The sequence below is a fragment of the Hemibagrus wyckioides genome, linkage group LG18, assembly GCF_019097595.1.
Source record: "Hemibagrus wyckioides isolate EC202008001 linkage group LG18, SWU_Hwy_1.0, whole genome shotgun sequence".
Lineage (NCBI taxonomy): Eukaryota > Metazoa > Chordata > Actinopteri > Siluriformes > Bagridae > Hemibagrus > Hemibagrus wyckioides.
The window spans coordinates 20,419,720-20,491,808 of NC_080727.1; positions in this window are offsets into that span (position 1 = coordinate 20,419,720).

Sequence of the window (72,089 nt, forward strand, 5' to 3'; positions counted from 1 at the left end):
TTATTTTCATGGCCAGTTGACGTCCCTTGTGTCGTATCTCGAGCAAGAATTCTATTATTGCTTATTATGTTCCCATTTTACACGACTCCCATAGGTGCGTCTTCGGCAAACCGGCTGTATGCAATGTAAGATAAAACTTAATTAATAAATCAGATAATAAATAATGCATGAACGTTCTAAATAATTAAGTTCAGCACAAGTGTTCCAGCTGTGTTTGGATGGTGTGGTGGAAAATTTCAGATTGCTCTGTCATGGTCTCTGATTTTCTTAACGTTGTTACTTAATCAGCTTTCCGATGCCGAATCAGAGCTCGTCTGTAGTGTAAAATGTGGGTCCAACCATTCAACCATACATTGTATTTAACTGTTTATTATTCACAACTTCAGACATTTTAAATGACCAGCAACTTTCCAATGACTTGGTAGGACAGCCAGTGACATTATTGCTTGGGTCAAGGTTTTTTCGCCAGTTTGGGCTAGATTAAAAATACTGATACCACCAATACCTTAAATTCCACAAACCACCAATGGAAAGTGAAGACTTTGCCTGGAGGGTTTTGGAGTGCATGTCCATGTATGTGCACCACAGTGACCTTTGTGTTCACACATGAGGGCTGAACAAAAGAGAAAAATATTTGCCTTTTCTCAAATATATGCCTTTTCTCTTTTTCCCAAATTTTGGGCAGCTATTTTGAGGTCGTAGATACTATTCCTAAACCTGGCAACCCTGCATAACTAAATTAGCACTCCGGTGTACGCCTCTCATACATAGAGCTCTCTCATAGAGCTAATGCTACGTTCACACATACAGTGATTTTACAGATACAGTTGTAAAAAGTTGCTCTACTATGTAGTCACCGGTAGGCGTTCCTACATGACTACTGGTTGCCATAGTAATACTGTTAATCAGTGGGTGGTGCATTTGTTCTAGTATTTAAAATCAATTTTATTGATGCTAAAATGAAACGTTCTGGAGGGAGATTTGGTGTTTGTGTATGAAATTCAGCAGTGTATATACTGAATGCATCATATCATCCAAGAGAAGCAGCATGAGTGTACTCTTTGCCCTGGATCACATTCGCTCTACTTTTTTTGCACCAAAAACTACTGCACCAAGATGCTCCATATTTGCATAAAGTTACACTTTTCTCAACTTTGTCTCATCGCCAGACACGCCCAGATCTCACTGAAAATAAAAGGTCTTGGGTCACTTTGTAGCTGCAAATCGCTGTATGTGTAAATGTAAAGTAACGAATGTCTTTCTAAAACCATGTATTTTATTTTTAGAGGCTATTGCTGGGAAAATAAATCATTTCTCTTAAAATTCAGTGATTAAAGTTCAGTGATTTCAGTTATATTGCATAATTCACCCTCTTGAAAAAGATCAGACTCTGTACTGAAACATATCCTGGAAATCATTCCAGGTTACTGTTTTTTTTTTTTTTCAGCATTGTTTTGTAATACTTTATATAATTACTTATTAATGATATTTTCCCCCCTGTATTATGGTGTAAAGGTTCCAAAAAGTGACTTGTGGCTAGTTCCAGATTTATTTGATGGTTTTCTAATGGGCTTGAGTGTACTGATGATTTAATGGTAATTTAATGGACCTAACTGATGTCTGTAATATTCGAACCTATAATGAGGGTACACCGGAGGAAGTCTGCAAGAAAACAAACCATGCTGATCCGATTTTAATCTAGCTAGATCTGAAAATTTTTTTTTCCATTGACGTAAAACAATGTGGCTAATTACAGACCGGATTCAAGTTGGATTTGGAGATGTGAGTGGCTTCTTGAAAACTAAAACCATTAGAGCTTGACGGGAACATCCGAGATCACATATTTTTTCTCATGGTTGAGTTCGATGTGAAGATTAACCAAATCTCTGAACCCGAATCTGCATTAACGTATGCATTACATTGCTAGATAAATGAATGAGCAGTATTTCTACTAACACGTTATGTTATGTAAATTGAATTCTTTTAAATATCTCTTGTTTGCTTGGGTACAGATATTGTATTCTAGTCTACAAGCACCAGGGTTATAACACAGGTCAAGGCAGCTGCCGATTTACTCCCAAGACATATAGATCTGGTTGTATAGCATGCAGTTTGTGAATGTTTTTGTTTCTGCAAAGACTTGTCTCTGAAACCGCTCAATCAGTGTAACGGCATTAACCCAGTAATCATTCTCCTATGTCTGGGCTTCAAAGAACCACTTCAGCATTGACTAAACCCCTGCAATAATCCATAACTCGGGCTTTACTATTGGTTTGATGCAAATGTTAAAGCAGGGGCACAAACACCAAGGATGAGTTTGCTGATTTGTCTGCAAACAGCAGTGCAGCACTACTGAGTACAAATAGCTCTGGAAAGCTCACGACGCTTACTTTCACATGCGTATCCACGTAAAGTTTGATGAAGTCGTCGTCAATACCGATTAATGTGCAGACAGGTGGATAAAACAGTGAAGAGATGAATAATGAAACACAGCCTTGAGCGAGTCAACGTTCATTATGAAGTCAATTCACTCGAATTTGTACAAAACTGCTATTCAGGAAATATCCACTTACTGTACAGATCTTGTTGTTTTTTTGCTTCGCTGATGGTTAAAGGTGGCCAAGGCATGTCAAACTCCTCAGTGCTGGCTGAGAACATTTGCATTCCCATTACACCTTAAAAGCCGTTCACCTTTGAAAGGCAGACGGAGAGGCAGCAGAAGGTCTCGGAACAGGAAGCAAGGTGGCCATTACTGTCATTATCGCACAAAGCCGTGTGGACTGACGCGAAAAATAACTCCATTCCTTTCATGTTAATTTTGCCTCTTTGTGTCAGCCGTCAGGTCTTATTTATTACCCGAGGTGACGGAAAAAGCAAATGTTTATTTGGTAAGGTGGTGAGCAGCAGTCAAGGGTAGACTAAGAGGGCTAAAGGAAATAAATGATCTGTATGTACAAATCGCAACGCTTCAGCTTTACAGAGGTGAGCGGTTTGTACCGGTGTGATGTCTTACTTCAGAGGCGGAAAAAGTGCTTGAGTAATTATAGGCTTGGAAAGAAGATATAGCTTTAGACCTTCAAGGTATAAATCTTGAAGGTCTCTTTTTCCTCATCCAATAAATGAGCACAGTATTTCAATCGAATGGGTTTAGCATCCTGACCCTTTATGTTTAGCAGCTAATCAGTTACATCACTGTAAAAAAATAACTATTCATTGCTATTCATGCAAATTCATCATCTGCTGTGACATTTTCATGCTACATAATGAAGCTATTGTTGTGCATCTGAATATGAATAAGGCAGCAGTGTTGAGCTTGAGGATTAGCGTCTATGGCCCTACCTCGGTAAAATATTTCAATACGCTGCTGTTAGCAAAGACCTGTATTGAAAAAAAAAGAGAAGCTTTTTCCTTTGCTCCTTTTGTAATTTGTGAACAATAACTGGCTCTATTTAACAAGCTAGCTTGTTTTTATGTTTTCTTTGCTAACGCCTGATTAGAGTAGCATAAATTATAGTAGCTAACATAACTGATATTTTAGCTAAATGGTGCATGTTGTTGTTTTTTACAAGATATTTTAGTTCTGAGTAATTTAATAACAAACTATGTAGCATTAGTTATGCTTTTAGCAAATTCAGCAAAAATGTTACGCTTTTTCCAGGCAAAATGTTCTAGTTGATAAACAAATCATCCTTAGATTCGTAATAAAAGTTAGCCTTCACATGTAAACATAACTTCATTTCACCAGTTCACAATCTTTTGTTTCCTTTTTTATTATGATTATTATTATACGTTTTTGATTTTCAGTTAAGTAAGATTCTGAAAACCTTTACTTTATTATTTCTTTTCTATACTTTATTTCTTTTCTATACTTATCTTTTTATCTTCATCTTTTAATAAGATATTCCACACATAGGGGCATAAAGTGGTGCAAAGAAAACAAACATGGACTATGTTCAGTCGGTGTATAAATGATTTGCCTACAGATATAAAGTCAAGCAATTGTTGTAACTAATCCTGCTTATTTGTTATTATTATTATTATTATTATTTATTTATTTATTTATTTATTTATTTTACAATTCCCTGTATTTTATATCTCACACACAGCAAATGGGCATCACTTTCCTATCCTGTGTTAGAATCTTCATACACAGGACATAGTTCTGTCATAAATTCTTCCAGTGTAGCTGAAAACCATTTTCTTTTGCTTCTTTTTCCATTTCCACGATCGTACTGCTGCTACTTCAGTTCCATTCTAAAATTTTTCAAACTGTCACTAATGTAATAAATAATTCAGAAATAATTTCTCTCCAGTCCCCTGATAGCTGGCGACACAATCGAAACGTGAAAAGAAAAACAACAGCCAGGCATAACCCAGTGTACACTCAGTGAAATCTACGCTCTTGTTTATTTTATTTTTTCATATTAGAATTTCATAATTTATTGTCTAGAGTGCTGCTATACTGTCAAATATAAATATAAAGTGGTGTGTGTGTGTATTAGTCACAGACACAGGTAGGTGTGTGTAAAAATAGTCAGACTTCAGCAGTAGGCAGGTTTTATACACACACACACACATTTACACTCACATGCACACACAAACAGACACACACACACACACACACAAAACATAATGTAAGGTGATACATGCACACATAATTTTCTTACATTGTATTCAGTTATCTGAGGATATGAACGCATACTATAAACACCAATTTGTTGTTGTTTGTTTGTTTGTTTTGCCTTTCCTTTTATAAACTAATCTGGACCATTCATTAATCTATAACTAATTAAAAAATAAGAAATAAATTTTAAAAAAAAAACTAAGCTAAACTTAAACTTTACTATTACTGGTTTGTTAACTTTAAAATATTTCTTTTTTATTATATATATTTTTTTACTAATGTAGTTTACCTACTTTTTTTATATTTTCTATTTATTTTTGGATTTTCTTTGGTGTGTCAGTCATGATTTATCGCACTATTTAATAAATATGCATTATTTGTAAGTGAGCCTTTGGTTTCTTTATGTTTCTGTTTTACTCCAGTTCATAATAAATAAATAAACAAATGAATGAATAAATAAATAGTTATTCTTCTTCTTCTTCTTATTATTATTATTATTCAATAAACTGTAAAGTGTATGTTTCATTTAAGCACAAATCCCAGTATAGTTAAATTATTCTCCATAAGACGTATAATTCTTTAATTACAGTGAAATTAATAATATTATTACAATTAAATGGAAATAATTATAAAACTAGATTGAGAAGAGGGTTATGATGATACGTCTCACGGCTAAGGTATTTGGTACCGACAAACAGACAACAAAAAGACACAGTCCACAGGTCACACTGTACATGTTTAGAGCTCTTGAAGTGAATAATACATCAGAGTGTATCAGAGTGAGTCATGACTGCAAATGGAACTGGGATACGACACACACACACACACACACACACACCATAAGACCTGCTGATGAAAGAATCAAGTTTGGTGTATCTAGACCATTTCAGAGCAGATGGAGCTCATTTCTCTTCACGTTCTTTCTTTTGGACTAATTTCAGGTCTTTTTTCTGGTTTCTATGATGTAATTAGATGGGACATTTTGCTGGAACCCGACACCCCTGGTTAAATATATTGCCTCTTTGGTGTTCAGCTTCACTGCCAATAGGAACCCAGTTGAACAAAGGTATGTCTATTAATCACAGAAAAACAAGCCGGTGGAGGACTTTATGTTGTCAACTTTCATCTGCCTGTTACAGGATTTCTCTGAAAACCCCGCTCGATAGTGGCCTATAGCATAAGTCAAGTCAAGTGCAATAACCTTTCGACTTACTTTTGCTTGAGTCTGTGTCATTGTTAATGTCGTCTTGCTCCAACAAAATCTGGTCTCGAGTCACTGCTGAAGCTCAGAATCAATTCACTATTGATGGTGAACTTGTAAGGAGGAATCAACGTCATGGGACTGATGGAAGGAGACATCGCTGTCAGTACATGTACAGAGAGTGTGGAGATGAACAGGACGTGTACACCAAGCGCCATGAGCAGAGTTTCAGCCCTGGCTTCGTAAACGAGTCCTACATACACCGATCAGGCATATCATTATGACCTGCCTTATATTGTGTTGGTCCACATTTTTGCTGCCAAATCAGCCCTGACCTGTCAAGGCATGGACTCCAATAGAGCCGTGAAGGTGTGCTGTGATATCTGGCACCAAGATGTTAGCAGCAGATCCTTTAAGTCCTGTAAGATGCAAGGTGGGGCCTCCATTTTTCCTGCTTCTAACACATCAACTTTGAGGACAAAATGTTCACTTGCTGCCTAATATATCCCACCCGCTAACAGGTGCCATGATGAGGAGATCATCAGTCTTATTCACTTCACCGGTCAGTGGTCATAAAGTTATGCCTGGTCGGTGTACCTTAGATGTTTTTTTGGGTGACATGTCAGTGTGATTATTTCTAGTGTTAAGACTCCAAATGGGTTAATAAATGATCTGTAGCTAGATTCAGATTTTCTAACGGGGTTCAGAGATAATAATTAAAGATACATGAATGTGATTAGTTTCAAACTAAATCCATCCTGAAGTCAGAATGAATCTCCACTAAGACCATTAGAGCCTGAAACATTTAATGGAAACGATTACTGTATGTAGCTTAGATACTGTAGGATTCTTAAACAATTCTTAGCAACTATCCATAAACATTGTAAAGGAAATTATTTCACCATCATAATTTCATAATTTGTCAGCCTCAATCCGTTTCTGAAACAAATTCTGTCCAAAACATGCTGTAATTCTGAAAATTAAAGCTCCGTCTATCTCAGCTTTCAGTTGGGATCGCAACGCCGACACGGTATTGTAGCTGCACGCTCTTTTGTCATTCATTTAAATGAGAATTCTTAGGGTGCTTTCACACCTATTAGTCCATTAGTGGAAAACTGATACACCTACACTATATCCTTCCTGTTCAGAACCTGAGTGATTTTTTTTTTTCAGGTGGCCCAGAAGCATAGAGATTGTATAACACACACTAATGACATCATCTGGCAGTGACTGGGGAAATAATGTTGTTCCGGAAACAGCAACGGCACATCCTATGGAAAGAAATCATTCTAACCCACTACTGAGTCATGAAGCTGATAAGGCCGCATTAAAAACACTTATTGGGAATGTCGCGCTAACATAGCAGCTCGTTAGGCTAGTGACAGAGGTCTTCAGTCTTATCCGCAACAAAGCTGGCGTGGCTGCGGCTTTCCGTCCAAGCCAGATAGGAGACGAATCAAAAACTCTTCTGAAGACGTTTAAAAAGAGGAATCGGATTTCTGAATGAAATGAAAGCCTGCAGATACGTCCTTTTATGAACTTACGGTTTAACTTTACGGTACTTTTGTATTATTTTATTAACGTAGTTTTTTAGATTTTAGATGTATTTTCTTTGGTTTATCAGCCATTATTTATCGCACTATTATTTGCATTTTTGTAAGTGAGCCTTGGTTTCTTTATTTTTCTGTTTCACTTAGTGACAGAGGTCTTCATGATTATCTGCAGAAAGGCCGGCGTGGCGGCGGCTTTCTGTCCGAATCTAAAACTCGCCTGAACGCCGATAACCACGTTTGAAAAGTGCAATCAGATGTCTGATCGGATTGAAAGCCTGCAGACACGTCCGCCATTTTTATTCATCGCATTGAAGACCCCTGACTAGTGGACTTGAAAGTCAGCATCATTCAAAGCAAATCAAAAAGAAACCCCCGTTAGCAGTCCTTTATTTCTCCAGTAGTGAAACTGAGCACCAAAACATAAAATCTAAGTCACGAGTGAGCACTTGAGCTCCCTGTAGTCTACAGAAACGCAAGAAAAGATTGGAAAAGGATAAATGATCACATTAGTGCTTGGCTTCTTCCCGTTCACTCCAAGGGCTATACATTGAAATTATGGCTTATCAGCTTTTTTTCCTCCTTAAAGCGACCTTAATTGCTTTTATTTCGGTTGTCATGGCAACTGTAGCAGCGCCATGAAGTGCTTTTGTGGGTCGTGCGGAGGAGTAATGAGTCTCGGGCTGCGTCCCAAACCTCACGCTGCTGTACTAAATGGTATGTCAAAATACAACGCCACCTATGGTGCCATGACAGCTGGATGCGCAAGCAATCTGCAGCCTGTGGGAACAATAAATCCGGGGCAAGGAATATAGATGCGAGAAACAGAGCGGGCTGTGAGGGAGCATTAAAGGTGGGATCAGTGACTTTTACGATTTCCTCACATGGAGGCAGATGTCAATAAAACATCTAATCAGAGCAAAAACAGTCAAGATGATAGGGACCATAAACATTTTGGTGGAAAATAAATTCTAATCTACAGTATAAAGCAGAGAATCCAGTCCAATCTGAATCTTCTCACTGAAGCACTGGGAACATTCATTTTCTGGGAAGAGTACGAAATATGCTGACTGGACTAAAAGTTCTTCTAACGGAGAAATATTTCACTGAAATGAATGTAAAAGTAATCACTAGGAAAATGCATAAATGAGTAAATAATTCACCTGCTGTAAGGCTAGATAATTACACATTATTTTGTTCTACATGCGAACAACTGACACAATTCATCTGCAAACGTTTATTTTTTGGACATTTTCTGCTTTGCTCTTATATAAACTAGCCAAGCTATGCTGAAATAAACAACACCTCCTTTATCAGCAGTATACAGAAAGGTACAGGAAGGCACCTTAACCAAAGTCTGATGGAGATTTAGCAGCTTTCTGGATTCATTATCTAGTTATCTCATGTTATTTGTTCCTACCTACACAATTATCTATCTAGCAATGATTCTCCTTAGATATATTATCCTGAGCATTACCTACAGAATATATATATTAACTGGTTTTAGCAGAAAACTGAATTTTATTCCGTTTTTGTTGTGTCCATGTTGAGCATTAAATGTCTATCATGTCTCACTCCACAGTGGTGGTTAATTTGAAGCTTATATGAATGTAGACGCTTGAGACTTGAAGAATTTGTAGTTTTTCCTAAGTATTTCTGTTTTGACGGAGCCTACTAGAGGCAAAATATGCATTGAAAAGTTCCAAACAAACCAAAAAGTTTTTATTTTTCCATTTTCCAAAGTAAATACTGATATCAAACCCATTTTTGCTCTCCGGGATGCTTCTAAAATGCACTTGAAAAGCGTCTGAAAGCACCTAAAATTTGACGTTATTTCCAACCACTTAAATTCTGTGGAAGTTTATTCCAACACAGGTGAAAACACACTGAAAGCCAACTGATATTATATCAGACTTGCGACCATAAAATCATTCATTTGCTTATACTGACTTGAAAATGTCCGATAAATCGATTTCCATTCTGCCGACAGAACTGAGAGCTAGTGTACCGGTAAAAAGGATTAAACACAACAGGGAGTTGCTCCAGAACATCACTGAAACATCTTAATATTAATAGAGAGCTTTCATTCTGTACTGTACTTTACTGTATAAAAACACTAAAGGATCTGACTAGCTAGTCTAGCTCACTCAACTAGCTAACAGCTGACCTGTAAGAGATTTGTTGATATCTACACAGGGGTGCAGCTTAGGTAATCTGTTCTTTTTTTAAGCATTTCAAACTGAAGATATCTCCTCATCTGTCTTCACTGTCTCAGACATTGCTGTAACAGGATATGAACGTGGACATTCCACAGCATGTACAACATATATAATGCTAAAGTTATTTCATCCATTAATAAACTGGAAAACACCATATTTTTCACTTGCTATGGTTTGAGAGGAATGAATCGCTTGCTGTTATTGGACAGTGTTAATGGCTATGCTTTGCATCTGGTCACATCACACTACCTGGACATTAATTATTTTCCTCTAACAGCACAACCCATTTTTTTTTTTCCCCATTCCTACATTTTTGCTCTACAGGTTCAAATTCTTCAGTTTCTTCAGGTCAAATTGGACTTCTGGGCAAGTAATGTGTGCCTTTGCTGAACGAAAATAATCACAGGAGGTAATTTGTCCTATCACAACCTTGATATTTCCCCAAACATGGCCCTGATGTTTGCTGCAATTCAGCTCGGGTACCAAGAAGATGATTGTACAGGATTGGTACTGAGTATCGGTCGAAATTGAACAAAATTGGATGAAGAAATAAAAATCGTATCAGTCTTTTAAACAAGGTGACAAACAGAAAAACACCTCTGAAGACTCATTAATACTGTGAGATTCAGCAGTTTAACCACAATCAGTAACAAAAACGGTCAATTAATTCAACAACAGCTGCCGTGAATGATGGATCGTATAAAATGGAAGCAGATGGAGAGCAGCACTACAACACTCACTCTCACACACACACACACACACACAATTACTCTGTGAACACATTATGTAGGAGGACAGATGATGACCAGTTTAGCACTTGTTTGTTGGCAGGAACAAGAATGTCAAAATAGCACCAGCTGCGATCTGTACAGCTCTATGCCGAAGATGACTTTTACAGCTTTGCTAACTCCTTATGTAAAATAATCTTATGTAAACATGGACATTCAATTTGCAATGCTTCATATCACCTTTAGACAAGCCCCAGTTGGTAGCTCATTGTTTCAAACACTATCACAATTCATCTGGTCATACTGCATTTTTACTAGTTCCAATTCAGCGCTTATGTTTATTATTTATTATTACAATGATATTCCAGTGGTGCGTATATTATCTGTATTATCTCTAGTACAAGAAGTTTAGTAGCTTATTATTTCATTGTTTGCATATAAATACACCGGAAGACCATCCTCACTGAACCATTATATTTTTTTCTCTAGTACAGGAAAGATATTTGTTTATTCTTTTCTCCTTTTTTCTGCTGTGTAATATCTCCAAGAGTGATTTCCATAAAAGCACAACTCAGTGTAAGCAACCCAATTTTCCCACAGGCTCTTTTATGTGTCAAAGCCTGGCGTGGGCCTCTGCAGTACAGTTGAACCAATGGAGAAAAAAAACTCTCCAGTAACTAAAGACAGCATTGACTTTTTCAAGATATTATATACAACAGGATTTGAGAAATGTTAATAGTAGTAAAAATGGGTTTTTACCTCATGATGATACTGGTAGGAATGATAATAGTGTATTCTCTACTACATTATCTCTGGTGGGTGCCGAAGTGGTGAAGCCGCCATGTTGGTGCCGATGCCTGGGAGTTCAACTCGGAGCTTGGGTTACTATTTCAGTGCAGATTTCCAATGCTCTACCCATGGCCACATGGGCATCCTTCAAGATCTCCAGTTTCCTCCCACCAGGCAAAAAAAAAAACAAACAAAAAAACATGCTGGTAGGTGGATTGGCTCCACAATGTTATGAGCATGTGAATGTGTGTGAGAGAGTATTTCTGCCTGGGATTTACTCCAGTTTAGTATAAAGGAGTTTGATGAGTTTGATGAATGAATGAATGAATGAATGTCATCTTTATTGTTCAATAGACATACTAACAATGCAGCCATGGTTCAGATTGGACACTATATATATATTAGTGTCCAATCTGAACCATGGCTGCATTGTTAGTATGTCTACTGAATATATATATATACAATGAAACCTCCATTACCAAATTTTGGCTCAAGAATTGAAATTTTGCAAGAAATTTGCATTGGCATACAAAGCATTTTCAGCATATGTACAAAATGAGCTGAACACCGGCTGAGTTGTGTGTACATCCGGGAGCCGTTCAAAACATGTTTGCTTGAGTGGAAAGCCAAGCAAAGGCAACCCAAGTGAGTTTACGAAGTTTATGATTTTTTTTCTGTCAGAGAAAGCATGAGTCTACCCATGATACCAACGTTGAATTCAGCATTTAGGTGATTTTTCAGGTGTTTTTTTTGTTGACAGATTGATGGTGTGGGTGATCTGTTCCATTTTTAGCCCAAGACTTCCTGTGAGGACCCTTGACATGGAATGCTTGGCTTGGGTCAGTTCTTTGGAAGCAGCCATACAGTTTACATACGCTTCGTATTGGGAATACTGGTCATATTTTTGGGTGGCTGGAACAGATTACATTATTTCTCAGTACAAATTTTCACCTCAAGAACTTGCCTCCAGAACCAATTTAATTCGTATGCTGAGGTCCCACTGTATATATGAGGCATGTTATTAGTTTTCTTATAGTTTTGTTTATGTAGAAAGGTTCACAGTGTGCATTGCGTTTACTTGAGTCATGAAAGATCATGAAATTGGCCATGCCTTTGGGTGGGAGCAATGGCAAACTCATCCTTTTCAATCACAGCGACACTATCCGTGTGTCTATGAGCTCATGTATGCGGAAGAGGGTTAACAGTGTTAGAGTGTTACGCTGCCCTGTGATGCATTATGCATGAGTATGCAATTGTCTGGCTTCACATATCACATGTCAGCCTTCTATTGCCCCTGGTTAGTAGCTGTTGTGTAACGGGGGGAGCTGGGAGCTGGTGGGAATTGGCCGGTACCCCAAATTTTGGAGAAAATGGGCAAAAACATCCTTCTGCCAATCCTTTAGGCCACTCCCACTAAATATACGATCATTCATTCACCGATATTATCCCTGCAAGTTGCCAGCTGCTGTACTATGAAGCCACCAGGAGGTTTTCCTACTACTGGTTGCCATAGTAACATATATCAGCGGGTGGCGTGTTCAAAAACTAGCACTCAAAATCATTTTCTTGCCTCAAAATGAAAAATTCAGCAGTGTATATATCTGTATCACATCACAGGAGTTATAGAAGAAGCAGTGTGTGCTCTTTTATCCAGATCCCATACTAGCTCTACTATCATCGCTCCACATTTGCATAACGTTCAACTTTTTTTTTAACTTTGTCGCATTGCTGGACACGCCGACGTCCAGTCTCTGACGCTCACTCTGACTCGCGATGCCAGAAGTCGCCAGCTCTCACTGAGCTGAAATGGAGCGAATGATCTCTGATCGATTTGTCGTTGCGAGACGCTTTATGTCTGAACGTAACATTACGGTTAAAATCAAAATGCACATCCTAATATTTGCAGATACAGATACTCACTTGTTAAATAGAAATGCTGTATTTTAGAGTGTGAAGCCCAGACCTCTGGGCTGCTCTCAGTCTGAGTTTTAGCTGAGATTCTGAATAGATGTAGTCCAACTAATGCATAACATCCTGTTCCACACGCTGACCTGCTAATGCTGTAGTATTCTAATGCATAATGCATTAAATAACGCAATGAATAATTTGTAATCAGAGAACTAGCAAAGTTTCGGGGCACTAAAAAAAAAGTGGTGAAAGTGGTAAGTGGTGGACATGATGTTGATTTTTTTTTTTTCACTAATTGATCAGATACACAATAGTGAATAGTAAAAGCAGGAATAAGCAGGGAATAGCATAAGCAGGAATAAAACTTGTGGAGAGAATGAGAACAGAGTATGTGAGGACCTTCTGATGGTGTGTTTGATGCATGCCTGATGTCATAAAAACAGTACAGGCCAGAACTTTACATAGCTCACGGAGTAAATTATGCATTAGTTGGCTTACATGTACAATGAATAGTAATTTGGCTCTCAAAAGCATCCTTCATAAAGAGCACATCATAGCTAGTGCATGCATTAAACAGATCATGAGAAGTCCTGATTGCACAAGCATCAAGCTGCTTATACGCTTTTGACTTTTTAACTTAATGAGATTACTTTTATCATTGATGTTACTGTTTCCCAGAATGCAACATCATTCATATTTATGCATGAAGTGATGAAATAACACCAAAACAATGGACTAAATGATGTTTTGGCTGGTGTTTTTGTAAATTTTCTTTAATATTTAATTACATTTTATTTTATTTTATTTGCATTTTAGCTAATATTTAAAACTCTTTATTGGAACGAATGCTAAGGCATATTAACAGTAAAACAAAACTTAAATAAATAAGAAAATATAACTAGCTAGCTGATTAAAGCTACCTTTGTTACAATGCATAGTTAGCTAGCTAATATAAAAGAGCTAAATTACAAAACTTAACTAGCTATTTAATTTACAATTGCTTCATTACAAAGCTTAACTAGCTGGCTAATTTACAATAACTTTATTATAATACCTAACTAGCTAGCTAATATAAAAGAGATATGTCAGAAAACATAACTAGCTAGCTAATTAAAACGACCTCTGTTACAATGCATAGTTAGCTAGCTAATATAAAAGAGCTAAATTACACAACTTAACTAGCTAGCTAATTTACAATTGCTTCATTACAAAGCTTAACTAGCTAGCTAATTTACAATAACTTTATTATAATACCTAACTAGCTAGCTAATATAAAAGAGATATGTAAGAAAACATAACTAGCTAGCTAATTAAAACGACCTCTGTTACAGTGGATAGCTAGCTAGCTAATATAAAAGAGCTACATTACAAAGCTTAACTAGCTAGCTAATTTACAATAACTGCATTATAAAAACATAACTAGCTAGCTAATATAAAAGAGATATATACGAAAACATAACTAGCTAGCTAATTTAAAATACCTCTGTTACAATACACAGCTAGCTAGCTAATATAAAAGAGCTACATTACAAAGCTTAACTAGCTAGCTAATTTACAATATCTTCATTATAAATCATAACTATCTAGCTAATATAAAATAGCTATATAAGAAATCCTAACTAGCTAGCTAATTAAAACTACATTTGTTACAATGCATAGCTAGCTAGCTAATATAAAAGATTTACATTACAAAACTTAAACACCTAGCTAATATAAAATAGCTACATAAGAAACCTTAACTAGCTAGCTAATTTAAAATACACTATATTGACAAAGGTTTTGGGACACTCCTCCAAATCACTGAATTCAGGTGTTGTTTTTCAGGGGTTGGGCTCGGCCCCTTAGTTCCAGTGAAAGGAACTCTTAATGCTTCAGCTTCATACCAAGACATTTTGGACAATTTCATGCTCCCAACTTTGTGGGAACAGTTTGGGGATGACCGCTTCCTGTTCCAGCATGACTGAATTAGAGTGGAGAACTGGCCAGAACTGGGACGTCTGCCTTTACATGCACATGAATGTAATATGGAGTTGTCCCGCCCTTTGCAGCTATAACAGCTTCAACTCTTCTGGGAAGGCTTTCCACAAGGTTTAGGAGTGTGTTTATGGGAATTTCTGACCATTCCTCTAGAAGCACATTTGTGAGGTCAGACACTGATGTTGGACGAGAAGGCCTGGCTCACAGTCTCGGCTCTAATTCATCCCAAAGGTGTTCTATCCAGTTGAGGTCAGGACATTCAAGTTCCTCCACACCAAACTCACTCATCCATGTCTTTATGGACCTTGCTTTGTACACTGGTGTGCAGTCATGTTGGAACAGGAAGCGGTCATCCCCAAACTTTTCCCACAAAGTTGGGAGCATGAAATTGTCCAAAATGTCTTGGTATGAAGCTGAAGCATTAAGAGTTCCTTTCACTGGAACTAAGGGGCCGAGCCCAACCCCTGAAAAACAACACCTGAATTCAATGATTTGCAGGGGTGTCCCAAAACTTTTGGCAATATAGTGTACCTCTGTTACATTGCTGTTACAAAGCTTAACTAGCTAGTAATTATATAAATATATAACTAAACTTAACTAGCCAGGTGAATATTTTATTTCTATGTGCTAAGACATAGGAAATAATTCATTCTGAATAAATCACTTTAAGAGAAAAAAAATACATCATAACATGGGACAGTTGTAGAGAGAGGTTCAAAGGTCCAAATGAAAATATGAGGCATAAATGTTCAAATATTTCTCTTAATTTATTTGAGTAAGAGTACAACCATTACATTTCAATACTAGTATCTGCAAATTTGATATAAAATAAAATAGCAAAGTATAATTACTCAAGTATTGTATTTATCAGCTCTGGTATTTTGGCTAAGTTAAGAAGCATCAAAGATTAAAGCAGCCGTTAAATTAATCATGTAACATTTTCTCTGGGCCAGTCATCCATTTTAATTTCTTTTGCATGCATAGGGTTATTATTAGTTAATAAGAATTTTGAAGGGCTCTGAATTTCGAGTGGACACAAAAATACTCATCTATATAAAATGTTTTAGTGTGAATTATTTAACACGCGGCGCCTGTGAGCATGTGACCACATTGTATTCGAGCAGAAGAGAGATGTTCCGCTGGTCCAATGCGCTTGTACAGCGTGTACGTTTTTAAAATGTGATGAATGTGCGTCCAAAAACATTTACCACTTACATCGTATCTCATACTTGACTTTGTTGAGTAAAAGTTTGTCAATAGTTCTAATAATACTTTTGCGTAAGGATTTTTTCCATCTCTGAAAAATAGCAGGTCCTCAACAAGGAGAGTAAAACACAAGTTTGTAGAGGGATGTGGCATGTTTTTCTATCTTGGTGAGGACTAAATGCCCCACAAAGACTGGAACATCTAACAGTTTTGACCTTGTACTGTACATGGCTGTTACTTAGAAGGAAAAGTTTACAGTTTACAAAAAAAAAAACAGCTTTTATTTCAAAGGCTTTGGTGTAAACAATGCAATAATTAGCTGGAAGGTCAAAGTGTGTGCGTGTGTGTGTGTGTGTGCTCACTGCTTTATAGCTAGCTGGCAAAAAGGAGGTTCCTTCCAGGTGTAAAGTTTTGACAGAACCCGATGCACATCTACCTAAATGGTGTTATTAGAGATAATAGCATAATTATTGGCTTTTGATGGATAAAGGCCCTCACACACATGAACACACACAGAGAAGAAACGTTCACATGCCTACACATTTAATGCTGCACCTGGGCTTTGAGCTACAAACATAATGTACAATGGCTCTTTGCAACGGCTTTGTCTCTAATTCTAAGCAATTGCTATCTGTAAATGCTGCAGGTCTGTTCTCACTGAACGGAGGCACTGAGGTGGTGATATTTTCTTCTCTAGAACAGGCTGGATATTTGTGTCACTGTTTATTCTATTCTTTTTCGCACCGTGTAGTCATATCTCCTAGAGTGATTTCCATAAAAGCACAGCTCAACTTCAATGTAAGCAAGCCAATTTCCCCACAGGCTCGCTTATGTGTCAAAGCCTGGCGTGGGCCTCCGCAGCACGGTCGAACCCACTTACAGACGAGAAATTCTTCGGTAACTAATCGTAGCATTTACGCACATTTGGACAGCTTTACATATTACATCCGCCAGAAAACCTTCTGCCTTTTCCGTGCTGGTGAGCGAGCGAAGCTCTGCATATGCTAGTCTCAACTCCGTCTTCTTCGTGAGGCTCCCGAGACACAATGAATCAATCTTAGCAGCTTCACGCCAACCATTCAAATATAGAATCTCTTCCGAAGATAGGAGCTAATATTGACCCTGTCACAGGCTATGCACCGCAGTCATGTCACATCTCTACAAACCCACAACAAACCATGACCTTTGTATTATAAGGTTTTATTGCAGATAAGAATAAATGAAGAAAACTTAGGGCAGGAAATCTTCAAGTCTTTTATTTACTTATTTATTTTTTAACTCAAAAATTGTCAATGTGTGTTATCTCTTGGTAAAAAAGACAACAAAATAAAAGCAACAAAATAAAAAATATCTATTTATTTTTTATAATTTTTAAAATATTTTATAATCATTTTTAATTCAAAATTATTTTTATTAATTTAATTAATAAGATAAATAAAAATTTAAATTATTTTTTTACACTAAATTATGCAACATTAATAAAACGGACTATGAAAATATTATTAAATAGTAACTACCTAGTTAATATGAAATATCTACATAACAAACATAACTAGCTAATTTTGCAAATTTATAGGTTAATATTTTATTTTTATTTGCTTAGGCAAATATCCAGAATGAATCAGTAAGTCCAAAAGAAAAATTATATATATATATATATATATATATATATATATATATATATATATATATATATATATAAATAACAAGAAGAAAGATAAGCAAAAAATATTCTACAGATATTTTTGGAAATAATTTTATTAATAATGTTTGTTAAGACAGTACACAGTATACTAAAATGCGCAGCATTTACAAAACTGTTTATGAGAATACTATTAAATCACACTATGCAATAGTACATCTTTATATATATATATATATATATATATATATATATATATATATATATATATATATATATATATATTTGGATAAAATGTAATAAAAGTGTTTAATTTTGTATTAATAAAAGCACTATAAGTCTGCATTTGAGACATGAGAGAGGATAACCCTTTTATGTCAGTAATTTGCCCTTTATTTTTACATAATTAAAAAATATGAATGTTATTAATAAAAATAAAAACCTCTAAAAAATGACTATTTAAAGTTGACTATTTTTCCTGACATCTATCCTCTGTTATCTGTATAACAACTTCTTACACACTGTGGCAAATACACTATCTGCCAAATAAATAACCTTCTTTTCCATTCCAAAGCAAGAAAAATAGACACAGTGTCAGGAAATCAGCAATCTCATAATTTATTCCTTGGGTACACACATCCTATTTGCTTGTCAGCTTGCTTTTTTCTCTCACGAGGAAAAGAAAGTCATTGAGAAACGCAGGAAATTCCGCTGGGAAACGTGCACGCACTTTTGATTTTAATAACTGAGGGACACGAGAGGCACACAAATGATTTCTTTGAAATCTGAGACATTTTGTAAAAGACATCAGAAATATAAGACGTACTCTTTGAAATGTAAGACATTTTGTATTCGTAGCAGTAGGACATGCAGATACAAGCTGAATGTCAGGCCTGCAAACAGTATTACCAAGTGATCTGCTATTCCCTGTGACACTTCCGCACAGCGCTCCGGCTATTGATTGCACAGATGAGAAAAGGACACGCTTTGATATGAGCCTCATTTCAAGAATCTCTCATTAGACTGTTACTCTTGTTCTTGATTTGACATCCTGTGTATTACTGGAGCTCTGTGTCATTATACGACTGTCCTCGTCTGTGGAGCTGAAAGCCACTGTGGGAAGGAGTTAGCGGTGCATTTGGCTGGGCTACATGATGGGGTGAATCATGGCTCAGTCCCACATGTCTCTCTCTCTCTCTCTCTCTCTCTCTCTCTCTCTCTCTGTGAGCTGATGACGTACAGGCACACCAGGCACCATACAAAGACGCTTTTAACCATGCAGACGCTTGCTGCTTTTGTGATGATAAAAGAAACACCAGGTTGGTGTGCTAGTGAAATGAGTCAGTTTGTGAGTAAGGCAACAACTATAATTAGTGCATCTCAAAAGAAAGCTAACACACATGTAGAGAGAGTGCTGTGGAAATATACCAGGTCTTGTGCTGAATATGGTTTTCTTTAGACCGAGTCTACATTCGCAACGTACCGAACAATGACCTCTTGTCTATAACCTGGTGTCCTATTGATTTAGATTCCCATTATAGATGTCAGACCTTTACTGCCCACTGCCCTATTTATCACCTTAGGCTTATTATTGCAGCTAATGGTCAAAAAAAAACAACATGTGTTCCTGGCCCATTGGGGCAGGAATTACGCTGCCTCAGGCTCAGTCTATGAATATTTACATTGAAGAAAGAACAGACAGGATAGTTAATGACAGGGTTGCCATGGTTACATTTTTTACTCCATATTCGTAGTTTAAAAATATTCTGTGGCCACCAAGATCTTATTTTACAGCAAGTGACCAGCATGAAATCTGCAAACCAAGATAAAGTGCAAGTGTTTGTCTGTTTTGTACAGAATATTTTCTATTGTAAGATATATTCATAACAGATGGATTTAATGATAAATGTCCAGTCATAAAAATGGTCACTTTTCCAACGTCTGAATTTTTTTTGAGATGCAGTTGCTCTGAAAATATTGCTGAAACCTGCCAGCCCTGGTTAATGCTATTAGCTCTAGTGTGTTTATCGTACACAGTGTGAGAACGGTGACGGTTACACACATGCTGTATCAAACAAAGGCACATCCAAACCTTTCAAAATGAGCTGCTAAACTGCATGCTGGGTAACTGTAGGTCGGTAACTCTCAGCTGCCTATTACGAGGTGACTACTGAGGCTATGTCGTTATTCATGTTTCTCTGCCCCACCAGAATCCACGGTCATGAGTTGCTGCTGAGTCTTTTAAGGGCCGTCACTTGTTCCTTGTGCAAATGAATTAAACGTGTAATCAAGCATGAAACGCTGTGGAGTCAGAGGTGGTAGAACCCAGCAGACTGTGTTTATCACATAGAAACATGCAGGCACATAGGAAGTATTAGAACTAGAAACAAGAGGAAAACAGGGATGCAGAGAAGTTCATATTCATGCTGCATGCACACAAATGATATCCAGGAAATACATAGGTGCCTTTTAATTTATTAGTAGGCAAGAAACAGTTGCAAAATTAGTGTGTTGGAGTAGAGATGCAGCATGGATGGTCCACACACTGATATTTCAGTTCAATTCAACTTATTTGTATAGCCCTATTAACAATGGATGTTGTCTCAAAGCAGCTTTACAGAAGTATAGAAACAATCATAAAGTTTAGAGTTAGGTTACTATTTTATCCCTAATGAGCAAGCCTGAGGCGACGGTGGTGAGGAAAAGCCCCCTGAGATGATATGAGAAAGAAAGCTTGAGAGGAGCCAGGCTCAGAAGGGAACCTCATCCTCATTTGGATGATGCTGGACAGTAAATAATGTAAATGTAAATAATGTCCTTTCTACAACAAACATGATATAAAGTTGTAGAAAAGAGAAACATTTCTGCCCATGATATTGCATGGCTATAGGGCCTCCTGGTGGTCCAGCGGCAGGATCCCGTGCGCTCGTTGACATGACCTTGGTCCGATTCCTGGGCAGGGAGCTAAGTGTTAACTCTCAGTGCCAGTCCCAAGCCCGGATAAAATGGGAGGGCTGCGTCAGGAAGGGCATCCGGCATAAAACCATGAACCAAATCAAAACATGCAGACTAAATGATCCGCTGTGGCGACCCCAGAACAGGGAGAAGCCGAAAGAATAACAAATAACAAATTGCATGGCTATGTCCCAAACTCTGTTCCATTCATTATAATAAAAATAAACAATACATAATGGCTATTACGGATGGAATACCAGGAGTGGTAACCTCTCAAATTACACTGTGGAACATCCAGTCCATTATTCTCTCTTTTGATTCTCTCTCTTCTCTCCAATTTTAAAATCTTAAATGAGAAAACATATCAGATCCAAATAGTCAGGGGTGGAAACTGGACCTAACCCAACGCCTCCCATAACCCTAACTCACTGCAAACACTATAACACACTCGGACACCCCCTGGAGTTTTGGTTCCACTCCATCTAGGTAGGAGGAGCTGGATCGGGTCCGACTCCACCCCCTGGAGTTTTGTTTCTGAGGCGAAGTTCATCAGCCATCATCACGAATGCGGTGTTATACTGCAACCGGGTTGCAATAGGTGATTGATTGATTACACGGTTGATAACGAGGGTTGAAATCAATCATGGCTAGAAGGATGTGAAAACTCTTCTGAAGCTTTCCTAAAGGTCTTTGAATAATCTGATGTCATCTGAAAATTTACATTTACATACACACAAAAGAAGATAACATAATAGATGGTCAAACTCTTGAAGAAAACGATTCATTTTGATGCTTGTGGCAAAGAACGTTTTCATGAGTATCAATTTATGCATAAGCACTTTTCCAGGCTGTTAATTACTTTATGCTCGTTTGATCAGGATAAGCAGATGATCCTGGTATGCGTATCTTTTTACCCCTGGGGTATCTGGCATGATTACTAGCACTGTTCAGTATTTAATATATTCAGATGTCAACATTGTTACAGAAATGCAATTTTCTTCCGGAATAAATAAAATTAAGGACAAGCGTACAAAAAAAAAAAAGAAAACAAAAAAGTGCACACATATGCCATGAACATTCCCTAATAGGCGTGAGAATGCATGCTGGAGATCGTATGTGTGGCAGCGAGCGCTTGCACAGGACGTCAGTGATGAAATCTCCTCTCCATATTGGCTCAGCTTAATTGCGCATCAATCTGTTCCTATTAGAAAAACACCTGGCTGCTGTGTGAGAGGAAAACATTATTTCTCCCTCCTTCTCTGGTTTCACTCATCATCACGCATCAGGAGGGAGACGTCAGGCTTTCTCCAGCCGTCAAACTCTAACACCGACACCAACGACGACAAAAACAACAACAACACAATGGCTATTTGTTTCCAAATTGTCTGCATCTCAACTCGACTCACTGATCATTTTCTGTAATTGCTCGGCTTTTAGATGCATTCAGACGTCTAATTAGATAACAACAGAAATAGAAAATTGTTCATATGTTGCTGTAAGGCTTAATTTACGAAGCAAGACACGGTTTTTGATTAGAAAAGCACCTTTGTTTTTTGTTTTTTTCTATCAAAGTAGAAAAGTTAGGTGCATAAATGACAATAATGTGTGAAGGTGTCAAAAACAACACTGTGAGAGAAAAACAGATGAAGGTAGTGGATAGCAGATCATAGTCACTGAGTAAAAATAGGCATACAGATGCCAAGTTAACAAAACAACTGTTTACAGACATTTTATTTGGAGAGCATGGTCAAATAAACAAGTAATACTTTACTCCACAAATAAGAAATCTATTTAAAGAAAAACAAAAAAGCAGCGTACGAGAAAGTGAATACAGAATAAAGGTTGATAATATGCATTCGAACCACATGATAACCACAAGTGCTGCTTTTCTATAAACAGTTCTGTTAACAAGAAATTAATGTCGATTAAGTGATATCTCAGACACGATACGGCGAAACCTTCTGTTTATTTTTCCGCTAGCTAAAATGAATCCCGAATAAGCACGTCGGCTAACCGGCTCCCACTGATGTGTACAATCCCGTTAAAGGTGCTTCTGGTCAAATTGGTGTCCCTTCTTATATTTTAGTTTCCACTGATGATATTTCTTTCATATTTCAAGCCAAAGGTTACATCTGAAAAGGCTATTTTTATTTATTTACACGAAATGTTTCTGGAATGAAAACTAAAAGCAGTTTTCTAAGCATAAATTTTCCAATTCAGAGTATAGATGAAAAGTAAGAATTAAGAATGTTTTTGTTAGTTTAGTAGTAACATGTCATATAGGTCTCTGTAGAGCACTAGGGACTTGAACTTGCCGTCAACATCACAAATCCATCTGCCTTTAAGTGTGTAATATTATGTCCTACATTATTTTTTACTATGCCAACATTGTGATATACTTTATCATAACATTTTCACTCCCTAGCTTAATGATAGATATTACATTTTTGCCTTTTAATCTAACAAAAGGAAACACTGACACACTTAAAACATGCTTCTACCGTAAATGTTATATTGTAGTATTTAAGCAGTATAAAACAGAGTTTTTATATATATATACTCTGCACTCTGGACAGCGAGCAGCGCAACATCAAGGTCAGAAGACTTAACATAACTCCAAGCATTTGAACAGCTAAGGTGAAACAGAAGCAGGCACAGCTGGAGGTGGAAACAACCTTCATCTTACAGCTGGGAGACAACGGCATAAAAACTGCAGTAGTCAGGAATAACGGACAAGCGAAGGAAAGGTACTCTGCTAAATAACTACATGAACTACCTTGAATTTTTCCTTCCAGATGTTCAGGTAGGTGGTGAGAAAACTCCGGAGCATACCTGCAAACGTGCATGATTGTAGAAACTTCAGCTAGCTATTCACTTTCCCATTCCATAAATTAAAACAACGATTAGTCACAACGTTTTGGGTTTTTTTTATTCATGAAAAAGCCTGTGGAATCCATCCATCCATTTTCTATACACGCTTTATTCCTAACTAGGGTCATGGGGATCTGCTGGAGCCTATCCCAGCACACATTGGGCGAAAGGCAGGGGTACACCCTGGACAGGTCACCAGTCCATCACAGGGCCACACGTATAGACAGACAACCACACACTCACTCCTATGGGCAATTTAGAATTACCAATCAACCTAATGTACATGTTTTTGGACTGTGGGAGGAAACCAGAGTAAACCCACACAGGCACGGGGAGAACATGAAAACTCCACACAGAAACACTTCCCTGCCTGTTCGAACCCGGTGATTCGGACCCAGGACCTTCTTGCTGTGGGGCAACAGTGCTAACCACGCCCATGGAATCAGTGCCAGTGTTTGTGTGGTACAACTCCAGCTGTTACCAAGGGTGGAGAGTGCACAACATTTAGGAGATAATAATAGTTTGTGTGGGTCTGGTTGGCAAAGAAAATGGTGCAAAAGAATTGAATTTATTATACAAGAAAAAGAAAGAGGTTGTAAATAATAATGAAAAAAGGTACACAAGAATAAATATTTACAGTGTTTTCTAAGGAGAGCTCAAAGCAAAAAAAAAAAAAAACCCAAGGGAAAAGGGATGAGAGCTGCGCCAAAGAAATGCTCCAGTCTAACTCACATATTACCCCTCTAACCAGACGGAACAAAAAATAAATAAACAAAATAATGAAATTAACTACTCACTCAACACCCAAGTTAGGCACTCACTCCTAACACGGTGGCTCAAATATAATGGACGACTCTACCTGTTGCACCAGGTATGTCATGGTACTTCTTACCTGCCCGCTTTTCTCTGCTATACCTTCACTAGAGTGAGATGAAGTGCAACTTTCAGGATTCTGAAGCTTGTGAACAGAAAAGTGTACAATAGATTCAAGAGGCAGAGTGGGCCGCTGGAACCGAGACCAGGACAAAATTTACTTTAGAGGCATTCTATTCATAGACAAACCATAGCTACCTACTAAGGGTGATAAATCTCATGGAAGCCAACCTAATACTTTACTGTAGCTGTACTGTTTCCCATGGTAAGACTGAGCCAATTATGTTTGACGAAGTGAATCTTTGAGAATGTCACACCTGGAGGCAAGAACCCTGTCGCAGAGCTTATAACTACACTCCAGTCAGGCATCTTTTATCCATGAGCCACCCGGAGGCCACATAAAATATCTTTATTATATGCACCAGGCAAGAGTGTAAAGTCTGAGGGCAAAAGGGCATTGACTCAAGCTCTCCCTGGGATCTACATGAGTGCATTCCTGCTGTTTACTGTATGCTATACAAACAATTACAAATTTCCTCATCTCAACTACATGGGGCATCTGGGGAAGTTGTCCTAGGGCTGGATTAAGTGGCTTAGGACATCAAGGGTACTAACCTGTGTTATACAGCTAATGATCAAAAATATGTCCTTGGCAATGGATACAATAAAACACAGAAGCAAGGAATTATAGATATAGAAATCATTTGGCATGTCTTTAATGAAATTAAGTCGAGATTTTATATGCAATATCAGCTGTACTTAGTCCAGTGTCACTGTGTGACAGACAAAACCTCATGTTTTGTGCTAAGAATACACTTAAAGACTATGGAATTCCATTCAATGGGCAAATTCCTGTAAGCACATACACTATACTGCCAAAAGTCTTTACATGCACATGAATGTAATATGGAGTTGTCCCGCCCTTTGCAGCTATAACAGCTTCAATTATTCTGGGAAGGCTTTCCACAAGGTTTAGGAGTGTGTTTATGGGAATTTTTTGACCATTCCTCTAGAAAGCGCATTTTGTGAGGTCAGGCACTGATGTTGTTCTCCACTCTAATTCATCCCAAAGGTGTTCTACCAGGCTAAGGTGAGGACTCTGTGAAGATCCTCCACACCAAACTCGCTCATCCATGTCTTTATGGACCTTGCTTTGTGCACTGGTACACAGAAATGTTGGAACAGGAAGGGGTCATCCCCAAACTGTTTCCACAAAGCTGGGAGCATGAAATTTGTCCAAAATGTCTTGGTATGAAGCTGAAGCATTCCTTTCAAGGCCAACCCCTGAGAAAAAAACCCCACCTGAATTCATCTGGGGAGGTTTCCCAAAACATCTGGCAATATAGTGTAAATATTACACTTTTATTAATTAACCTTATTAGGAAGGTCAGCGTAAAGGTTTAAAGACAGAGATGATCTTCATGGGAGATATTGTGAGTAGCAAATTTTACATGGATTAATCACACATATTTAAAGTTAGTTATTACCATGAGTTCACCAATAAGTATGCATATAACCATGTTATATAAGTATTTCTATAGCCATATCTATAACTATAATTATGAATGAGGTCTAAGTCGACTTTTCTTTATCTTTATATATTATTGATGCAACAAAATATTAGAAATACACCGGATTATCTGAATGCTTTTACGTCTTCTGAAACATTTCTTTTGACCACTTAAGTCTTTCTTTTTAGAAGAAAAGGAGAAAAGGCCTTTATCACCACGCATACATTGCCGCACAGTGGAATTCTTTTCTTCACATATTCCAGCTGAGGAAGTTGGGGTCAGAGCGCAGGGGCAGCTATGATACAGCACCCCTGGAGCAGGGAGGGTTAAGGGCCTTGCTCAATTGCCCAACAGGGGAGCTTTGTGGTGCTGGGGCTTGAACCCTGACCTTATGATCAACAACCCAGAGCCTTAACCACTTGAGCCACCACTGTCCCATTTGCTTATTTTTTAATAAATAAATAATTCCTTGCTACATTATATTGCAATCGACAGCAGATAAATCCACATTTGCTATCTACAGACTAAAGACAAGTGTTTGCGTTTAACAATTATCAAGATAATATTGAACCAAACTATCTCAGAAACATCTAGAGAGAAAAAAGATAGTAATTCAAATGAGGCATTAAAATTACAAGCAGGTAATTTGTTTAATTAATCTGAATGGGCAGCTCAGACAAATCAGTAGACATAAGCAGCTGTGCAATGTTTTCCTGTGCAAATATTGATGCAATATTTGAGCGTTAATTGCTGAATTATTACATGTTGCCAACTCTGAATAGGCCTTTTGTCATCTTTTGCAAAAAATACCCAAAAGACGTCTTAGTTTAGGCAAAAAAAGGGGGGTAATTAATCGAGAATAAATAAAGCATTTGCCACATGTCAGAGCTGTTTGCCCATAAATTTTCATCACCATCAAGAAGTAAAGAATGATAATTACTCACTTGTTGATTTTTACATGCACTAAATGATACTGTACATTACACCCAATGATAGACAGAGGAAGGAGGAGAATGGAGAGGAAGAAAAAACAACATATAGAAAAAGGTGGAAAATAACTCCTTCTGCATCATAGCCAGAGGGACCACAGCTGGGATACGCTTCTGCTGAGCCCTGGGTCTCTCCTGGAGGGGTCAACAGCACGTCCACTCACACACACACATACAAAATGACTCAAATGACACACTCATACGTATTAGACTGAAATGTAGACGATGATGAGGATTTCAGGAGAAAAAATCATTAGGGTCTCGAGTGTCCTAGTGCTGGAAGCTTTTCAAAGAGAACTAATTAGAGCTCATGTTAGTTCACACAAAAAAAAGCCTCAAGCTCGTTGCGTATTATGGCCACTATTATCACAAATTTTACTTCACAGATGGTCATTAACATCAACTGGTAAAGCAACAGTTGGACACCATCGTCTCAAAACAAGGTGTTTTAGGACCACAATAGAAATTATGCTTCTATTTAAAAATCCGAACGCTCATACATTACTGACAAAAAAAAAACAGATTCAGAGCAGTAATTACTGTCAAAGCATGTTACTAATGAGAGTTAATGAGAAGCTTTGTGGGATGGAGGACGGTTGGTGAGTGAAGCACTGAAGCTATAAGAAGGTCAGAAGTGAGCGTGTGATTGCAGAGGGATTGAGGCACTGGGCAGATGATCCATAGGATTAAAGTCTTGAATATATAAAACAACTATTTTGCCAGACTAGAGAGTTCATTTGAATCATTTTCTTTACTCTGTGCTTTGGAAGGTGAGGGAGATGAAAGCCTCTGGTCTCCAGGGTTGTCTGTATCTGCGTGGTTTAAGTGGAGGTCATTCTGTGATGGACACAAGTTCACACAAGCTAAGGTTTACAGATTTCTAAGTAAAAGCTCCTCAATGGGGCTCAGCTGTGTGAGTCTGACATGTTATGAATGCTAATCATCTCTATTCAGTGTGTTTTGATTTTCTTATCATAAACGCTTGTTTTTCTCAGCTCCATTTAGGGCATCCTTCACGAAAATGGCCGAAATTGCTGCATTCAAGAAACACTATATAGAGCGACTTGAATTTTCCCAAACAACTCAACTTTGATTTGAAAAGAAGAACATGCACTTTTATCTAATACTATTCACTCAAAAACACATGTGGTGACATTTTTGGCGGAGGTTCAACCGAAAATAACAGTATATCATCATAAGCAGTTAAAAGAATGAGAGAGGCCAAGAAGAATCCGAAATTCCCAGTTTCACAAGTGCACGATTTTCTGTATTCTGTATGATGTTTTATTTGTTGTTGTTGTTTTGGGAAGTTCGTGACTGAACTTCCCCAAGCATCATTTCAACTACAATTGGAATCAAACGTCATGGTCACATCTTGTTTGGGGCAGTGGTGGCTCAAGTGGTTAAGGCTATAGCTTGTTGATTGGAGAATTGGGGTTCAATCCCCAGCACCACCACGGTCCACTGTTGGGCAATTGGCTCTTAACCCTCTGTGCTCCAGGGGTGCTGTATCATAGCTGCCCCTGTGCTCTGACCCCAACTTCCTCAGCTGGGATATGTGATGAAATGAATACCACTTTGCTGTACTGTATGTGTGGCGTCAATAAAGCCTTTATACCCCCTCAGTTCAAGGTGCCAAAAACTTTTAAATGGCATACACCATATTTCATGTTTAGTAAAAAATGGTCACATTTAGTGGTCCACACACTCACAATTTATGTCGTCGTAAATTCTGCTAAGTAAAAGGACTTTTTAGCCCATAAACCTTTGCCTCTGCTAAGAGGTTTAAGACTTAACCATAGATGGATCATAATGACCCTAGAAATTGATCTAAACTGACACAGAAATGGTTGTGTGGAAAATAAAAGCAATCAATGCAGAACATTTCAAGTGTCTTTGCAGTATTTGGTTTGCACATGTGGACTCCTCTTCAGCTGAGTACCGGGTTTTCAACAGGATTCAAATTAGATATAAGGCTGGGGTCACTGGAACGAATGTCCATTTTTTCATATGTTCTTGACTTGTGGAGCTCAAAAACCATCGGTGTCGTCTGTATAAAAATTTCATTGGTACAAGCTCATATTTGGCAGCAACAGAGTACATTATTTTAAGAATAACAATTTATTCCAAATCATTTAAAATATTCTTTATTCAATAAATACTATTTAAATATATACTAGTTATAATAAATATTTAACTTCATCGATTTGAAATATTCTGACAATAGAATATCAGATACATCAAAAATATATTATTGCAATTTTTATGACTTTTTCATTGTTAGGAATCAGGCAGTAGTTATTTATTAATTAACAAAGTTTATAGATGATATTTTTATTTGACCTCAACATACATTACTGCAATTCTGGACTTTTTTATTGTAACACATGGCAAGGCAATAAAGTATGCAATGAATACACAGAAGCTAAGTTTATTTAAATATTCTTGTTGCCATGCAATATACTTTGTCTTGTGTCTATTTTAGTAAGAGCACATTGTGGGAGTGTGGGCGTGGTCGAGGGCCGGTTTGTGAATGTAGGGCGGAGCCAAGGGAAGTGAGAGGTATGCTGAATGTCTCTAAAGACTGTTCTCTGATGACAGCTCTGTCGCTGCAGCAGGGATAAAAGAGGGAGCGATGGGAGCTGAGGGAGAGATGGACACAGAGCAGTGTGTGTGTGTGTGTGTATGTGGTGAAAAATAAAATATAAAGAAAGATTGAGTTGTGATCTTAAAGCCTTCATCTTTCCCCAAACATGCTGTACACCTGAGAATCAGAAGTTAATCAGATTTAGTGGTGCTGTGGAGAGAGAGAGAGAGAGAGAGAGAGAGAGAGACAGAAGTCTACAGTAACTCATCCACTCTTTACTACTGTGGTGAGCAAAAAAAAATCATCTCAGAAGGCACAAAATGTCAAACCTTAAGGGTGTTGATCTCCATCAGCAGAAGACCACATCATGCTCCACTGGAGTCTGATACCACAGTGGGCACAGACTCACCAAAACAGGACAGGACAAGAAAAGACCAGGTCATGCTAGAAACAGTGTGGATATTTCTCCCCATTCTGATGTTTAATGTACACTTGACCCGCGTCCCCAGGAAGTCTTATCTAACGCCAGTGTTCATGCAGTGTGCAAATGCTGTAATGTTTTGACTGATGTTACTTCAGTTTATCCTTACTCCTTCTTGTATGTGTGAACATCCATTAGAGCCAGCTGTGCAACAAGTCATTAGTACGTGTCACATTAGAGTGATGTTGCAGTACACAAGGACGTGTCCTTCAGAGTACACGTTCAGCATCAGATGGAGGAACAGAGAGACAAGGAAAGGAAACCAGATGAGAAATTGCGATTAAAGAAATAAAGAACTGCAGATGTAGCTGAGGAAGGGCTTGGTAATGCGTATAACTGATCGTCATGATGGTAAAATGCACTGTAGAAATTGTATAGTGCGTGTTATTCTACGCAGTAATAATAAGCAATTAACATTTAACAGATCGATTTTTTTTTTTATTTGTTTGTTTTGTTTAGGTGATACACACAAAAAAAATGTCTGCATCAAATGTTTTTCTTTCCCCCCTCATTGTTCATATTTGTTCATTGATTTTCCTCCCCTGCTTCGTTTAATTCATTTCAGCTGTCTCCCACCAGTTTCGAAATGTTTTCCATCAAATCTCTGCCTAAAGCCTGTAGGAAATCTCCGGCCGTTTTTTCAACCACTGTCAAGTTCAAACCGGAGATGTCTCACACCTCACACACGTAGGCCTCGTCAACACTAAAAGCACCATAAGGCTTGAATTAATGAAAGAAAAAGAAAAGCTTATGTCAGCTGACTGCTGTCTGTACACTGTATGGGTTCTGCCGAGCATGCAAATTGGTTTAGGGCATACATAAAGCACAAGAAAAACACAGCAGAAAAATTGATTTGTTCCAAAAGCTTAAGGAAAATCATTTTACACCTGTAATTGTTTTAATAGATTTTAAAGATTTCATGAGACACAACTTAAACCTTAAAGCTACACATTCAGATCATTTATCACATTAGAACCACTGTTTCTTTTTTAAATAATATTTTTTGTCAAAATGTTTACACAATTAATCTGTGTAAGTTAGAACACCAACAAAACCATCCTTTGTATCCGCTTGCAAGAAGCTGGTCAGGAACAGCTGGACAGTTCCCTGCCAGGCCTGGAGAGGGTGCTGGCAAGTGATTCTGTGAAGCCTGCTTTATTGTTTGTATTTTGTGCCACGCCTTTCCTGTTGTTCACTTTCCTGTCATGTCACCTGTTCCCCATTAGTCCTAATGTTGTGCCCTTATAAATAGGGATAATTTTGTACCTGTCTTTGTCGGTCATTGCTCTATGTTTCATGTTTGTTAGTCAGGTTCCTGTTAGTGTTGTAATGTCTTCGTTGTTAGGTTAGTTTCTCAATGCTTATTTGAATCCTGCGTATGGGTCTACTCCATGGCATGCAAGTTACTGTTACTATGATGAAGTTGATTATTTTCCAATAACCTGAACTGTTTTATTCCTCTTAAACCGCAACTCATTTTAAGATCCTTTCACTTACAGACTAGCAACAAGTCGTTCCCTCACCTGCCTCTCTTTTTTCCACTCTTGAAATTAATGAAGCGTAAAGCCATTATCCCTGAAAAGACGTTCCCATCACAGAAAACTTACTGACTGTTACAAAGCACTGAAGACTCCTTCCAGAAACTTCCATTTATGATAAATGTCTCCTCACATCAATAAATACCCTTCAGGATCTTCTTTGTTAAACAACAATATATTTTTATACGTCTAATATTAGCCTTAGAGTCAGTATGTGGTCTGCCTTTCAAGGCGTTGTGTTAGTTGTTACTATAGAAACAAATAACGTATTAGAATGTTAATAAAACTTGTGATTAGTCTGGAGATATTGTCAGAGCTGCTGGTACAGAAATTTATTCAACATCTTCCGACCAATCAGAATTGAGAATTTAGAAGGACTGTGATAGAGAGTGAGAGAGCGAGAGAGAGAGAGAGAGAGAGAGAGAGAGAGAGAGTGGTACAGACAGACAGACGGGTAGGTAGGTAGGTAGATAGGTAGGGAGATAGCGAAACTGAAAGACAAGCAGCTAGATAGATAGATAGATAGATAGATAGATAGATAGATAGATAGATAGATAGATAGATAGATAGATAGATAGATAGAGAAATACAGACAGACAGATAGGTAGGTAGGTTGGTAGCAAAACCAACAGACAAGCAGCCAGTTAGATAGATAGATAGAGAGAGAGAGAGAGAGGGAGCGGTACAGACAGACAGATAGGTAGGGAGATAGTGAAAACGACAGACAAGCAGCTAGATAGATAGATAGATAGAGAGAGAGAGAGAGAGAGAGAGAGAGTGGTACAGACAGACAAGTAGGTAGGGAGATAGTGAAAACGACAGACAAGCAGCTAGATAGATAGATAGATAGAGAGAGAGAGAGAGAGAGTGGTACAGACAGACAGGTAGGTAGGTGGATAGGTAGGTAGGGAGATAGCGAAACCGACAGACAAGCAGCTAGATAGACAGATAGATAGAGAGAGAGAGAGAGAGAGAGAGAGAGAGAGAGAGAAATACAGACAGACAGATAGGTAGGTAGGTAGGTTGGTTGGTAGCGAAACCAACAGACAAGCAGCCAGTTAGATAGATAGATAGATAGAGAGAGAGAGAGAGGGAGAGGGAGAGAGAAAGGGAGCGGTACAGACAGACAGACAGGTAGGTAGGTAGATAGGTAGGGAGATAGCGAAACCGAAAGACAAGCAGCTAGATAGATAGAGAGAGAGAGAGAGAGAGAGAGAGAAATACAGACAGACAGATAGGTAGGTAGGTAGGTTGGACAGACAGACAGGTAGCGAAACCGACAGACAAGCAGCCAGTTAGATAGAGAGAGAGAGAGAGAGAGAGAGACAGACAGACAGATAGAATGAGACAGACAGACCGACAGGCATCCAGTCAGTCAGATTGAGAGTGATAGAGGGAGAGGCAGAGAGATGCACAAATGAAATAAAATACAAATGATAATAAGCTGCAGTAAATAACAGGGTGTTGTAAAAAATGTATTTCTAATTGTTGTTCTGGTTTCTTGTGTGAACGTAGCTTTATTTTAGCATGTATCATTTCTGTGTATATGTCCCTGGTCAGTCACTGTGATTTGCTCCTGGTTTGTCCATTAGTTTTATACACTTAAGCAGGCAAGCCAGCAGCACTTTGTCACATTGTACCAGGCTGGGTACTTTGTGGTAATCAAGAGCATATGCATTATTCACTTAATGCATTATTCACATGTAGACTCTGAACACTTCAAAGCTGAACCGCACCTTTTCTCTGCAGAGTAGCAATAAAGGTTCTAAAACCAAGCCTGGAGCTGGAGTTTTGGAGCACTTATATTTGGAGCACAGTCATTATATTTGGAGCTCGGTATGGGTCAATTGAGCCTAATTAGAGTCGACGCAATTTTGAGCAATTTTCTCAGTTTTGTCATAGCCAATTCTAAACACACATCCTCTCACCCCTGTTACACCACACCACCAAGCTGGAAGATCAGGAACATGCTTTATTGCCAAGTGCTTCGGGGCACAAGAAGAGAACATAATCAGAATCTTATTTTTTATTTTCTCAAGTTTGTTCTATAGGACTAGCTCTTATGTTCCCTCTAGTCTTCACACATCCTCGAGAACTGATACCTCAAATCAAAGTTTCTGGTGAAACAGTGGTGGCATCAGATGCAGGCTCCAATTTGCACAACCCATGGACTTAAAATTTATAGAAAACATGTTTTCCTGCACTGACCGATGAAATAAAGTGACCAATACCCTAAAAGCTCCAGATTGCAACAGCCAACACATATTATACATGTTCTATAAGTCGATAACCACATTATAATTGTTTATTATAACTGAGCACCTTTTTGTGAGTCCAGTAGCCATGAAAGAGGCTGCAGGAGAAGGGTCAGGCATTTTAACCGACTTTGGAGCTCTATTTCATTTTGCTAAGTCACTGAGATTTTGTTTCTTTAATCAGATTATTTGGCAAAAAAGTTTTTGGTAATTTATTTATTGAACTTGTAGTACATTTTGTTCACAATATTAAACCTCGGTTCGTAGCATTTATTGGTTGATTTAATTTATATAGACAAAAATGTACATTTTTTAGCACGTATTATTCCATTCAGAAAGTCTTTTCTGTCATAATTTCCATTCTGAGAATTGAAATTAATTCAGTCAACAAGCTAGTTGTGTTAATTAAAACAAATTGTGCCTTGGATGCATTGTTAAACCGCTACTAGTTAATGTACTGTTTAAATAACTATACAATTTTAATAGAAATGTGTGCAAATACATTATAAATGATAGTATTACATGGCTATTCCGTTAAGAAGTACAGTACATCTAAAAGATGGATGATGATTGTTTCATTTACTGTATAAACTTCGTTGTCATTTGTGTGTACAGTTAAGTGCTCTCAGAGGAACAATATTAGAAGGCTCCTTGTTAAGAAGAGTTATGGCCTAGAGAAAGAAACTGTGCGGATTTGGAGTGTAGCTGCCACACTACACACTGCAGCTGAAAATGGCACTCACTTATCTCTGCCAGTATCATCAATTATATCTAACATTGTCTTTAAACTGAGTGTCAAGCTCACTACTTTGTGCACAGCTACATAAATATCACCGGGGCAATAATTACATTCGCTTTTGATAGATTTAGTTCGATAAGACAGTTAGCTTACTTGTCCGCCAGAAGTACAGAAGCATATTGAGAAATATTATCATTCGATTATCTTACAACCAGCACTGAAGGCAGAAAAGTAGCAAAGGAGAAGAGAATTCTGTAGAGACTTCATCCTATACTAACATCCCCCGACCCCGGAGGTATGATAACTGCGCCAACTCATTTTCTTTTAATTGGTTCGTTTTGTTTATTCGGCCGTTTATGTCGGCGTAAACGTCCTCGACGGATTCCAAAAATTACTACCAAGCACTGAACCAAGCAAACATTTTGTTACTTCTTTAATATGCTAAATCTGATTTTGTCCATTAGACTTCTGCATTTACTTAGCATTTTGTAACCGATAACAGAAACATACTACACCAGGGAGCATTAGCCAAACCAGTGACGCTATTAAGTGAAGCTAAAATATTGAACATTGAATCCTGTCAAAAAATCCTGTCAGATGTTCAACATTACATGTTTAGCAAGTGTAAAGACTGCTATGTTGAACTTGAGGGTAAATGTCTCAGTAAAATGTTTCTATATGTTAAACTACGCAAAGATTCATACACTATTATTCTTTTTCATTCAATGCTGAGACACGTTTTGCTAATTTGTTAACATGAAACACTTTTTCTTTGCTTAATTCAGTTGAGACTAAATATTATTAGTAGTATATTACTACTAGTAGTAAATATTAGTTATTTACAGGATATTTTACTACTGATTAATTCATTCATATTCACAGTGTAGTTGCTTTAAAATAAAAAAAAACATCTAGCTGTTTTAGAATTTTTTAAATGAATGTAACAAAAATAATAAAATTAACAAACTAATATTAATATTTAATGGTTGTAAATAAATATCATATTTAATAATAATAATTAATCATTTTAGTCATTTTAACAATATATTTTTCGCATGAAAATGGAACATTAACTCAAGTTCAACAATAAACATTTTCAGTTTTTAATAATTTAGCACTTTTACATCCAGCTTCTTTTTTTTTTTCACTTTTACTTAAGTACATATTCACAGACTGAAGATTTTGACACATTAACTAAACTTAACATGCTTCATTTATCAGCACTGGTTATTGAACATTTCTACTAAACCTTATGGTTTCATATGAATTACTGAATAATAACCTTTGACCCTAAGGGGTTAATTTTACTGAGCATTCTACAGTAATAGTCGATTAGTGTAATATTCACAAACAATCCAGAAGCTAGAAAATATCCAGGTTTGTATTATTTATTATTATAATCATCACAAATGTATGTATGAGAAATGTAAGAAATGTAGCTTGAGGATAGATTCTGAACCAAGTAGTAAGAAATTAAACTGTATGTTCCCGATACTGGAAACATTCAGAACAAAAACCAAAAAGCTTTTTGTCCACAAATTCAAGCACCACTGGAAATTCAACTAAAATGTCCTATTATATGTCAAGGATTATTCGAATCTCTGTTATAAATCATGATAAGAAATGAAGCTGTAAAGTGGGTAGTAAGTAATACATTTCTCCACTACAGGTTTTTTATATATAAGTCATTTTCCTCATATCGTTGACTCAATGTCAGTTAATCAAGGCGGATAAAACCTCTTGAAACCTGGCTGAATGCTGCGAAAATGAGCTTGCCTCGATATCACATGTTCTCAAATCAAAAGCAGGCTTCACAACACATAAGGTATTGATTAGCTTTTCTGTAGCCACACAAGACTCCCACACTTCCTTTCAAAGACCATTTGGAGAAAACACATTGCCCTAGATGACACGGGATGTCTGTGTTAATATAACTAAACGTATTTGTCATATCTCAATCATTTTCCAGGAACCAAGCGCGAGGCTTACAAGGAAACGCATTGGCTTTAAGACACAGACAGAAATGTATTATTTATTTCAATAAGGCGGTATTTATTCATTGTAAAATCTGCTCTGAATTACTGTAACGGATGAGGTCTGAGACTCAAACCGAACACATGCCTGCAGTGGAAAGCTAACCGTATGTAATTGTGGGCTAATGGGATCCAGTGATGTTTTATGGGCTTCAGTCTTTGCTCTGCTCCAAGCAATGACCCTTCCTCTTATGCTACTCTACTGAGGATTTGAAGCTGATGACTGTGGATTTTAGCCTCCTTATGGAATGAAAAGAAAAGTACGTGGGAAAATTGTTGGCAAAAGCATTTCTACAGCTGCAAAAAAAAAACGCCACACCTGCAGAACGATAATGTTAGACAAGCCCACCCAATCCCACTCAGCTAGTCCATCAGAGAAAGGTAGAAAAAACCAATAGACTTCTTCCAGTATGAGCTTCGGATTTGCTGTTTAATTATTCGTAGCTCTTGGGATGTAGACACATTTAGCAGATCGAGTATATGCCAGTTTCTTCTTCTGTATTCTTTATACTTTCTATTGTCTTGTAAACATGATTCTGGTTATTTCAGGCATATAAAATACTGGACACTCGTTTGCAGAAAAATTTCACCTGGTCTATTTCCAGTCTGTCCACTTGAAGGCTGCACTGTAGGCTCAGATTCTTCTTCCTGGTTGACAGGAACCCAGTGGAACCCAATATGTTGGGTGGCTACTGCAAGTCCATCGTTTCTGTGTGTTATGCATTCTGAGATACTTTTCTGTTCACCGTGATTGTAAAGAATGGTTGTTCAGAGAGCTTTCCTGTCAGCTTGAACCATTCTTCTCTGACCTCTCTCAAGAGCAAGGTGTTTCAACCTTCAGAACAGCTGGATGTTTTTTGTTTTTTGCACCAACTCTAGAGATGTTGCATGTGAAAGTTCCAGCAGTTTCTAAAATACTCAAACCAGCCCATCTGGCACCAACATGTCTCTCAGATTATATTTTTTCCCATTCTAATGTTCTTTATTTCACTGAACTGAAGCCCCATTGGACTTGTATCTGCATGACTTTTATGTTTAATCAGACATGACTGAATGATTTGAACATTCCGACGGAATTTCACATATATTGAGTGATCAGAATAGTTATTCATTTGCATGTGTGAGAAAACAAAAGACTTTTATTTCAATTATGTGAGTACTTCTAAGTGAGCCTATTGTAAGTTAAAAGCAAACTGTAAATTATTCGTACACGATGGAGTACAATTTTGCCACAGTATCCATAAATATTCACTAAAGCATCACAGTTACAGGATCAAGTACCATCTGGATGATATGCTGGAACATGATAACACAAGTCTAAACCATGATAATACATCAGTGTAACGCTAGTAATGTAATTTTATTTTAAAGAAAATCCTCCTGGTTTTGTCTCCAGGAATTGGAGGGAATTTGGAATTATTTCAGACAAACTGGTTTTAAAAGCCTACTCATCTCTCGTGTCGTGTTAACACAGAAACCGTAACAGGAAGCCTAACATCTGGCTGCAAGATGACACATTTTCATCATCAACCCTCAGAAAGTCTGCCAAAGGAGACGCAAGTGGAGTGGCAAAAGGTAAAAGTAACGAGAGAAGGTAAGCACTGCTGTCCAGAGCCAGCGTCCAAACTTTCATTTTAATAGAACCTGGCGTAAAAGCAATGGTGGAGATATTCTAGTGACTTTCCCACGTTTTATTTTAGAGGTGTGACAGTGTTCCTCACAGATGGCAGAAGATCCCTGTGTTCTGTTCAGAGGATAAAAGCAGGCTCAGCAACACTTCCTGACACAGCTGAATGAGTAATTCTACCATGAGACGCCTCATTCTCTCATTAAACCATATTTAGCTATATATAAGCAGACTACCCTGGCCAGTAAATGCACTGAATGCCTTTTTTTCAACTTCATGCTGCAGGAAACCGGGTTGATCTCATTGATCTTGGCAATCTCAGCTTATTAGGGCCAATTAACAAAAAGTTGTGCTCTATGAGACAAGGTTTCATAATGCCATTTCCACGCTTATCATTTCGGGGTTATGTGCTACGCTTTAGTCAGAGTATATTAATACAATGTCGTAGCGTGCTGATTGGGAAGACGTATAACCTAGACACGCTTAACGCCTGACAGATTAATCACTCAAATCCGTCCCACTTCCCTCTGGCCCCTGCACTGTAGCAGATACACCCACTGAAATGACACATCACACGTTACATAAAGCTAGTTTGAAGCTGTGTGAAGGCTTTTCTATAAATTGACCATGTTGGGAACTGTTCCAGCATACTAATCATAGTCCATTTGACAGACTTGTTTAAGGCTTTAAACTCCTTCCTGCATGTATATTAATATTTTATTAGTAGCATGAATATTAGCTGTAGTACTTTTTTCAAATTCGTGACAGAAGATAAGCAATTCTGAACTGATAGTAGCACTCCTACTGATCCACGATCATGAAGCAAGGGTTTTACAGCGCCGTCAGACAACAGCTTTATGCATTCATAGTATTTTTGTAACCAGCACCTGATGAAGAGTGGCTTATTGGAAAAAGGAACTAGGTTAGAGAATGAGACATTATTTAAATGTGTGCTTGTGTGATATGTTTAGCAAGAGCCAAGCTACATATCTAATGACTTTTTGAGCTGATGGCAGCAACTGTCCTGCAATAAATTTAACCATATTATACTCATGCAAGCTGATGCTCCCAAAGACCAATCACTGATCACCATTGTTCCCAATGAACAATCATAGATTATCTTTTTTCACAACAGCCAGTTAATGATCACCATTAATCCCAACAACCAACCAATGATCACCCTTATCATTCAGCTCAATTATTCCCAACAGCCAATCAATAATCCCTGCTATTCCAATCAGACAATCAATAATCACTAGTATTTCTATCAGCCAATCATTTAGCACCATTATTCCCATCAGCCAACCAATGATCACCATTATTCTAATTAGCCAATCAATGATCACCATTATTCCCATTAGCCAATCTACCTTTTTTCACTATAGCAAATCAGTGATCAATTATCACATTTATTCTTCATCAGCCAATCAATGATTACCTTTATTCCAATCAGCCAGTCATTGAGCACCATTATTCCAAATAGCCAGTCAATGAGCGCCATTATTCCAATCAGCCAATCTACCTTTTATCACAACAGCTTATCAATGATCAATCAATGAGCACCATTATTCCAATCAGCCAGTCAATAATCACCATTATTCCAATCAGCCAATCTACCCCTTTTCACAACAGCCTATCAATGATCAATCAATAAGCACTATTATTCCCTACAGCCAATCAATAATCACCATTATTCCAATCAGCTAATCAATGATTACCATTATTCAAATCAACCAATAATAACAAATCATTGATTACCTTTGTTCCCGGCAGCCAATCACTGATCACCATCATTAGCCCCACCCATGTTTTTGAATCTCTCTTCCTTTTTAATATTCACATAGTAATAAAATCTTCACTTTTCTGTTCATGTCATATTTCCCTACTACTCACCAAACCAGCGCCTTTTTGTCTGCACTTCTCAAACTACACAAAGCTAGATTAAAAGCAGATGGTCCATAAGAACAAGATGTTCAGCCTCATCTCTGACAGAAGCACTGAACATGAGAACGTCTGACTTAATTAAAGGGATTAGTCTGATTGGAACAGGTGTGCACGATTAGTAATCAGGGCAGTGGGAATGTTCTGTCATGGGACTAATCATGGTGTGTGGCTCACTGGCTAGCTGAGGATGTTGGGCAGCGCAAGTCGTGACGTGATTCATTGAGGATTATAAAATCCTGAGATTCCAGTGAGGCTGACCAAGACTTTACTCATCTTGTGTTTTATTTATTCAGCCAAGCATTTCAAGTAAAGTTTACATATATATATATATATATATATATATATATATATATATATATATATATATATATATATATATATATAGAATTAATAATTGAAAGACAAAGAGCAGAACAATAGCAGATACTATGGCAGGACTCGGAAATCGTTCTCCTTTTATCTCCTTTTGGGTAAAACCACAGAGGTGTCTCTAGCCTAAGCTTGAGTAAATGTTACACAGCAGGCACTTGACATTTAGCCTGCTCTCTGTGTTGCTGTGTGTGTGTGTGTGTGTGTGTGTGTGTGTGTGTGTGTGTGTATATGTGATAGAGAGCAGTGGGTGGACCTAAAAGCAGAAACCTTCCTCTTTTCTACTCCATAAATACCTTGAAGCGACATGTAGAACTCCCGTCTGTTTGCAACTTATCTCACGCTTTGGTGTCATACATCCAAGTTTGAGAGGATTATTCAAATATTTCCCGCATTGTGGCATCATCATACATATTCATCGCACATTACCCTCAGAACCCTGTCACTGCTTTGACATGGTTTCATTCCTTTTAGGCATTTTTTTTTACGAGAATGGCATGAAATTATATATATATATATATAAGGGGTTGAAAATAGAAAAAATAAATAAATTAAAAGTTGTACTGCAAAGTTAAGCTCATCAACTTCTTAAGAACTATCCACTTGCTACAGGCTATGACCTGATAGTCTAAGGGTGAGAATAAAGAAAAACCTATTTGATCTTATTGAGTTCTGTTGGTTTCATTTTTCATGTCTACATATTACAGTGCATGCCAGAAGAATATAAGGGATACTTTTTTTTAAAATAAATAAATAAATAAAAGTATTACTGAACAAAAAATATTTAAAAAGTGAAAAAGGAACATATTCCTAGTCAGGTTACAAAAGTAAATGCAAAAAAAAATTTTTGTACACCATGTCTTTTATTCATGTTAGATAAACATTCAGAACTAGTGAAGTATTTCCTTTTAGTAATTTCTTGCCAAGTACCAACATCAAGCACAGTACAGATGTATAGAAGATGCTGCTGGTAAGATGTATATCAATTTTTTTCTTTTTTCTTTGAGACTGGTTAGAATTTGAAGAACAGGTGTCTATCACCAGGTTTAGAGGATAAGAGACCTGTAGCGATAAGCCGTAATGCAGATATCTCCATGAGGTCTTCCTCGAGCACAAGGGAGAAGAAGAAATCTAAAGATGGCTGTATGACACTGGTATGTAAATTGCATTTTTTAAGTCATGCATCACTTTGTGACTTTGTCGGACAGGCTAGGCGCAAAAAGGAGATGTTCACTGCCTCTGGTAGCTAGGAGAGGTGAAATAGAACAGAAGGTTACATGTGTAGTCATGAGAATGGCCAGAGAACGAGAGCGACAAAATTAATTTGGTCAATACAAACAGTGCACCAGGCAGCAGTCAGTTATTTTCTATACATTTACATGGTAAATAACAGAACAGAAATGATCCACACTAACTGACATTACTACTAATTAGTTAGTAAAAAGCTATCTAAAAAGCTATTTTAAAACTCTGTGACCCAAACCTACAGGGTAAAAACATTATTCCACAATGAATTTAGTCTGTTATCTCCAGTCCACTTGAGTGAAAGTCTTGAGTGTTAGGTCTTAATTTCATATAATCTTTAACAAAGGCTTCGAAAAATGAACTTTAAGCAGAAAAGTTTCAAAATGTAGACATAATGTTCTCAGATTTTTTAAGAGACAGAGAGAGAGAGAGAGAGAGAGAGGTGAGAGGCTTCAGGTGTGTTGGGTCTTTTTCCATGCAAAACTTTTAAATGTGTATGGGCATTATTACATATTTATCAGTTCTGTTTATTTTTTTAGTGACATACCTCCATTCCCCTTCTTGTTATTCTTACATTAAAAAAGCAAAGCATAAAAAGAAAGTTGTGAACTGGCTTCTCCGCATTGCCCTCTTGGTAACCTGAGTAGGAGGAGGGATTCTGTAAAGAAAAACTGATGTATTATTGATTCTCACTACACAATGCCAGCTTTGTTTGTTAATGACTGTAATTAAAAGAGAGAATAATGAAAAGCAATCCTTTTTTTTTTTTCCAAGGTTATATATTTACGGCTTTATTATCGGAAAAACGAGTAATTGTCAGCAATAACTAATGTTTTGGGGGGTTTTTTAGTGATATACCACAGCGCTGTTGAATTCCTGAATCGGAAGATTTATATAGCGGCGCGTCTCTGACTGTATTTCCTGTTGTAAGATAAATGCTTTTGTTCTAATAGGTTATTTGTATCTAATAGGTTAAAACTCAGTAGTCAGATCAGACATTCCACATAATCTAAGGCTGATAATAAATAATTAAAACAAAGCTTAACAAAACTGAAAATTGTTGCTTTCTATAACCAGATGTTTATGTAACACTTACAGAAGGAGTCTCCGGTGTCAGGGCATTGTATTATGAAAGATATCAGGCTGTATCACAGCACCACAGCTTGGATTGTTTTCCTCCAACAGCACACCTCCATCATGTTATATTCAATATGTACACCATATAAATGATTACTTAACTACATCAAGGTTGGTATCAATGCCAGGTCCCATCAATTATGTATTCAATTCAGTTCAATTTTATTTGTATAGCGCTTAAATCAATGGACATTGTCTCAAAGCAGCTTTACAGAACATAAGAAATAAAAAACATGGTGCAAAAAGTCCTAGATGTTAGACAAAATCATCCCTAGTGAGCAAGCCTGAGGCGATGGTGGCGAGGAAAAACTCCCTTAGATGGTATGAGGAAGAAACCTTGAGAGGAACCAGACTCAAAAGGGAACCTCATCCTCATCTGGGTGACACCGGAGAGCGTGATTATAAATTATTATAAACACTGGAGTGTCCTTTCTGCACTGATGCACAGTCAGTTGTGTGATGCAGATACTGCGTATGTAGAACGTTAGTGTGTGAATTAATTAGGAGGTTGTTGTCGTCCTCACTGTCCACATACGGTTGGCATCGTTGCTTTGAATACCCAAATCCTCACGAAGCAGAATCCAGCTGGAGCCGGTCCATCTCTGGATGCCTCAGGATCCTCACAGGGTTGGCCTCTTCTCACTGAAGGTCTACTGGAGCTGGCACAATCTCTCGATGCCTCGGGATGGGTAGAAAAAGGGAAACAAGTAGAAAGGAATTAGCATAGCTGCTGTTCATAATATTAGCAAGCACTAGGAAACACTGGCATTCTTGTGTGTTTCTTTCAGGTTTGTTTTTTCTTCCTGTCTTTGTAGGATTTAACAGGCCCAATCAGTAGGACATCTAAAATTGTAGTCACAGTCAGACATGGACGGTAAACATGGGCAGATCCATACCCATTATCCAAACAGCTTGCATCGAACTGTCCAAGAACATAAGAGGACAGTTTGTCCAAAGGTCTTTAACCAGTAGGACAGTGGATGTGATTTAATTAAGACACAGCTAAACTCTACCTCTATTGTCTGCAGCCATGTTGGTTTATTTCTGCACACCACATCATTGTGCATGGCTACGTAGCCAGCATTGTGCATCTGAATATAGATAAACCTTGAGACTGCAGTGCTGAACTTGAGGATGCGCCACTGGTTCCTATCTCAGCAAAATGTTTCAATGTGCTGTAGTAAGCAAAGATAAAGATGAGGTGTCTCCTTTGACTCCCTTGAAGGAACGAAGGCAAGTTGAGGCGAGTTTTATTCATTTTCAGTTCAACTAGGTTAACCGCTTTCCTTAGCTAGCAGCATTTCCAGTAGCTAATTAGCAAGCAGTATTAATCATGTCTATGAGCAGCAGACTTACTCACACTGAATGATGTTTTCAGGCAAAACGCCCTAGATACTACTAACACTTTCAGAAAAGTAATAAAAGTTACTTCTGATAAAAGTATATTGCTGATGACTCAGACTTCCTGTGGTTGGAACTGCAGATTCTTTTGCTCATGGGTTATGTGTGTTTTCCTACAAGACATATCTTTGGAAAAATCTTGACTGGTGCGCTACTCCTGCACAGAATCCGTTTGACTTCTTTACTAAATGGAGACACGAAGCAACACAAAGTTATATCATTGAAATTGTAGATTTTATGGGGAAAGTGGGAGCCCATTACCAGCACGACACATAATACATGAACCTAGAGAGAGATAGTGCTGTGGAACTAAAATGTTTTCTAAAGAATTTTATGGATATGTCCTAATTAGAAGGACGTCTAACTGCTCCAAACTGGTTTTCTCGGGTAAAATATGGCAATAATTATCATAATTGCTCCTGACTTTAAAAAGCTCTACAGTGTCAGAATACCGAGATGCAAATCTAAGCTTGGGAAAAAAGAGAAATAAAAAAAAAAAAAAAAAATTGGATTGAATATTTCTTGGAAGCAGTGGAGGAGAATATTAAAAACTAGCATTGCTGTCAGCAGAGAGGTCGACATCAGTCCTGATATCACACACACACAGTGCTGTTATACAAAAATAATCCATACCAGGGTGGTGTGATGCAGCCTGATACGAAGCTGTAATCCACCATGATGTGGATTATTTTTCACACAACAACACGGCCCAAAGTGTGTTATTCCACTCTGACAAAAATTTAATTATTCATCATTTATTAATGAACAAAACGTTGTGCTTTTTAATAGTATATTTGCATTTAATGGTGTGGAACGTCTATGAGACAAGTTAGCACTTGCATTAGAGCAGCTAGAAGTGCTATTCCCTTCACCCGGCTTCTCCAGTCTTTTCTCTCCTGTAGTTAATAAGAGGAACAAAATGCAGTTTACTGTGTGACTGACAAACTGGGGAAGTGTAAACTCCTCTGTCATGATGTCTGTCACCGAGAGCTGACGTGCATGACACGAAGACTTAAATAACTGTTAAATAATTGTCTCTTTCATCAGATCAGTAGTTACTCAGTTGTTATTGCTGCTCAGTGAATGTATCAGAACAAGTGCATTAATATTAAACTGCCTTTTATGTTAAAGTCAGAGCTGCTGTTATCCTCCATTCGAGAAATCTTTGGGTTTAGTTCACATTAAAGCATCAATATACAGTACAATCACTAATGAACTGCCTACAGCAAGGATTCTCCAACTGCTAGATAAATTCCCCTCAATGCAGATTTATTACAGCGAATTAACATAATATGTCCCAACTATTTCAATATTTTTAATACTATATCAACCCAATATTAAATCTAAATCATTTATTAAATCTTACATTTATGTAGATTTGTGTGGGCTGATACTTTCACCACTGTAACAAAATTAGCCATGGTTATGCTTCCACGACCCCTGGCAGTCCCCTGGACCGCACTTGGAGAACCACAGGACTATACGGATAATTAAGTACGCTCAAATTACGAAAAAGTATGTTTTAAAAGTGCCAAGAATTAAAAATAAATCGACGGCTCGTTGCCTCATATTTTAATAAAAACCGTTCCGAACCACGCTACTATTTGGCCGCCGCAGAATTACATAAATGTTTATCTGAAGTCAGGGAAATTGGCCAACCGCCGTAGCCGTTAGAGAAAAGAAATACGACGGGTCAGCTCGAGATGTCTCGGAGAAAGGTAACCATAGCAACAAGCTTCTAAAGACGAGGCTTACAGCTGAAAATCTGTGCACATCTTTCTTTTTTCTTTCGATAAAACAACATCCTGCACCTTAAATGACTGGCAATAACAGAGGAAGCTTGTATTAAAAAGGAGCTTGAAGTCTTGACAATAGTTACCTGACAATAGGGGAAGGACAGAAGTGTCAGCTCTGAGAGTGAAGAGAAACAGTTGTCAGTCAGTTTAATGTAACACACTTTGTTTTACCACTAAAGTTTCCCTTTAAACGGTCTCTGGCGCTGTTTTAAATGTACGGATGAAGGGCCCTCTGGAGCGTTTAAGGCTGAATATCTGATAGATGGTAAAAGAGAGGTTTATTGAGGCAAGAAACTTCACAGCACAGCACGAAAGCTATCAGATACAAAAAAACGGCCTTCATGAAAGCTACTGAAGAGGGTGCACGGTGAAGATAAACTGAGCTGCTAAACACACACACACACACACACACACAGCATTGTAAGCTGCTGTTCACCTTAATATTTCTTTCACTGTGGACAGCCTTTAGCCATACCAAGCAACAAAAAAAAAATACTTAAATTAAAGTAATAATAAAATAATAATCTGGTGGTTTGTTAAGAACTAAGCAATGTTGTAGATATCTCCTGTAAAACTTCTAGAGATTAATTACTAATCACAATTAAAATCCGAACAGGAATTGGAAAAAAATAAAAATGCATTATAGAGATTAAATGCTATACTTTTTTTTTTTTTCCTCGTGGTGTGAAATTTATAGCGGTAAGATTTCTCTTCCAACATTCCAACATTATGATTATGGTTTTCAGGTTTTGAAGTGATGTCAAACACTAACCCTATGATCCTTAGTATATGCCTAGTGTAACTACTGTATTAAAGTGATGTTCTAGCTCCACAGGCTACGCTAATGTTAGCTTGCTGATAAAAGTTTCAGTAGAACATATACGCTTTAGTTGCACTTATATCCTTTTTTTGTCCCGTTCTGTTACCCCTTAGAGTGTGTCCCTGGTGTTATAGTGGCTAGGATTTGGCGCGCTCACCGCCGCGGCCCAGGTTCGATTCCCGGTCCCACTGGTTTAGGGTGATGGTAGCTCAAGTGGTAAAGGCTCTGTGTCGTTGACTGGAAGATTGGGGTTCCAGCACCGTAACCTGCCACAGTTGGTGCCCTTGAGCAAGGCCCTTAACCCCACCTGCTCCAGGGGTGCTGCATCATGGCTGACCCTGTGCTTTGACCCCCAACTCGCAAGCATGGTATATGCGAAGAAAGAATTTCACCGTGCAGTAATGTATATGTGACAAATAAAGTCAACTGTACTCCACATCTCTAATGATGCCTCCTTGTGTCTAATTCTCCCAGGGAAATTAACCCTGTATTGTCTTTATTTTTTTTTTATCACAAACCCACAACCTATAGTTTCAACTTTTTCGGGGCAAATGTTACTCTTCTCATGTTAGGAATATTCAGCATATAAAAAATGTATTCAATGCACCAGAAAATAAAAGATTCTTCAAAGAGCATTTTATATGATGGGAATGTATAAAAATTCATACTGAAATGATTCCCCGATCTATACTCCCATGCTGTTTTACCTACTCACTGAACTAACAGCCTACTCCAGCACTTCAAGAGCTACAATATAAATGTTATTTATCCGTAAATAAAAAAAAGGCATGCTTAGAGGAGGCCAACACATCCCACATTCATCACTGTGCTTGCTGAACTCTCTTTGAACCTGTATATGTGGCAGTATGAGCCACTTTGCACACTGACCTACAAATGAAGACCCTGGCTATAGTAGTATCTGGTAGAAAAGATAGATCATTGTTTTCTGATAGAGTAAGCGTCTGAATAATCACCGAGAGGGCTCGCATAAATACATCATTCTGTGTATTTTTTTTTCCATAAACAAATTATCCACTGAGTAATTTGTATATGTTACGAGTCATTCTGTATGAGGAACATTAATGTGGTGTATTGTAATGTGAAACACATGATAACTCATTATAATCACTAGTTTGATAGTAGTGCTCCTGGAGAGATATAAGATTCGGTAATTATCATTCAGTTCATAACAATTCAGTTATTACTTTATTACTACTTACATAGTAATTACGCCATATTCATTAGCAGCTACTAGTTTTGACTTTTGGATAAGTTTCTAAGTTTTCAAAAATGAACCCATTGTCTTGACAGCTTGTGGGTTGAGAAAAGGTTGAGATTACTCACATTTCCAAGGCAACTTTCCTTTTTCTAATTGCAAGCACCTTGAAATGTCTTACAGTGTAGAGTAACAAAGAAGATAAAGTACTACTCATTCATTTCTGCTTCAATCTTTTTTGGAATTTTATTGTAAAGCCTTAGCATCCTGACTTGTTAGGGAGCTGAGGACAGAGCGGAGGATATGTCATGGCACAGCAAGGCTTGTTATTTCTGCTTGTTACTACTGTTATTTATTCTTTTTAAGGTGACCTGACATTTGTTCTCAAAGCGGGAATCTTTTTTACGGCCCTGCACTCAGGACATGTTGCTTTTGAAAATAAGACTCTACAGGTACCGAGAGGAATGTTTCGGATTTTGTAGCTGAAAGAGGAACCCTAAAACTTTTTTCCCTTGATGCCTTGTGCCAAAAGACAAGAAGTTTAAAGTTTGGAAAACATTCAAGGAGCCAAATTTCACTGATGGTCTTTCTAATTAAAAAAAAAAAAACTTAAATTGATTAGGAGTCCATTTCATTTCCTCACTTTAATGTGTTTTTTTTTTATATGTAGTGACTTGAAGTCTTAATTTCTGTAGCAAGGCATAAACAGATCTGTTGCTGCACTAGGTCATTAACTAGCGATGCATAATTAGCTGTAGTTTAGACGTAAAAGCTGTTTCCTCCAGCCACCCATTAACAGATACACACTTCTTCCACTCTGTACTGATATCATAAAATTCATATTTTTTTTCCCTCCCATTAATGCTGGCTCGATGTTTTTTCCCCCCCGTTTCACTTCTTTGAACTCTTCCCAGAAGCCTTTGTAGTTCAGACTAACATTCAGGCCTAACGCTAAAAGCGGGGGAAAGAAATGCAACAGTATATTATATTATATTCAGGTCTGCGAGGAAATAAACAGCACTGCTTACGGTTTGAATTACCGCTCCATTCCACGGCTCTGCCAGGGGCTGATAAGACATCAATGTCAAAGCCGCTGTGTCTCGCACACATGTGCGCACAGACGCACACACGGAGCACAAAGACTGAATTAAAGATAGTTGGCGAGCTTGCCGGATTCTGACATGAGAAGAAATCCCAGTGTGCGGTCTTAAATGGTGCAGACGTCAGATCTGAGCGGTGAATGAGGTGCTGAAATATGCAGGATGTAATTTCATGGATATTGATTTGAACAGGCATTTTTAAAAAAAAATAAATAAATAATACATGCGTACTGCATCTCAGTGTTGAAGCATCTCCGAATAACCGCCACTCTCATCCTTTTTGAACATGATGAATCGTATCACTGTCAGTTGTGACGCTGTAAAGTATATACTGTACATATATATATATATACATAGGGATTTATTTAGGGATTTATTTTCTACATTCTAGAACAATACTGGAGATTTCAAAACTATGAAATAACACACATGGACTTAAGTAATCCATAGGTAATGACGACAACAAAAAACAGTCAGTTGTTATTTTAAGACACGAAGGTCAGGTGTTCTGGAATAGTTCTTGCAAGAACAGTATTGTCAAGTGCATTTGCAAAACCCATCAAGCACCATGATGAAACTGGCTCACATGAAGACCATCCCAGTAAAGCAAGACCAGAACTTACCTCTGCTGCAGAGGAGAAGTTCATTTAGAGTTGCCAGAAATCACCGATTAACAGCACCTCAGATTAGAGCCGTTATGAAGGCTTTACAGAGCATCAGTAGCAGACATATCTCAATATCAACTGTTCAAAGGACAATATTGTGTATTTCGGCCGCCTTCAGCATTGTTTTACAATGTAGAAAGAAATAAACATCAAGAAAGACCATGAAATTAGAAGGTATGTCCAAACTTTTGACTGGTAGTGTATATATATATATATATATATATATATATATATATATATATATATATATATATATATATATATATGAGGCTGACGATTTTATCCGAAGAGATTGGCCAGCTCATGTTGAAGATCTTCAGCAATTATCTAGCCACGGTGTTGAAATTTGAACCTCCAGGTCAATAACTAACAGCTGCCACTTCTCAATATTGAGCATGCTCTTGAACAGCGAGGACGCCTCAGTGTTTAAAACTGATATCCCTACAACCGTCTCTCGAATGTAAATATTCTGTACCTCTCACTGTCCTTCCCTTTCTCCCTTTTCTCATCTCTTGCCTACATGAGTTCCCTCCTTTTTCCACTAAATGCTTCATATTTCAACAAGGAATCTAATAAAAAATGACAAAGCGATGCCAATTGAAGATACAGATATGATGGATAAAGGATGGAGGTAAATGATGAATGAGATCTATTTAGGTTTATAATATTCTATATTGGGGTTTGATGGCACTCGGAATCAACACATCATATTAAGGTTCAGGTGGAGGTATAAATGTAGGGCTCTATTTTTGTCGGTTTTCTATTTTCATTAATCCGTTTCATTGAAGTTGGGGGACTGGCAACAAAGGGGGTGTGACATTCCAAATCCGTGGACACGGTGGGATTTTTGAACATACATTCCTACTTCAGAGCACAGACGCTGGGATAAGATGGTATTTTCCTGACTTAAAGACTGCAGCAGGTCCTTTTCTATTTTTTCTTACAGGGATTTGTGGAAATTCACTATTTCACACTATGTCACTCCAGTGAAACATAACTAGGACAACATCATCCAAATGCTAACTAAATACAACAGATTTGAAGGTGCTATAGTCTCTTGTTTTTTGAAGCACAGCAGCATTTCTGTCTCACAGGGAAATGATCTGGCTGTGCTGGGAGCTTACCGATTTAAGACATAATGTTTTCTTTCTGAACAGCATGGGATGGAGAAGAGTAAATGGGCATTGGTAAGTGCCTAATAAATGACTAACAAGAGCCCTATCCAAGACAAACAAGCACTCTGGACCATAATGCACTTGTTATGAGTCATGAGGTACATATTTCGCAGTCTCTCAAGTGTAAATATTTCTTAGTTTCTCACTTTCCTATTTTTGCTCCACCTTCTCCCTTTTCTGTACCATAACACAGTTTTTTGAATGGGGTTTCCCACTTTCTTTGTTATGAGGCATGTGCTATATATTTTGCAGGTTATTTGTAAAAGTAAGACATGTAAAAAATAAAAGACTAGTGCACCTTTAATTATTTTATCAGTATCAAATAAGAACAAACAGCTCAGGTGTACCTACAAGATGTCGTGAATAACTTAAAGTGTTCCTGGCCAGTGATGGTTCAAGTGGTTAAGGCTTTGATCGTCGAAAGCCCCAGCATTGCCAAGCTGCCACTGTTGGGCCCCTGATTAAGGCCCTTAACCTTTGCCTAATATTGTGTTGGTCCCCCCTTTGCTTCCAAACCAGCCCTGACCCGTGCTGCACTGTGTATTCTGACACCTTTCTATCAGAACCAGCATTAACTTCTCCAGCAATTTGATCAACAGTAGCTCGTCTGTTGGATCGGATCACATGGTCCAGCCTTCTTTCCCCACGTGCATCAATGAGCCTTGGTCGCCCATGACCCTGTCGCCGGTTCACCACTGTTCCTTCCTTGGACCACTTTTGATAAATGCTGACCACTGCAGACCGGGAACACCCCACAAGAGCTGCAGTTTTGGAGATGCTCTGATCCAGTGGTCTAGCCATCACAATTTGGCCCTTCGTCAAACTCGCTCAAATCCTTACACTTGTCCATTTTTCCTGCTTCTAACATCAACTTTGAGGACAAAATGTTCACTTGCTGCCTAATATATCCCACCCACTAACAGGTGCCATGATGAGGAGATCGTCAGTGTTATTCACTTCACCTGTCAGTGGTCATAATGTTACTCCTGATCGGTGTATCTTTATTCAGTGTTTATCTTCTTTGTTCTGTGTTTTTTCTTTATTATTTTTGGTTCAGTCTTTCATGCAGCTGTATACCGTTTCTCATACTTCTGTATTCCAAGCCTGTTAAAAGAAGCTTGTGTTTTAATTTATAGAGAGCCACATACAGTATGTGACACTTAAATTTCATATAAATCCATTAAAAATAACCTCAGTGAAACGGTTAAAATAAACACTTTATTTCCATTTTAGTCATCAGTATCTGTGCTGTTAGGATATTAAACGTACGCATCCTCAGTTTTGCACTCTCATGAACTACAATGCACTTTCCCTTTAACGTTCAGGCCCACTCTCCAAAAGATGATCTCAATAGCATTGGAAGATCTAATAACTCTACATACTCCTACATAAATAAAACTGTAAACATTTTTAAAGTTGGAAATTGTTATTCTCTGTTGGGGCTGACATGAAGCTGATAAAGATAGATAAAGCTCTGAGGCACAGGGCTTTATTTCTCCTGCGATGTGTAGGCCTAGATTTGTTTAAAGAAAAAAAATAATATTGCGTTTTGCAGAGGAACTCATCTTTCAACTCTTCAAACAATTGTGTGCTCGTAATGCAATCAGAGATAATTAGATACGGTGATATGGTGATCAGTGAGTATTCACTTCCATTCAATAAAAAACACAAAGTAAGAATTTGGTGTTTATCGTGTTTCAGAAGCAAACTATTAATTGTAGCTTGTATAATTTTTTAATTACTGCCTTAGTAAGCACAATAGAGCAAGAGTCGGATATTATACAGTTTATTCTATGCATTAATACTGGCAGCTATCATAGGATTAGATTTATATTATCATTACATACATACGTTTCTATTATACACCGATCAGCCATAACATTATGACCACCTGCCTAATATTGTGTCGGTCCCCCTTTTGCTGCCAAAACAGCCCTGACCCTTCGAGGCATGGACTCCACTAGATCCGTGAAGGTGTGCTGTGGTATCTGGCACCAAGATGTTAGCAGCAGTCCTGTAAGTTGCGAAGGTGGGGCCTCCATGGATCGGACTTGTTTGTCCATGCTCGATTGGATTGAGATCTGGGGAATTTGGAGGCCAAGTCAACACCTCAAACTGATCGTTGTGCTCATCAAACCATTCCAGCCTTCTCTCCCCACGTGCATCAATGAGCCTTGGCCGCTGTCGCCGGTTCACCACTGTTCCTTCCTTGGACCACTTTTGATAGATACTGACCACTGCAGACCGAGGACACCCCACAAGAGCTGCAGTTTTGGAGATGCTCTGATCCAGTGGTCTAGCCATCACAATTTGGTCCTTGTCAAATCGCTCAAATCCTTACGCTTGTCCATTTTTCCTGCTTCTAACACATCAACTTTGAGGACAAAATGTTCACTTGCTGCCTAATATATCCCACCCACTAACAGGTGCCATGATGAGGAGACCATCAGTGTTACTCACTTCACCTGGTACTGCTCAGACTGATCAGTGTATATATACTTAAGGAATATTTTAATAGCTGGTATTCAATTAATTCAAATGTGTCATCAGTTCCACGTGATTTGAATTGAGTAACTTTAACACGATTCGTATTTATACATCCGTCGCGATTTGAGCGAGTACTATTAAATCCCTGAGTTCACACCTGAGCTGATAATTAAACCCATGACACAGATGTTTCGATCACCTGGATTTAATGCTATAGTCATACTGTATTTCCCATCAGCAGCAAGATCTTCATGAGATTTCACCCTGTAACTGTTACGTTAACGCTACATGAATTGATCACACTCCCTCTACATCATTCAATCTAGTCATCAAGAAACGTGTTCAAATTACATTTAATATAAGCAATCACAAGAAATTACGTTCTGTTGAGAAAGTTAACATTTTTATGTAGACCATACGTAATGTTTTTTCTTACATCTGACAAACCACGTGTTCCTTTTTTTAATGATGCTAAAGGTGTTCGGAGGGAAGAAAAATTCCTTTTTTGTTCTTTTTGTAATTTTTTGTTAGGTTTTTTTTTTTTTTTTTTTTGACAAATGTTATCTTGTTCTTTAGAAATGTATTAGTTTCTTTGCCAGAAACATCCCCACTGTTCTAGCTGAGACGGATGATTTTATAGATAATAAAATAGCGATTTAAAAGAGACAAATCATCACTTGATGCTCCTGAATGTAAAATATAATACTCTGTTGTTGAATTTAATTGGGAGTTGCAGTAAGTTCTGGATGTGTCTATAGTAAGTCAAACTGTTAGATAGCCTTGTTACCCGGTTAGCAAGATAATGTACTGTACTTATTGTGAACGCTCATTTACATGTGAGATCATGCACTGTGTACTCTGACACCTTTCTATCAGAACCAGTATAAATGTCTTCAGCAATTTGAGCAACAGTAGCTCATCTGTTGGATCGGATCACACGGTCCAGCCTTCTCTCCCCACGTGCATCAGTGAGCCTTGGTCGCCCATGACCCTGTCGCTGGTTCACCACTGTTCCTTCCTTGGACCACTAGTGACCACTGCATTTACATGTAAGATATGCACCTTCAATATTTTGTCACACATGAGTTTAAATGCTTTTTGGGTGCATGAAACTTCAGCTTCTGTGACGCAGAATGCTCTCCTTCCTAACGGTTATTAACCTGAAGGTCTACACATCATTTGGGCGACTAATCTGAAGTTTAATTGCATCATTATTTTCTGTAACTAACCTGGTTATAACTTAATCATATCCATCGATTAAGCTTATTGACTCAGGACATTCAATACTATGATCAATTCCTAAATGATGGAACTAGAATTTTCTCCCAAATGATGGCCATCATTGTGCATTCTTCTCTTATTGCCAATCATCCAATATCCTCACACATTTTAATAGGAGTCTCCTAAATCTGGCCAAGCAGCAGAGAGAGAAAAAAACGAAGCCACTGAGAGCTATGGATGACTGGAATATCGCTGGAAATCATAGCTATAGGACACAGTATTTCTAGCCAATTGCACCACTCCCGAGCCCAGGCAGCATTTCTAAAGCTTATAACCCAGACTGCTCAGAGATGACTTGTGTAATTCATCTTCTTATAGAGTATAGACTTCAGGAGAGGGCATAAAGCAACAGCCAGACTTGCCACCACCAGACTTTCTTTCAGCTGCTGAATTGATGCACTGTGGTATAAGTCACAACTCTTACAAATCCAAGACAGGATCAGCATTACACGTCCAAAGAATAGTCACATCTTTCGAACCAGTCGATTCTTTAACACTGGGAGCTGACTCACATATCTGCACAAGATGCTTTTTCACACTTTTGAAGATGAAAACTCAGCAGTATTCATGATTACCTAAAGCTATTAATCACATCAGTTCATCCGTCTATGATTAAGGTACAGTGAGGATATGTGCTTGTTCTAATGATGTATGCAGCGTATTGGATGTATTGCATGTATCAGGCCTACAATCTGCAGTCAGAAAGTCAACAAGCTATGGCACTTGACTTGCTATGGGCTCCTATCTAACCTGGTAATAGGCAGTCAAGAACATACATACAGTTAGCTTACAGTCTATCAGCTCAAAATGAACTCAGGAGAACTAATATCACCCGGGTTGCCAGGTTTTGGTCAAATTTTCAAACCCGACTCCAGATTCACCCAAAAATCTGAACCCAGCCCAAAGAAAATTGGGCACTGGAAAAGAGAGAAGCATTTTTACATGAGAAACAAGGTGACCTTGGTGTAAAGTAAGAACATATACACTTCATATCCCCCTCTCTCAATCTTTATAGTATATCCTACAGTAGAAATGGTTTTGTATATTACATATAGGCACACTATCTGCACTTACACTTTGCCTTTTTTTGCAAAGATTTATCCAATTGGTTATTTATGCAATCATTATCTTTGTGGTCGCAGAGCAGCAAAATCTCTGTTCCAATGGGAAAATATCAACTATTGTGGCCAGCTTGAGGGGAGAAAATGGTAATGAGCCTTTTGGGAGCCAAGAGAGTCATCATTTATTGGTGAATTGGTTACTGAACATCCCATCTCTACTACAGAAGCTAATGTGTCTATTGATTTAAATTGTAAAGACATCTATAGTCATATATGGTGAAGCTATACACTATTTTTAGCTGATGAGATTCATCACCTTTCATGTTGGTCACATATTCCCCTGGCTCGAGTCTAAACGTACCTCGCAGTATCGATCTGGATGAAAACACCCCTTTGCATGTAGTCATTAAAGTTAATTGTGCCTAAATCAATAAGTGCATAACACAGGTCACAAAGAAAGGATATCAAAGGTAATTTAGCTCTATGGACTTGTAGAGTATGCAGTCCTTTCACTTCGAGGAAGGCAGCTGCAGCAGCGCACGCAGCTTATTAGCATGTCTATTAAAAGCTTCATTGAGATTTTGGAAAAAGACTCCTAAATGAGTTTAGAGCTTAATTGGGGGCATAAGCGCTTTCTCGATTTTTCCTTCCTGAATTTCAAAGTGTGGCAGTTTTAATTGAAGGACGCTGTCTCAAAGCCAGGCTGTAAAGCCTGCAGATTTTGATCGGTGCCGTTGTCGTCATGTAACTTTGCCTGTCATTAATCTTCACTGTCAGTTCATAAAAAGAGGACAGAGAAGACATAGGGAAAGTGATCCAGCTCATGCTCAGGGTGACATTTATTAACTATTAATACACACTGTACAGAGCTGGAGAGCCAATTTAAATGGACTGACAGCTTCGAGCCGCTGGGATTGCTAGCATGCGATCTTTGAATTGTGCCTGGATTTTAAGACACTACAAAAATGGAACGTATAAAAACCAGGAATCACAGAATAATGCACAAATGCAGAGAGATTTCCTCTGAATCAAAGAGCTGAGAGCTATTTTCCGTGGCTCGCGCTGTATTAGTCTAAAAAGTCGATTTTCTTTTTTCCCTTTTCATTGAGACATTTTAGAGCACACCATCGAGGAGAAAGTGTTCCCACTGCCGTCATCACCTCATTATCCACTACCCCCTACCCCCTAGGCAAAATGAGGGGGTGAAGTGAGAGCAAAGGCCAAACACAAGCGCAGCCTTTTAAACCTCTATGTAATTAAATCTGTCGCTGCTAATCACCGCTGACCATTGCCATGGCAACAGGCAGAGGGGTAATTAGGGGGCAAATGAGAGTTGAACTCAGGGGACCAAATTGATATTGTCAGATAACCGACCCAGCTCCACACAGACTTAAATGACAGCAATCACCTTCAGTGAATGCGGCATCAGAGACTGTTTTCCTATACGCTTTCCTGCAACCGTTCATTACAGTCCTGATCAGTGGGCACGGCTGGTGATCGGTGGCAGGCCTGTGGGAGGAAGCGTCTCTGCGTTTCTGTTGTCTCATGCGGCGCAGGTGGCAATTTGGAGCGCTGGGTCCCTCAGGTGCATCGCGCAACCCTCAGCATGTAATTCAGCTTCCTCAAAACAACCAGCAATTTTAATATCATTTGCGCATGACACTTTTGTTTGTGCAGTGAAGCTTAATGTTGGGTTTGAGCTCCCGGTTTGGTTTGAAGACCTGCCAGACTGGGACTTTTCTAACACAGTATGTACTGTAGGCGTTTGTATATTAGTGGGCAAGCTGTGAAATAATGGACTAAACTGAGAAATTGTCATAGTACACAAGGCATGAAAGCGATGCTAGGAGGCATGCTACTCCTGAGGGTTGGATGTTGGATAGATAATAAAGAGCATTTCAGATGTGGATGAACCATTCTCTTGTCTTGTCCAACCCATAATGATTGGCTTGAATATCGAAAATTGCTTTTTAAGCCATCACATGGTGATTTCAGGATTTTATGATCCATTTCTAGCCTGAAAAATTAAAACAAAATTCCAGGCGAATCTGTGATTAATATCAATTGCTGCTGAAGGTTTCTCTTGAGACAATAGTTATTGCTTCATTGGAATGAGAATATTTCTGGAATTTATCGTAATATCTGCCAGATATGGCATACAATTAGTCACACTTTATAATACGGCCCATTTTATAACATTTGTCTTAGCTGCTGGGGGAACAAATAAGCTCTTCCTCTGGTCATTTATTAGTAATGAAGGATAAGAAATAATTCATTTTAAATACGTACTACTACATTTACTGATGAGTTGCTCTTGTCTGGTTTGCCACCCTCCTAAAATAGGATATTTTTTATTATTAAGGGATCGTTTCCTTTCTGAAATATCCAGTATTAAAGTTCAAGATCTAACCTTTTAGATTCCATTCTTCACTTCAAACTGAAGAACGTTTAATGGTTTTAAATGTTGCTTTCATTTCTAAATCTGTAGATTACTCTGGAACTAGCAGGCCAGGCAGTATACGAGGCAACAAATACCCTATATATATATATATACAGAGAGCGAGAGATTTCTGTTCTGTGTATATATTTTATAATATAGTATAGCCTTTTGCCATAGAGCCCAAGCTTCGTCTGGAAAGACCAGGAAAAAAAGTGATGGTGTAAATCAATATTCTGCTTCATGAGTCACAAATCAATGCGCTATATCAATATCCCTATTTCATAAGTCAGGTTTCTTTATTTTTTGTCAGATTGGAGCTTGCAGCTGAATGTCAGGGTCTGTGTGTAAGAAATGTTGTATCAGCCGTGTTGAGGTGCAATTAATACAAAGAATGTTATTGATTCCTCATAATAGTTTATGAATCAAGAGCAGTGCATTATGTGTTCGGTGCCGAGGTGCACTTAAGAGAAAGAGATACTGTTGTCAGATCTCAGTGCTTACCAGTGGCACCGCTTCTTGGCTCGACTGAAAAGACTTCTCTACTAGAACTAGAAGCAGTGGAACCCATTTGGCAGACGACTCAAAGCCACTGTGTGGGAAGTTCAGCCTGGCGCTTTCAATCAAAAGACAAATGAAAAACACTGGTGGACTCTCGAGACACACAACGATAAGTACAACGTTAACGGCGCCAGAGGAAGAAAGAAAAAAGAAAGGCCAGACAACTCTCTGCTTTCAAAATCCCTGTTTGGTGCACATTTGTTTTGTTTATGCTTCCCAGCTACTTAAGTTTTCCTTAACTTGAGTTTAGTCCAAGACGTGAGTCATGCTCCAGTTCCTGAGCTGTTGTAGTAGAAGCGACTGCTCTCCACACCGCAAGGAGCTCTACCTCAGGGCTAAGTGCACTGTGCCATGTTTCCCAATCAGCCTGACTGGAATAGGAAAGCAGCCTGGACCCCCAGTGGAGCTGAGCTCTGTAAAACGCTCTGGCAACCGAGCACGCAGGTGTCAGAACATTTAAAGCCATTTTCTCCAGAGGGAGTGAGTGAAAATAAATAAAAAATGTAAAAAAAATAAAAATAAAAAAATCTTGCTAAGAGTCCCCTTCTTTCCAGGAAATCATTTGCATTTGAATTGCAGTTGGGCCAATACGGCGTACCGCCCTTATGTTTCTTATCATGACTCACTTCAAGGAGCAGAATGAGGTGTGGAGTGAAGAAGGGGATTTGTAGACTGCAGAGGTGGTGCAGGATCAGCAGTCTGCCTCAGAATCCCAGAGCACTGTCACCTCGGTGGCACAGAGACAGCTACGCTTAACTAGATCAGAGCCATTATTCCGTGATTACAGATCATTTAGAGCATTATCTGAGAAATTTCTTTCTTCTTTATTTTTTGAAGAAATGCTATGTATGGATGATAAAAGAGGACAGATTTTCAGTAGGTGCAGATCTTGCTTTAAAGAGCCAGAGGTATGTCAGCAAAGCAAGCCATTGTGAATCTGAAAGGCATAATATATCAATCAAACAATTAAAACGTCGAACAAACCACACGACGCGTCATCCAGCAGAAAGCTGAGCAATGACAGTGTCAGTCTCTGACAATGATAGATGGAGCCGAGGTACGCTTATAATAGATGTATGTGGTTATAATAAAGCATTGCAAACAATTGTGCTGAGCTTCAATGGAATACAATCGAACACAATGCGGCAGAAAAACAAAACACACACACACACACACAAAAAAAAGGCTGCTTAATTTCAGAGCTCACAGCTGTCATACATTTTGTATGAAATAGCTCTCTTTTTATTGCCCCTGTGGGATCTGCTCTCAGTAGGATTAGACCCACCCAGCTGAGCCTCTCACCCAATCTCCCTCTCTAAATGGACCCAGTACACTTTCTGAAATGCACTGCTTTTCTGACTGATAGCCTGTGGGTGCCAATAAGCTTTTACCGGATGGGTGAAAAGAAACAAGCTTTAGCATCAAGCTCTAACAAATCACACAGTTATCTAAATCTTGTTCCTTTATTATTTTCTTTTATATATACACGTATATACCCTCAATTATTCATGTCAAATAGCATTAACATATATTTTGTACTGTTTTCTAGACTTTTTCTGCCTCTTCAATTCACAGCCATTTTTACTGACACCATATTCTACCATTAATATTTAATTTTCAACTTGTATTAGCACCGAAGCGGCCAATAAGTTAGCTAGCGATTAGCCTGATCAAGGAACTATATGCACCAGTATTGTTCTGGCTTCAAACCTAAGCAGTAATATTTCAGATTTATTTATTAACGCAGTGAAATTACAATACGACAATATAATGATTCCGCTGATCGCAGTCGTACACATTAACTGATCAAAGCACCGGAGCAAGTGAAGAACCTGCACTCCTACTTTCATTAGAAAGGGAGTAAATATGCCGTTTGGGCTTGACTAAAAGATTATTCTTCTAAGCAAAGCAATTTTATCAACCTCCCCTGAAACAAAACAACCGCTCGAAGAGGAAGTGAAGTGAAGATGCATTGCTCTTTGCCATGGCATTTGTTTCTGTGGGTCTCGTGAGTAAGAAACAGCTATGGGAAGTGGATTAAACCGAAAGCATGACGAAACTATGCTATCCAGCACAACCATGCAGCCTGAGCCACAAAATATTCCCAACCCAGTGAGCAGCGTGGCACAATCCGAAGTCACTAGTCATTTGCCGTGAACAAAAGAATTTGTACTGCAGTGCAAATGGAGTGGAGTGGAGAAGTAGAGTAGCCGGGAATTCATTATTGAGGCTATAAGGAAATGGACTGAATAAAATCACTGTGCGATCTGTATAGTTATATTGATAAGTGCGACCCATTTTTTTCCCTTAATCTTTTACTCCATTATCTTTCAATCTTACCTTATTAATACCGTCGCCGTAAAATACGGCTTTTATTATGGCGACACTGAGAATGATTAAAATAAGACATATGTAATCGGGAGAAATTACATTTTATCTTATAAAAGCAAAGCTCCAGTGCTTCAGAAGCCGTCACCTCGATATCCCTGAGCTCAGAGAGCAGGCTTTTAAAGACAAACGGGAAAGAAAAGGCATGATATCAATTGATTATCGGTATTAATCAGAATGTGTGGACAAAACATGTTGCGCTGGGTGTTTATTAACCACTTACTTACCTGTTTCTATTGGCTGATATGAAAAACGAGCTAGTTCTGCCAAGGTTTTTATTAAATAATTACTTAATTAAAATGATTCCATTCAAAACGATTTACTCTGCTTCCAAGAAAAAGAAGTATTTGTGGTTTAAATGGAATTTAGTAAATGGAAAAAATTTTCCTTCGGACCACGTCTTTGCTCCCTGACTTTTATTCAGAATCAGCCAGCCGTGGTGGAACTAAGCTTTTCCTGAGGAATAAGCTAAAAACAATCTTTATCCAGAGATTATGGAGAGTTTTGTGTTTTCGGGGAACGACTTGAAGGTATTTATTTTCCACTTTGCAGAAGGGATGGTATACATTCTCCAGGCTTTGGGCATGACATATTCACTCACACTCCACAATCAGTTCTATCGGAGCTTGTCTCCAGAAAATATGAGAAAATTAGGCAGATTTATTTTGCAACTTACAACCGAGAGTTAATATTGCCCAATTTTAACTTTTGAGATGTTTTGTTAATATCATACAAATGTGACTTATTACTTCTGGTTCCAATAATCAAACCACACTAATACAAGCTGTGTGTAAACAAGGAATACAAACAGGAACTGGACAATCTGGCAGAATGTCTTTAGGCTGAACAGGATTTTGTCGCTACAGTCTTGGTGAGGCTTGGTTAGCTGTAGGGAATAGTCTAATAAGCAGCGGCATTAAGTCATACTAATTCACGACTGAGAGAAAAAGCTGCAGCTGTGAGATAGTAACTTAGAAGTGCTGGGGAAAAAGCTTTGTGAGATAAATCTGTGTAATACTTTCTTATACGCCTTTCGCAGAAAACGAACAATAATATACTTATTTAAGCTATCTAGTAATAAATCCCAGTACCACACAAGGCACACTTGTGACCAACTATTTCTTAAAGCCCATACTATTTATAATACAAGCAGCAATATTGCTAATAATATATGGACGCTTGACCATCACTGGAAACTTTTGGCACTACGTTGAAACGATAGTCTATAATATCTTTGTATGCTGTAAAATTACTGTTTCTCTTCATTGAAATTTAAAGACCAAATCCTATTCCAGCACGACAATACGCCTGTGCATAAAGCAAGCTCCATAAAGAATTGTCACGAATTCGTGGAATTGCTGCTTGAAGCGTAGATCGAACCCGGATCTCCGCGGTAATTTCGGTCACAGAGGCAGAGAATTAGACCCAGATGCAGGGTAAGGAAAAGCACGATTTTCACAAACGTAAAAATAACAAAAGACTTACACAAAACAAAAGGAATACAACATGGAAAGCGAACATAACTATGACATAAAGAGCCAATGACTGATGATGACTGATACAACAGACTGATATATATATATATATAGGGAAAAACATTAGGTTCAATAGGGAACACGTGACATGGTGGGAAAACAATGGTGTGGCACAACTCGTGGGTAGCAACAAATGGTACAGCAAACTATGATGAAACGCTGACCAGCACCCTCTGGTGGTCTGGCAAGGAACTGTCCCAGTAGCGCCTGACGAGAATAAAGAAGTTTGTTAAGTTTGACGTAGAACATCTTGAGTGGCCCGAGCTCTGACCTCAACCCCTCTGAACACCTTTGGGATGAACTGAAAGGCCTCCTCAACTGACATAAATCCCCACAGCCATGTTTCCAAAATCTAGTGGAAAGCTTTCCCTAAAGATTAGAGGGGACCAACTTTGTAGAAAATATTACAAGGAGAAGTTGTTTGTGAAGTTCTGACCTTCTGTGTACGTGACTAGATTGTGACTATAAACTGTTGTAACCAGAGATTCTTTGGGCAAAATGTTAAAGGGACAGAACTGACAATATTAATAAACCCCAGCAATAAGTCCAAATCCAATAAAAGGAAAAAGTGGGTCACTCTGACCTTAACACACAGCACAGAACCCAAATAAGTGTGTTAAAAATGACTGGGCCATATTCCACAAGCCTGTAGCTGAAAAGGCAATAGGAACCTATTCCTCTAACTTTAAAACTGCCTTTGTAAGTGTGACTTGCATGTTTATGCCTGAGCACCCACCCCACGCTGCATCACGCTTGAGTGCACAGGAAACGAGGCACAGTAGGAGACCTAGAAATCCATATTACTGTTACTAAAGAAGGATCCTCGGAATCGAGTCCCTGAGAGGCGCTGATGAAGGTGAAAGAATCTCTGATGAGGACGTATGAATAAAAATGGTGGAGATAATCTTTGAAGCTCAGAAAAGGATCAAAAGGAACTGAGCTACATGCCAATGTCTTTCGGGGAAGAAAAAAAATTAAAGCATGGACGAAAGAGCCTATACTGGATAGATATACTCAAATAAGTGCTGATACAGAAGTATTGTAAATATTTGACCATGGGAGTTTGTTAAAGATATTGAACGTCTTTGTGAAAATATAGGATCATGATCTTAAATCAGGCATCAGACTCAGTCATTTCAGTGAGATTCTATTATATTGCCTGTTTCTAAGCCTAGCTCAATCTTTGGCTCAATTAATTCAATTCAGATGTTTAGAATTAGAAATGCTATTTTTTCGAGTGGCACCAACAAGAAAGCATTTGTAAGGTCATCAGAAGATCAGGAGTTTGAATCCCAGTGGTGGGAGGGGTGGCATACTTCCATAATTTTGGATATTCAAAGCGAAGAGGCATCAACATCCTCCTAACTAATACACACAATAACATTCTACACATGCTGTATCTGCATCACACCACTCCAGCTGACTGTATATGACTGTAGAAAGGACATTGTTTATAATCACACTCTCTGGTGTTGATAATAATCTACAAACACACTCTCTGGTGTCACCCAAATGAGGATGGGTTCCCTTTTGAGTCTGGTTCCTCTCAAGGTTTCTTCCTCTTATCTTGTTTTTCCTTGCAACGTTGGCCTCAGGCTTGCTCACTAGGGATGGTTTTGTCTAACATTAGTCTTAGACTTTTGTGCTATGTTTCTTATGTTCTGTAAAGCTGCTTTGAGACAATGTCCATTGTGAAACGCGCTATACAAATAAAATTGAATTGAATTGAATCAATCAACGTGTTGAAACCAATTGTAAGCATCTGTATGTGGAAGAGAGAGGGCAGATTGCACTTTCTTCCAAGTGTGTTAAACTGCTTTGTGGTACAGCATGAAGAAAAGACATGATCTCACAGTGGTAAAAAAATGAACTATAAAATGATCAAAACTACATCACAGCATTATATAAATTAATTTACAAAATGTACAAGATTAATATTGTGGTATTTGAAGTGGTATTTGCTCTGCTTTATATCAGACCACAACAAAACACAGTCATTGAATATTTTCCTCTATTTCTGTTTTGTAGCTTTCATAATAAACCTTTTAAGTGACTTAAGAACATTCATATTCTGAATGTTTTTATTTCTCTCAGGGTATCCCCTGGAATCCGTCGAATCAAACCCTGAATATTAGAAAGAGCAATCGTTACGAAACTTTAGCGAACTAACTTTTCAAATGGTTGTAAGAAGATTTGCGTCGCACCGACTGAATTTCTCTTGCTGTCAAGCAGAATATACAAGTTTAAGGAAAAGCTGCAGTTTATAAAATTACCAACCTCGGTGCTATTCTTTGTCTGACTGAGTAGTTTCACTTGAGTTGCGCTTGCTTCATCATACTCATTAAATTGTACGTATCATCGTTGGTTATTCACATCCAGATGGCAAGCCAAATGCTGCATTTTGATTGTTCTTCATCTCTTCATGAATATCTCATATGGTGCATACTGTATGCTGTGCTGCTCCGAAATGCCTTTATTCCACATTTGCTTCTGAAAGTAAGGATTTTCAGCGGCTTTCGAAGTGACCCAATTATTTCGACCATGATGATACCATTTATGAGCAGATGACCAAAAGTTGACATCTTGTAAGGAAGAGACAAGTTTCGTATATTGCAACAGAACTCTGTAATAAAAGTCTAGGGGGGGATGGGGGGGGGTCAAGTCTGGTGAACTGTTCATAAGTTTATTTAGAAAACTGCTTTGTGTAACAAGAATTTATTTAGACCTCCAATTTTCGCTTGGATGTCACTGTTTGCAGATTGATGCCTATATATTTATTATTTATTCCCATATTTTTGGGACAAAAAGAGACTGCGTCATTAGAAAGCAATACAAAAAGACAGGAGTGTATGGAAGCCACGGCAGACTTCATATCCGAATGAGATCTGTTTGCAAAGTTCAGCAGCTACAGAGTCTATGAGAAAATCCTCCTCCGCCAACAGAGCAATTTATTTTCATTACCCTAAATCACTAGATCAATACAATGGTAAATAACCTCCATTTGTCTTACCAGAAAATATATATCACACAGCTGGCAAACACCATGCATAAATGGGAGTTAGCTGCAATATATAACAGGATGAACTGTGCATAATGACAAATGATTTAAATTTAGGCCAATAGGGAGAGAGAAGAGTTGTTGACTAAAATGCTGGGAGGCTTAACTCTAGGGATGGTTTGGCATTTGTTAGATGCACGTCGACGGTGTTTACAGAGAGCTGGCTGGCAGACAGTGATCCATCTTGTGTCCTGGCTGTGACTGTAGTGGGTGTGAGTCCCTGTGTCGCCTGAGGCAGTAATATGGATGAGTTTAACAAAAGTTAACCAACTTACTAATTTGTGATATCGGTTTTTATTGTCCCTGGTGTTTTAAATCATTTGCTTCTGTTAAGGTCAATGATGGGCAAGAATGTGTGGAAGAAAAAACGCAGACGAAAAAGTATTTAAACTTCAGTTCTCAAGTCACAAAGATAAACAAAAAACAAAAATCTGTATACATAATAAAGATTCATTTTGGCATCCACCAATGGTCCTAAGGAAAATATACAGAATGATATGATGAAACAAAGCTGGGGCTGATTCCTGTCTAGCCCAGATCACAGATTCCTGCAGCCTCTCAGTGATTGTCGTGTCAGATGATTACCCCCTGGTTTTCTTCTCCATTGGGGCTGATGTTTTTCAGCCCATGTTGCTGACACATACATAACATTTCATCAGCCATGATTTCCCATGTCAGAAAAATCCTCAAGGATTCCGAAAAGGAGCCTGTACAGGATTGCACTTTAAATTTTGGAACGGTTCCTATAAGATGCCTATAGGAATTGAGTATGTAAATGTCCTGAAGGATCACTTCTACACCAGGGCTTTCAATGGGATACATTTTGGGATCCCTCACAAATCTAGATGGGAATTCAATTTGATAGTTTTTATAAAGATTTATGAAGGCGTTTTATGGATTATTAACCATTATTGACCACAGGTTAAGATGGGATGTTTTCTTAAGATTTATACAATAATATCCGCTTTATTCCTAATTAGGGTCACGGGGGTCTCCTGGAGCCTATCCCAGCACACATTTGGCAAAAGTCAGGGGTACACCCTGGACAGGTCGCCAGTCCATCACAGGGCCACACATATAGACAAACAACCACACACACTCACACTCACTCCTATGGGCAATTTAGAATTACCAATCCACCTAATGTACATGCTTTTGGACTGTGGGAGGAAACTGGAGTACCCGGAGTAAACCCACGAAGCCACCATGAGGCCCACAAGTTCCAATCTGATTCATAATTTCCACAAAGATCCAAAAGAACAAACTGAAATTCCAACAGGACTTTTTGATGCGAGGGATGTATACCTTTTGAGGAGAAACTAACCAAAGCCACACTAAGCACACAAAGTGTAAATGCCACAAAAGGACAGACTTTTTTTCTTCTTTTTTTTTGAAAGAAAGGGGTTTGTTCATCATCTTTGGTATTCGCCGAAAACAGCATGAACTCGGTACAGCATTACAGACATAAAACACTGCAAACATTCAAAGTTATGACGTTATACACTGTTCAACACTAATAGTTTCAGAATCACGTTATTGACAGACATTAGATTTTAACCCTCCCATAAAATCTCACGACTGGGCATGACTAGTCGTTATCCTAAATAGCTCTTTCATCAAGGTCCTAAATTGTCTCATATTATTAAAGATATGGTCATAAATAAAGAATGACCAAAGTGTTCGGGCTTTTAATTAAACAGCTCAACAGGGAATGAGATTCGACTGAGAATCTCAGCATTACAAGATCATTCACTTTAATAGGAACACCTGTGCTCTTGCGCATTCATGCAATGATCCAGTCAGCCAATCAAGTGGCTGCATGGTGATGCGGCAAAAATCATGCAGATACAGGTCAAGAGCTTCAGCTAATGTTCAAACATCAAACATCCGATCTATACTCGGGTCACGGGGAGCTGTCATCGGGCATCAAGGCAGGATACACCCTGGACGGAGTGCCAACCCATCGCTGGGCACACACACACTCTCATTCACTCATGCAATCACACACTATGGGCAATTTAGAGACTCCAATCAGCCTAGAAGCATGTCTTTGGACTGTGGGAGGAAACCAGAGCACCCGGAGGAAACCCACCAAGCACGGGGAGAACATCCAAACTCCACACCCACGGTGAGCGGGAGCGAGACTCGAACCCAAGACACTGGAGGTGTATAGTATTTAGTATAATATTTACTAAAAAGGGCATTCTATAAAATTGAGGCAAGTAAGCGAAAAATATTTAATATAACATCACCAAATACATGTAAATACATATAAATTTTATGCTTAATAATACTATTAAATATACATTACATAAAAAAAATAAAACTATGTCAACAGTCATTTCTACAGCTAGTAAAAGCAAACTGGATTGTATTCGAGAGCAATACAAAACATTATTCCAGTGATATTTCATCAGCAGGTTTCATCACTTCGTTGCAGTACAGTTACAATTACAAACTCCATCTTCCTTTAAATGGAGGAAGGTTTGTGCGGTCGGCAGAGAAATCTGTAACAGCTCGTAAAAAAGGTCATTACGGTTGGGGGCGGGGTTAGCATATATAACTTTCTTCTATTACTCCATTCAGAAATAAAATCCAAAAACACTTTGATGTTTTTCATGCGATCACGCTCCTGAAAAAGAAGCATGGAATTCCTGAGATGTCATTGAGGCAATATTTATTAAATTTATGCATGCGCTGTCTCTCTCTCTCTCTCTCTCTCTGTGTCAGTGATCATTGGTGATGCAAACAAGTCCCGGGCATGATACCATTCCCCAGCAATCGATTTCGTTCTGGTTAAAATATAAACTAGTATCTGACTGCAGTCAAAAATTCAGCGATCCCTGTCATAGTCTGTTTGACAGATAACAGCAGACTGCTTCCTTTTACATTACGTGCCTAATAAAGCCTATGATTCATACCATAGATAATCAGATTATGTTATGGCTTGATTACCTAATTCCTCTGTTCCCAGAAGCAATCCAGCATGCCAGCCCGCCCCTGTTTTCCCATCAAAACCGTCCGTTTATTTCTCTCCCAGTAGCTGAGAGATAGATGCTGCCCATTAATTCGTCATTTGTCTTATATTTCTAAGCATCCAAACATATGGCTGGCTCCACTGTTTTTCGTGATGAGGCGTTGTAAGTGTTATTTTCAGCAGGAGTCAACATGTCTTGCCCTAGGCACGTTTCTGACTGCTGCTCGGTTGTCAAAGTGATTTATCTACAATATGTAAACCATATGGAGGACATGACAGGAGAAATCACTTCCATAAGATACATCTCCCAAGTTTATGGTCGAATAGTGGTGGCTCAATATGGGAAAATGATTGTGATGTGGTCTTGGAGAAGGTGTGGGACAGTGAAGAAAAGGGGATAAGTGGTGTGTGCTTGATTTAGTGAGGACACCATAATTGGTTGATTATTCAGTAAAACGTAGTCTGGCATTTGGCAACTGTTTCCGATGAAGCAAAACAATTTTCTGACTTCAGTAAAAACTCCAACAATTCCAGGTCCCTGACATTCGGAAAGCTAGAGGCCTACCAGATGTCACTTTTCTTTTTACTTGAATCCAGTTCTTGACTGAAAGTAGACAAGGTTATCCGATGCCAATCCATCATCACTATCTAAAGTCAAAACAAAGAGGACGAGGTCAAAACCAAAAGAAAAAAAAAGATTAAAAAACCCCAAATAACTTGGATGGTTCTATCACAAATCAGTAAAGCAGCTGATGCGTGCAAGAAATGGCAAAAGGATTATACACGTTACAGATCTAGCACAAAGGCAGGGTAGGAATGCTGCAAATATTGTAAAATTGCAACACAGAGTCTGTCTATAGTTGTTATGCATGACATTGTAGAAGCATGACGTTGCATCGCCTTAAACAGGAGTTCAGAAATGTTTTTGTTAATTTAAAGCATGTAAAGAACTTAGTATCTAATACATTGCGAAAACAGAATCCACACCAGAGATTTACATTTACAGCATTTGGCAGACATCCTTATTCACAGTGACTTAAATTTTATCTCATTTTAGACAACTGGACATTAAGGGCCTTGCTCAAGGGTCCAGTAGCAGCAATTTGGTGGACCTGGGATTCAAACACCTTACATTTTTATATTATTTTATACAACTGAGCAATCAGGGGTTAAGGGACTTGCTCAGGGTTCAGCTTGGTGGTCCTGGGATTTTAACTCACAACCTTTCAATTAGCAGTCCAACGTAACCACTCAACCTTAACCTTAAGCACTAAGCGACCACATCCCCTGCAGTGTAAGATTAAAATAAAACAAATAACTGATTATTAGATTTACCTTTTTTAAGTCATCTGAAGTTTTTATATTCTTGATTTGATTCTTCTACATGAAGAATCTACACATTGCACATCACATTCTATTACGTCTTCTTATTCCTTCTTATTTCTAACCTTTTAATTTGGCATTTTTATTAAATTAGTAATAAAATCAAAATAATTCTTAAGAAAGTCTCAAATGTGTAAAAGTCTAAAAAAAAACTAATATATTATTTATACTGTATTATTTATTCTGTTACATTTTTATATTATTATATGTTACGTATAAGCTCATGATAAGAAATGTTCAATACATTTGTCCATATTTTGACTTGTTTCAGTCATTTTTGATAGTAAGTGTATTTATTTTAGTTATAATAGCTGCTTGCTGAGAATTTCCTGTTTAGGTATTTGTACAAATTTTAAGAATTCCAATAATTTTAAGATTTTTTGTTTCCATGACTGTACATGCTAATAGAAGCTGCAAAAGACCTTTTTTAAGCATTTATTTCTAGAAAATAGAAAGCTTAAAATGTGTAAAAGTATACAAAACAGGCTGGTTATTATATATTATATGTGATGTATAAGCGCATAATAAGAAATATTAAATACATTTGTCCATATTTTCACTTGCATAAGTCATTTTTGATAGGGAGTGTATTGATTTTAGTTCTAAAAGCTGTTTGCCGAGAGACTTTCCTGGATATTTCTCCTTCAAGTTTTGTCATTTTTTGTTCAACAGTGCTGAAAATACCATGTGTTTCTTCAAGCTGTGACCAGATCTGTTCATTTATAATGTATAATGCAACATAAATACACAAACACACACACAGAGTCTGTTAATATAGCGCAACTATGTGAAATTTACGATAAATTATCTTGTCAAGTGAATGAATGAAACTAGCAAACACCGCAGGTGTATTGTACAGAGCACTGCAAAGTCCCATCTCTCTATCAGACGCTCTCATACTCACACTGTTATATTGCCAGTTGACTCACACCTCTCAAAATGAGTCCACCGTCACTAATCTGATCAAACACTAGTATCACACAATCACATACAGGCCTAAAACCAAAGGGTTGGGATGAGAGTGTCTAGCCGTAGAGTTTGCCTCCGCTTTGTCGCAAATCTGATTAGATAGAATGATTATTCTACACAAAACAGCTCACAGCGCCGTGTCCAGCTGGATTTTACATTCAGCTCAGGATAGCATCCTCTGTGCCTTGTTAAGAACGAACCCGAGACAAAGATACTGAAGTAATGGCTTTTGGGAGTTTTCAGATAAATAAGAAAATGGCTTATAAATGATCAGTGACACTCTAAAGGGAGCTTGCAGAGCGTCCCTTGGCGCCAAGGCGTTCATTAAATATTAAACACTGATGCTTAATATTTAATAATGCTGATAATAAACACTTTTTTTTGTAATGTGTCAAAATTTATCCCAGGCATGAAATGTTCAAGAAATGGAATATTCAGTATTCAAGACTCTGATTCGTTCAAATTTCTGCATATTCGCGACGTTAACTCCTTGGCGCAAAAGTTTCCTCGAGTCTTATCACTTCCGTTGAAGCATTCGTTAACACTCCAATGGATTTGATGACAAATTGTGGAGTCCATGATAGCACAAGTCATTAAAGCGTGCTACGAAGTACGAAGAAATTCAGAACTAAATACTAATATCTGTATAATGATTGCCGATAAGTTGTAAATATATTATGTTTGAAAAAATATGCAAAACAGTCACAAAACTTTCAGACTTTTGGACTGTATAAAATCTTTTACAGCGTACCCTGACTCAGCTTGAGGGATGAGCTTAAGG